General features: G+C 33.2%; 1 protein-coding gene across 1 annotated transcript; it reads left to right on the top strand.

Annotated features, from left to right (window-relative positions):
• The first annotated feature begins 28,338 nt into the window (after window positions 1–28,338).
• Window positions 28,339–51,858, top strand: LOC139497832 (uncharacterized). Its single transcript, XM_071286070.1, has 10 exons — window positions 28,339–28,401; window positions 28,930–29,176; window positions 29,793–35,416; window positions 36,830–36,853; window positions 41,425–41,508; window positions 49,451–49,549; window positions 50,108–50,203; window positions 50,594–50,692; window positions 51,296–51,403; window positions 51,541–51,858. Exons 1-10 carry the CDS (start codon window positions 28,339–28,341, stop codon window positions 51,856–51,858), a joined length of 6,762 nt encoding a protein of 2,253 aa, XP_071142171.1.
• The last annotated feature ends 20,231 nt before the right edge of the window (window positions 51,859–72,089 follow it).

Genomic DNA, 72,089 nt, shown 5'->3' with positions numbered 1-72,089 from the left:
TTACCCAACAACATAAAATTACAGAAATTCGTGATTTTAAGAAATGTTGAGATAAAGTCTTGATCTTGAATGAAAAAACGATAACTGATGAGTAATTTGGTGAGTTCTAAAACGGATAGAGTGCAAAAGCATTTAATAAAAAATTAATTGTAGATCCGAAAAGGTCAGGATTATGAAAATTTTCGTACAAAATGTTAAATATTTAGATGGAATGCAAAAGCATGCGGACTTACAGTTGAAAATATTGTTTTTCATTATTTTAAGAATCTAATTCACTCAATTATTCTGTCTAAAAGAAGAGATACGACTAATTTCCTTTGCTTGAAAAACATGTCGTAATTTTATAATTTTCAACTAATTTCTGAAATAAACGTCAATTATACAAAAACTGAACCGTACGATTTTGTGACGACCGGGCAAAAATCAAAGTTAAATCATTATTCTTTCATTTAAAAAAGAAATTAGCCGTGTGTTATGTGGGTGCATTAAAGTCCTTAACTAGACGTCTTTTTCAAATATTACACTCGCCTAATACCAGTTGGGTTAAATTCCACCATACGCCTATTAGCAGACGACACCATTGCATATCTGGTAATAAAATCAAACAGGGATTGTGAAACCCTTCAAAAAGACCTTAACACACTAGGAATTTGGGAAAATACATGGAAAATGGCTTTTCACCCTGACAAGTGTAATGTCATGTCCATCAGCCGAAATAAAAATCCATTCGCATATAACTACACTCAACATGGCCACATTGATGAACATGTTGATAAGGCAAAATACCTAGGCGTGACAATTCAATCAGACCTAATATGGCACAGTCACATAAACACCATCTGTAATACGATATTGTACACTAGGTTTTCTAAGAAGGAACCTTAACATCTGTTCCACCTCAGTAAAGGAACAGGCATATAAATATTTAGTCAGACCATCACTAGAATATGCCTGTTCAGCCGGGGACCCTTACTTTACTGAGGATATTAACAAAATAGAAACAGTACAGAGAAGGGCTGCTAGATATATGTCACTAACCAAAACAGAAACACCTCAAGCGTTAGTGACATGATAGAACATCTAAAATGGAGAGACCTCGCACACAGAATAACAGATGCACGCTTGGTCATGTTTTATAAAATCACGTATCATTTAATTGCAATCACAAAGACAGACCGACTAATTCAACCACTCAGACAGTCCCGGAACATGCACACACTCTTATACCAAATTCCATCCTGCAAAACACATGCAAATAAGGCAACAATAATTTTTTCCAACGCACAATTAAAAACTGGAAAATCCTTCTACTGAGTATTGTGATGAGCGACTCTATAGAGTCGTTCAAAGCAGCTGTCTCAATTTTTTGTTAATTTTCACTGTATATATGTCTTCACAAAGCAATGCGTACAAGTGACGTAAACTTCAACGAGATGGGCGGTCATTAAATTAGGAGAAGTAGAAGCAGACTTTTTCACTATTTAGGATTCTGCGACACTTGAACTATACACATTATTGCTATTCCCAGCTGACCCGATAATCTGTCCCGCTTGAACTATTGACGTCATACAACAATCACTTTTCCATTGTGTCGTCAGATGTTTTGTATTATGACGTCAAAACTTGGCTAGGATGAAAAATTTTGTCCTTCATTTTTTTTTACTTGTAACTCTGTCCTGCCTTTTTATTTTTCACTCTATTCGGTCCTGCCGGGTTTTTTTTATTAGTTTATCCTGACTTTTTTTACCTAAATTGTCATCCTGCCTTTTTTTTGCAAAGTGTCTCATCCTGCCTTTTTTCTTACTCAAAACTCCTGTCCTGCCTATTTTTTTCAAATTTCATCCTAGCCCCTCCCCCCCTAAAAATCAAATGGTAGCTCCCTAATGACGGACAAAAAGCGACAAGGGAGGCCCCTCGTGTGGGTGTCCCAAGTATTCACAAAATCACAATTTTTTTGCCGCAATATGAATCACATAATCAAAAACCCCATGAGGAGGCTTCTTTTATAAGGTGTATTTGTAAATGCTCTTTTGTTCCGACGTTGGAAAGTTCCGGGCGGAAAGAACTAACTAGCCAAAAAATTTCTGAGGAACTTATTAACTAGTTAGTGTGTCCTTCCTCTGGTTTAAAAGTTCCACCCGAACAAAGTGACTAGTTGAAAAGTTCCAACGGAACATATCAACTAGTTAGAAAGTTCCTTTTTGCCAAATTAGTCAAAACCAGAACTAACAAACTAGCACGTTTTAAAGACTCTACGGCCATACTTCCATGACGGCCATAGAATATGTCGGCCATACCGTCACATCGTCCATGGGACATATCGGCCACACATTGTGAGACGTTTCGTCCACACTTTAATTATTTTTTTTTCTTATTGAGGTTATAACAAAAAAATAAGTATTTATTCATAATAATAATATAAATATGATTTTGTAGTATATTTTTTCAATACAAGAGATCTTATTTATTCTTGTAAGAGTTGAGTGATCATCATCGCTCGAGTTATAACTTAACTAAATACGGCCTAAATACCAATATACTCTAGTATAAGAAATAAAAAGATAATATATTTTTTAATATATTGATACTGTCTTCGTCGTACTGGTCCCACAGTGAAGTTAGGCGACCTTGAAGCTGCTTGTATGTGTCTCGTTGATATAAGCTGAGCTGCTGTTCACTCACAAGCTGCTGTGTGATGGACACGGTCTTGCCCGGCTTCCTGTTGGAAGGCTGGCACAATCTTGTAGAAATGGAGGTGGTCGTGGACAGCCTTGCTATTGAAACGCCTATGCCACCCTAACATAAACACAATAATTACTAAAAATTTGATTAAAAACGAAACAATTTTAATGTGCATGGTAATATTTAAAAAAAAACTCAAATTTGATGATAGTATAACTTTAACTTTACCATCCTAAAATAAGTAAGCACAATATATACCAAAATTTTAAATAAAAACGAAACAATTTTTGAATGTGTTAAGTTATTTTATTTTCTCATTGCTGCTGGTTAAACGTTTCGGGAATTGTTGTCTCATCTTCTTATTTTATTTTATTATTAAGTATAAAAAATATTGCTAAGAATAAATAGAACCTTCTACATCATTGTTTGTCTTCACTGAGAGCCGATGGACAGACCACTGTTGAAAAGTCCAGACTTGGCATTGCACAAGGTCATGTTTTTCTCTGGCTGTTTATTACGTCTTTACACTAAATCTATTGGACGTTGGATGTGTACGGATTGATAGTTTAGTCTTAGTTGCATGATTTTTTTTTATCAGTTGTTAGTGGCTTTGAACTAGCTGTCAGATAACTGCAAGTACTCTCAGATCTTTTCATTGTGTCTATTTGTGTCGGGATATATAAGTACCGGGCCACGTCCACTTGTATTTTTGTCCATCTGATGAGTTAAGCCTTTTTCAACTGATTTTAATAGTTCGTTCTTATGTTGTACTGTTATACGACTGTCCCAAGTTAGAGGGAGGGTTGGGATCCCGCTAACATGTTTAACCCCGCCACATTATTTATGTATGTGCCTGTCCTAAGTCAGGAGCCTGTAATTCAGTGGTTGTCGTTTGTTTAAGTGTAACATATTTGTTTTTCGTTCATTTTTTTTTTACATAAATAAGGCCTTTAGTTTTCTCGTTTGAATTGTTTTACTTTGTCTTATCGGGGCCTTTTATAGCTCACTATGCGGTATGGGCTTTGCTCATTGTTGAAGGCCGTACGGTGACCTATAGTTGTTAATGTTTGTGTCATTTTGGTCTTTTGTGGATAGTTGTCTCATTGGCAATCATACCACATCTTCTTTTTTATATTTGTTGTTGAACCAGGTACGTTGAAGGTATGTCATCAGCTGCTTGATCTGTGGTGAGGCTGTTGCAGTGGTTTGAAGCATCTCTGTAAAATTTTATAACAAGTTACAAATAATTTTAAATTAAATCAGCCAACTAAAGTAATTTCTGTGTCATTTTTGTAAGTTGTGGAGAGTTGTCTCATTAGTTATTATACCACATCTTCTTTTTTTTTATTATAATGTAAAAATGGACGTCATGGTAGTATGACCGTTACGTCCTGCATCGACTAGAATAAAAGTTCCAACGGAACTTATCAACCAGGCAGAAGGTTCCATTTGGAGAATTGATGCAAAGTAAAAGCGCAACATATTATATTTGAACCTTTCAAAGAAAAACCAAGATACGGATTACAAAAGTCAAAAGGAAATCAACTAGTCAAAACCGGAACTAAAAAACTAGCCAAAAAGTTCCAACGGAAATGATCAACCAGTCACAAAGTCACAAAGTTCCATTCGGAGAATTGATGCACCTTTGAACCTTTTCAAAGGGGAACAAAGGTGCTGCCACAAAAGTCAAACGGAACTGATCAACTAGTCACAAAGTTCCTCTTTGTTAGGGTTAGGGTTAGGGTTAACTATTCAACTAGCTACATTGTTCCGGGACTTTTCAACTAGCTACTTCTTTCCGGAACTTTTCGACTGCAATCGGCATAAAACAACTAGTTGGAAAGTTCCATCGGAACGAAATAACTAGTTGTAAAGTTCCACCGGTCAAAGTGTAGCGTACGCCCTCTACGTACCACTGGATCAACCACGGGGGGGGGGGGGGGGGGGAGGTAACTTTGATATTTTTTTGGTAGGGGTGTGCCATTTTTGCCTCAAAAAACGTACCCATTTTAATATAAAATTCAGTGAATTTCAGTACCTATAGTTTTATAAATATTTAGGAAAGAATGACCTTACTTATATACAATATTTAAAATATGACCCATACTTATATAAGCACTAACTCATCATCACTCATAATTCATAAATATGTGAGGACTCGGAACTGCTATGGTACTCCGAACCGCGATGGTCACGCTTGAAGTGCGTTGGTTAACACACTGAAGTGCGATGGTGACACTGTGACGCTTACTTGTTGTTAGATACGCTGAAGTGCGTTGGTGGATACGCTGAAGTCCGATGGTCTAACTTTGATGTCTATAGAACTAACTCAGCAGGACACATTTAATTTTGTCAAATATACTAGTAACTTGTTCTTGTCATGTCATAGCGAAGAAATTGCTCACAACACTCATTTATCTATTTATCTGATAGCGTAACAGTTTTTAAGAAATAAAAACCACTAAGTACATTCAATCATGCTTGGCTCATATATATAGAGTGAGACGTGACGCCTTTTCTATTAAAAGAAGCTTAACGAATACCTGTTTCTCTGCTGAGCATCACCAAGTACACCATGTTTGGACCATTCGGGTTTATTTTGGCCTAACCAATTGCAGAAATTGATAACTGTATACGCAAAATAGAAAATTGCGTTTTTCGTACAAAGCAGGGTTTCATCTCAAGAATAAAACAAAATTATACCTCCTTGATATCACCAAAACATTGTTAATACTCAATTTTAGTTTATTACTAAGTTGGTCACACAAAATTATGTGATGTATACGTGAGGAGAAGAGTATTTTAATATAAAGATTAATAAATAAATTTGGCATATTTACTGTCTTCTGATTGGTTAAATTTATTAGTTTTATTTTCAATGTTGTCAATTTTTATGGCGACACGCCCACTCTGACGTTGTGTATTCATACGCCAACATGTGTGTGCGTTGTTATTGTTAATATAAATAATATCAAAAGTTCTTTGAGCTTTATTTTTGATAGAAATTTATTTATAATGAATGGCAATAATTTATTTTGAATTTATTGAACCATAAAATTAATTTTTGACTCTTCACATTGAATAATCCGCGAAGCAAAAATAAATGATAGCCATTTATTAAATACATTTTGTTTGTCTTACAAAACGTTTTCTGCATGCATTATACATGCTTCGAAGCTTCGAACTTCGGCGTAGACCATAGCACTTCAGGGTGACCATCGCACGTCAGCGTCCCCATATGCATCGCACCTCCGAGTCCTACAAATATACCAGCCACCCTTAAGTTTTTATTTATGAATTGACATCGTTTGGTGCACATATATTTTATCGTTATATATACGCATGGATTGTTAGATTAACTGCATGTTTAAGTGTGTGTGGGTGTATTTAGCGCATTAGCCATCCTACTATCAAGGCCATAACCAGGCCTATTATTTTAACGAGGCAAAAGTTTTGAGCCGAGCGAAACAAGGCGAATATGTTTTGGCAGAGTATGGAGTGAATGGTGTAAAATCCTGCATTTTAGGCATTTTCAGAGAGCTTGACAATGTTTTAAATTTGGACACTTTTTATATAAATTGTTCATATTTAAAGAAATAGTTTACTAACCAAATTTTATTTAAATTCATTTAAGAACTGAATGCTTCTTTTAATAAATTCATTGGGCCGTGTAAAGGAAAAGCGTTGACAGAAGCACACTTTGTATTTCTGTGCTTCATTTAAAAAAAATTATGCACACGGTCAACGCTGTTACAACACTATGAAATAACAAAAGAAGCATCTGATTCTATCTAGCGTAATGATATGGGTACAATGGAATTAATATTGGACTGGAGTTTTCGCCGCAATCAATCCACCATGTAGGTCCGTGATTTCAAATTATTTATGGAAATAGTCAGTGGTAAGATATTTTAGATCCATAATCGATAAATTATATAATTAGGGGGTTCTTCTTCTGGTATTCTTTTTCCGTCCACGTTGGGACAACCTCAATTCAGTACAGTTTTCCTTCTTCACTATCTACAGACAACAGTAATCCGTCGGTTTGGAGGTTCAATCACGAAATTCCGAATGTAAATACACAAAATTCAGTAGTCCCGAATTAGAAAAGACGGTCCCTAAATAAACGGTCAAATTGGAACACGGGGTGTTTTTTCAATCTTTAAAGTTTAAGAAACATATGGATAAATCTCATACATGCAGGTTTCATATTATTTACATTTTGTTTAACTGTAAAGAGAGCGAATAAATGAATACACAGACAGGACTGCACCAATGCGATGCCCCAGTACTTGATTTTTCCGGTCTATTTGTAGTTTTTGGATTAGTTAAAATGAAGTTATATTCAATACTCAAACTGTTAACCCCTGTAGTGATCACAAAACACCGTCAGTTAGTTTACTATAGAATTCTTATCGCTTTTCCTTTTTCTACAAGAGCCTGTTTTAACCAGAGATCCATGATGTTTACTATAGAATTCTTATCGCTTTTCCTTTTTCTACAAGAGCCTGTTTTAACCAGAGATCCATGATGTTTACTATAGAATTCTTATCGCTTTTCCTTTTTCTACAAGAACCTGTTTTAACCAGAGATCCATGATGTTTACTATAGAATTCTTATCGCTTTTCCTTTTTCTGCAAGAGCCTGTTTTAACCAGAGATCCATGATGTTTACTATAGAATTCTTATCGCTTTTCCTTTTTCTACAAGAGCCTGTTTTAACCAGAGATCCATGATGTTTACTATAGAATTCTTATCGCTTTTCCTTTTTCTGCAAGAGCCTGTTTTAACCAGAGATCCATGATGTTTACTATTTCTAGGTTAATGTAATCGAGAAAGTTTAAACATCACCACTTTTTGATTGTGATGCTGAGTTATATCAGGGAAGAATAATTTTAAAGTAATGATGACAAGTTGTAGAAATTAAGGTTGAGACAGAACAACAAATGACTATATTTCGTATTTAAAATTACCATAAACTTTCACATAAATTGATTTAATTTAATATAATAATTGACCATTAATAATGTAAGATTCTCAATAGCATATTTATATATGATCATATCACAAATCAATATACAGTTATCAAACGTAAATGCATTTTAATATAGGATGTCATTTAAAAGGAGGGTCAGTCAGCCTATCAGAAAAATTTCCGGAAACAAGTCCTGTAACGAGTTGTATATTATGTGTAGGACAGAGTTTCCCGCCGCCTGTCAAAGTATGTTTCCTGTGACGATTGTGAAAGAAATGGTAAGGATAGACGGTTTTTGTCAACATGCTCGAAGATATATCTAATATGTTGTGAATACACAAGGAAGTATGTTAAAGTAAGACGTGCAAGTTGAAATGCTGGTCCTAGCTGGTGCAGTGGTGGTATCGGGACCGTTTGCCCTAATAACATGTTCGCCCTAGGTCATTCGCTCTGAGTTCGTTCGCCCTACTTTAAAAATATTAGTATTGAGGTCATTGAGGGCAGGGGCGGAACCAGCCATTTTAAAAAGAGGGGGGGGGGGGTTCCCTGGTGTTCCAACTATATGCTCCCACTCAAATACATTGATCGTCAAAAACCCCCGGACCCCCCTCTGGATCCGCCAATGGAGGGCATTTCATGAAGTTGAATAAACTTCAGATATTTCTATGGTAAATTATATTATTTTTACTTTTATTTTCTGTGTGACCATTTGATTTGTGCAATCTTATTATTAACTTGTGCTATGTTTTTAGTGTACTATATGCTTTTGGTGCGGGAATTTCTCGCTACATTGAAGACCTGTTGGTGACCTTCTGCTGTTGTTTTTTATTTGGTCGGGTTGTTGTCTCTTTGACACATTCCCCATTTCCATTCTCAATTTTATTTTAACTTATATATGTCATTATGGTATCTTACTATGCATTATATGTTTAAAATTGTGTTGTTTTCATGAATTTTGTATGTGTGTATTGTATTGTGTGTGTGTGTGTATTGGATATTGTTATTAAGTTGATTTGAAAAGCTCACTAGAGCTTGTGTTATGTAGTTTATTGAATATCGACTCTAAATAAAACTTTGAATTGAATTGAATATCATGTATATTCTTGAAAGGACAAGGTACAATAAGGGCCATTTTTGGCCCCCTCTTGAAAGACATTAAATTTTATAATTTCAATAGACTAGGTATAGAAGCTTAAAAAATTGCATTTTTTTTTGGTGATTCTCATTTTTTGGTTGCCTAGCAACAGATTTGAAACCTGCCAATAATATGCTATTTTAAACCTTATCTAACAAACAAAAAAACGTATTTTCCATATGAATCAAAGTGTATAATTGTAAAATACATATATGGAAATTTAAAGCAGTAATGTTTTGTTTATCTATATTAATTGAACGAGTATTTATCAACACCTTAACCACCAGTATGGCCCTTAGTAACAGTAATGTATATTAAGCAACAGTAGACTTTGGTATATGTTCATTGCTTATGTAAACAATAATATGTTAACCAAAGCTATGTTTCTATGGCTAGGTACTTAAGGACAAATGCACAAATATTACAATTTGTTTGGCTTGTTTTTTTTTCGCTAAGAAACTACCTAGCAACCGTAATAACTGCATAGCAACGACCTTTTTCATTTATGATTTACGTTGATGTTGTATTTTTCTAATAGTATTTTGTCGTCTAATTAAATGAGCTTTTTTAGATAAATCTCTGTCCGACTATGGATGAAAATAGCTTGGTGTTCACTTTCAACAAACAACCCCCCCTCCCCTAAAAAAATTAGCAAATAAATAAATAAATAAACATGACATACGAAAAAAATATTTATCCAAAATTGAAATTATATCGACCTACTCATGACATTATAAACATAATGATTAACCTTTGCCCTATAGTAATTACATTAAAATAAGACTTCATAAAAAAGGGACGAAAGATACCTGAGGGACAGTTTAGGGATTTTTCAACCCTCATATTTGGGTCCGATTATGGGCCCCTGTCCCAATAAAATATGCTCTTTTTTCAATTTTCAGCTCTAAAATCACCAGTTGTATATCATTGTATAAAGACATCGTTGCAAGATTTTGTTGGTGTCGTAGTGTGGTATTTTGTTAACAAATCTCTTGAATTTTGTTTACAAATCTCTTAAATTTTGTTCACAATTTATGCAATTATAACTTATTCCTTCTTAGAATGCAGAATTTTGCACATAATTTTCCAAAATTTTCTTGAGGACCTAGTCCCCAAACCTCACTTCAAAGTTGCTAATGGCTGGTGCTGTGTACCATCGGTATAAATAAACTAATGTATTTCCCCACAATCCAACATTTCACGAACTTTATTCTCAATTGCATGGGCCCTGGGCTCCTTCCCCTAAATACTAGGAAAATCACTGCTGTCAAACTCATAAATTGAAAAAAACTGACAACGACATGGCTGAAAATGAAAAAGACAAACAGACAAGCAATAGTACACAAGACACAACATATACAACTAAAGAATAAGCAACACGAACCCCACCAAAAACTGGTGGTGATCTCAGGTGCTCCGGAAGGGTAAGCAGATACATAACTTTTATTCTATGATTGTTCATAACGATACATAACATCATTTTTGGAATCCGATTTCTATATGTTGTTAGATTCAGCAAACCGAAGAACCGTACTAATTAATTTTTTTACGAAATCACAGAAACTTTAAGTTTAATTTCAGACCTCAATGTAAAATAATTTGAAAACATGGCCTAAAATCTAAAATCTATATAAACGGTAACATACAGATCAAGTATCCCATGTATTCACTTTTTTGTTGAAGAATTCAATTTGAACCCTGTTTTGCACCAATTTGAAAACCAGTTCCAAAATCAAATATCTTAATACACATACAGATTCAGCTCATCAAAAGAACCGCAAGAATTTTATTTTTGTAAAACCAAAAAAAATATAATTTTGGACCCTTTAGACCTCATTGTAGACCGATATGAAGGCGGGCCCAAAATAGACAAAAATATATTCACGGATATATTTGGCATACATGTTAATGTTTGATGAAATTAAACAAAATTTAATTTTGGATCTTTAGACCTCACGTTTAGACCAATTTAAACACGGGGCCTTGAATCCAAAAACACAGTTAGATGCAGCATTTTAAAAAAAAACCCGGAATTAAATCCCATTGAAATTGGTCAAGAAATAAACAACAAACACCAAACAACAACATATGATAATATTATACGGACGCAAAAACTTTCCCGGTCTCTTAAAAAAACTGATCTGATCTTTGAATACAAAAATCATTAAGTCTTTAATGATATACAACAAAATAACTATACCATTTACTGAGAACAGACACAAGACAGTCAATGTATTGCATTATGTTGCGCCAATGGTTTACATTTTCAGGATGCCAATTTCATATTTGTAAAAAGACAGGGTTAGATGTAAAGTTATAAATTGAAAAAGAGTTTGCGAGTAATATATATATTATAGCAAACGTTACATATCATAATGATCAGATTGGCCATGATTATTTTTATACCTTTTTATCATGTCATGATTATTATTCATTTCAACTTTTAAAATACAAAAATCATTTTGTAAGGACATCTGTCTGCTATCCATTGACAAAAGTTACACCCTTAAAAATTCATGTGCGTTTGAAACAACATGATGTATATAGATAGGTACTTCCTTAAATATTATTTTTCCAAAAAGCCTCTACAGCTTTTTTTGTTAAAACTAAACCACCCAGAAACACCGGAAATCAGCGGCATATATACATTGTAGAAACACTGTAAGTGAGACTAGAACCGTGAAGAATGTCCCTAAACATCCCATTGAAAAATACTAAAAAAGAATGTGTAATGACAACCAACTAAATTGATAGCTATTATAATCAAAACAAATACTACATCCATTCTATCTCGTTGAAATATTTTTAAATATTATTAGAAGAAAAACGTATTGGACAAAAATATACACTTTGTGAGATTCGAACGTAAATCGCGGCATTCAAAAGCCGACGCGATACCACTACACTACGTTGCCACAATGTCTCAAATGTGGTAAATGTATGTATTTATAGGCATACTGTAAAGTCATGATAGAAATGAAAAAAGAAATCTGCGACTAGGGCTAACTACCTCCCCAGGACTACCTCTCAATTTGTTTCCTTTATATGAGACGATGTGTACTCAAAACAAAAAAGGTTCAAGTTGATATTAAACAGAATTACCTTGTTCTTTTCGGCGGTGGTCTTTTGCAAAGTCGTATGCAATTACAGACTCGACCCAAGGTATCTTGTCCCGAATTTACACATTATTCCAAAGAACCCAAAAAAGGAAAAAAAAATATTCAAACTTTTTACGCTTTATTTTATGAGGGGGACACTTGCAAAACGCCTGTTTATCGTGTGTGCCGAATGCATATGCTTTCACTATGTAAGGTGTTGATTTAAATCGACAAAACACACTCCACCTTGATATAAAGATAAAAAAATACAATTTGAAACTGAATGATGGCAAAATCCTACAACTGAAAACCTTGAGCACCTATCGAAGTATTCTTGCTTTAGTTGAGGGTTTCTTGCCGTAACAGCCGAATGCGGATATTTTCAACTCTTTCTCTGATTTCGATCCAATTCTACTATTTTGACACAAATTGTTGTTTTTTTACGAGAGATTTTGTTTAATTTTTGAGCACCTCCGCCAACGTGAGCCAATAATTTCTTTTCATATTCGGAAAACCCCGTTTGTATTCCATCTTTATCATTAATTATTACTGTGGCTCACGTTGGCGGAGGCCTTTAAAAACGAAGGATTGCAGTCCACAAATGGACATTTTTCTATCTTTTGATGTTATCAACACACTTTAGCCTAACCTAAATCAGATTTCTGCCACACTAGAAGACAAATTGGGTATGTGGTATTGAAGAACAAATATATTAAGATATTTTATGATGCTCAGTTCATTTATAAGATGAAAATGATTTTTTGACAAAATAGGGGGCCAAATACGGCCCTTAGTGTAGGACTACCTTGTCCTTTATGGATTTGTTTAGGATCATAAATTGATCAATGACAAAATAATTTGAATCTCTGGTTTTCATGGTTGTATTTTGATAAAATATTCAGCTTGAAATTAATAAAATCAATTATGATGTAGTTCGAACTGTAAATTATGAAACGGATAAAATTTACAAGTTCATTTATTTATACTCTAGTCTAAGACTAGTCATAGTGCATACATTCGTGATTGACTGATTATAATTATTTTGTTAACAAATATCAATAAAGATAAATACATTGTATTCCAGTATTCTTCTCTGCAAATCAAAGGGAAAAATTAATGATAAATTAATTGCGGCAATATAAATATTCAATCAATTTTTCAACAAACTTTAACATATTTTCCTCAAATACTTAATATAATGCGACTAGACAACATTAGAATAAAAATAAAAATCAGAGCGAATGGACCCTGGGCGAACAGGTATCAGGGCCAGGCGCGGATCCAGAGGGGGGGTTCCGGGGGTTGGAACCCCCCCTTTTTTTTGGACGATCAATGCATTTGAATGGGGACATGTAATTGGAACCCCCCTTTGTCCTGGGTTAGGAACCCCCCCCTTTTTAAAATGGCTGGATCCGCCCCTGAGGGCGAACAGGTACTAGGGCGAACATGAATCAGGGCGAACGGACCTGGATTTCTGCAGTGATCATGGTGATGGTCCTAGTTCCAAACAACAGTAAAATATACACATGTAATACTAAATAGTCATAGTTTACAAGCAGTGGCGGATCCACTGACTGCCTAAGAGGGGGCCCGCTTCAAGTCATGCTCCAGTCATGCTCCAGTGATTCCCTAAATAACCAAGTTTTTCCCACAAAAAAGGAGAGAGGTAGTCCTATAACATACGACCTCGGGAGCATTATTTACTATTTTCATTTGCCGTTCTGATATTTTTTTTTACTATCAATGTGCCTGGATAGGCCAAAAACGCATCGCATGAAAAAAAAATAATTCTGATTTGACCAGCCACGTAATTATTTTAAAAGCATTAAGAAGTGATAATTATATTGATTGTTTCTCCTTAAATAATCCAAAAGAAATAAAAAAAATATCCAAGTCGTTGATGTTGACACCGGGGAAATTCAAAAACTCTGGTCAATATAAAAATCGAAACGGACAACAAAACAATTTTTTTCCCAAATTCCTCCATTATTGGAGCACTAGTGTCACACCGTACTAAAATGAAGCTGAGGCTACTATTTCAGAGTGAAGTAATAAGTGATGATGGATTAAACAAAAATCTGTATCTTTATTAATACTCTTTTTTTTAAATAAAAAAATGATAGCTAGATAACAATAAAATTAACGGTACCAATTTTGTTGCACCAGATACGCATTTCGACAATACATGTCTCTTCAGTGATGCTCGTGGCCAAAATATTTGAAATCCAAAGCTTATATAAAAGATGAAGAGCTATAATCCAAAAGGTCCAAAAGGTATCTAGCTAAATCCGTGAAAGGAATCAGAGCTTTCCTTAATTTATAATAATTTCCATCATTTTGTAACAGCAAATTTTAATAACACAAAAAATCCGTATTTTCATGCCAGTACCGAAGTACTGGCTACTGGGCTGGTGATACCCTCGGGGACTAATAGTCCACCAACAGAGGCATCGACCCAGTGGTAGTAATAAAATTAACGGTACCAATTTTGTTGCACCAGATGCGCATTTCGACAATACATGTCTCTTCAGTGATGCTTGTATTTATGAGGTACAATATAATAACAATTTATGTATACAGTATATGTCCTTTACAGAAAATCTGAATATTTGCGGGATAGCTTCTGTGAATGATTGTCTACATTGCATTGATGAAATTTCAAAATGGATAGGATAAAACTGTAACAGTATGCATTGCATTTAGTAAATTGATCAGAAATAGACTGCTATATGTGGCGACCGAGACAATCCTCATTTACTGTCTACGCTAGCTACCACCTTTCAGTCTATTTTTGTCTTATTTACATTTCTAGTTTCAGGAAAAAATTCTTAACACTAAAACTACATCTTGTGTGAAACTGACATTTAGAGGCACAACATGCTACATTGATACCAATCCAAATCACAACTTGACCTTCACAAGATTATTTCTCAATCTTCATCAGAAAATACATGTTGTACATCTATAATTTGCTTACGAATGCATATTCCGTTTTTATTTTTTACAATATGAGCAATGTCTTTGTCTGTTGTCTTGAGGGTAAGTGTAAATTTGTCATACAAAATCAAACTATGCCCTGTCTACCATCCCTAGCACAAGGACCCGCCTCCTGCCAATAGCGCGATAAATGGTCGACTTTTATTTCGCTAATATTAAAACATCAAACAGGAAAATGTACTTTGTATGCCAACGAGATAAATATCCATCAAAGTGCAAATGAATATATAATGTAAGCATTTATCGTCTTGCGTTCAACAATGAGTAAAGCACAAACCGCCTAGTCCGTTTTAAAAGATCCCAACATGACAAATGTAAAAAAAAAATTAAACTGGGAAACAAACAGATCTGATGTATTCCTATACTTCCTTGGGTTTTGGAAAGGATTATTTCAAAGAGTAAAACAGGCGTGTCTTATTATTCGATTCAGATGAGATAACTTTTTGTATGAAATATATGCAAATTAAAAAAAATCCGAAGATTCTTTCCTGGAAACCTTAAACCGATTTGTAATTTATCTAATAAGTTATTTAATAAACTATTATTTATCATATCTTTAAGTTGTTTTGTATAGGTTTTTTTTGGGGGGGTGGGGGTGTATACAGATATGATTTTTTTTAATCTATGGTAAAAGTTATTGATAAGTTGCATATGTCTTATATTTTATTTGGCTGAAAAATACCACGTTGCTTCCTTTTTACCTTTGTAAATTGACAAAATATCGTATTCAAATTTAAGAAAACAACATGACCGTTTTTGAAACCTGATGATGGACAGCAAGGGCAAGTACTTAAATACATTGATTGATTTTTGGTTGCTAAACGTCTAGTGGCAAATAGTTCATAGATATAGGAAGATGTGGTGTGAGTGCCAATGAGACAACTCTCTATCCAAATAACAATTGATAAAAGTAAACCATTATAGGCATGCATGTTCAGGATGACAACAAGTTAACAATAAATACAATATATATATGTTGTGTACAAGTTATCATTTTGTACAAATTATAATTTGTACAAAAATATTGTACAAATTATAATTTGTATTTTGACTTCGTACAAATTATAATTTGTACAAAACGTGCCTGTACAAATTACAATTTGTACAAAATTTGACCAAAATTCACTTATAACTTGTACAACAGTTTTAAATATGAATTTTGGTGAAAAATGCATTGATTCACACGATAGAATTGTAATTAACTGACCACACACTAAACTTAATTAACAAAATACACCGTTTTTTCACAACTACAAAAGGCAGATTGATCTTCGAAATTTTTGAGAGAAAAAAGTAAACAAATAGGATTTTTATACAAATTTTTAATACATAAACTACTTTTTCTTTAAAAAAAAAAAAAGAGATCATTCAATAGTACTGCTTGATTAGTTCTTATCGTTATTTTGAGGATTTTTGTTTTATTTAGAAAGTTTGCAAAAACGATTATAGTTGTAAAATTTGATATTTTGTATCGTGAAAGATCGTGCATAGCATTTTGATGATCGTGAAAAGGATCTCAAAAGATATGTTGCCACTTATTCGTTATTTCAAAAATTCCATGAAAACAATCAAATCTTTCTTTAAACAAGTTATAATTTGTACAATATTTTTGTACAAATTACAATTTGTACAAAATGATAACTTGTACACAACATATATATATATAGGTAGGTCTTGTCATAATAGAGGCCATTCGTGATGATGGTCGGGGAAATTTGGACTGCCAAGTTGGAAAATGAGGGTATATGAGTTAACAGCTCTATTCTATTGATTTTATCCTTCCATGGGGACTCAGGAACTAACTTGTTACTTATTTTACTTTTTTTATTTAATTAATATATCTGCACATGTGAAAATTATTTTTTACGCCTATATATATATATTTTTTTAAAATATAAAAACTGTTTGTGAAAATCATCGTACATTTAGTACATCATGTAGACAATTAATAACATGAATAACCTTTAATATAACAAAGAAGGAGAAAAACGGCCGTGTACACAGGCAAATTTTGTTCACGTAAATATCACGTGAAATTCACCTCAAACGAGCTTATACATGAAATTCACGTGAACTTTTCACATGAAATTAACGTTAATCGAGCTCCTTTTTAAAAAAATGAAATTAAAGTGAATTCAGTCTCAATCACACAAATTTCATAGGATTTCAGGTTATTTAACATTCTTCTTGGTCTTGAACATGTGTTCATACTTCCATTCTATTTCTACTTCCTTCGTAGCAGCATCCTGGTACAATTATTTATTGTATAAAGTTTTTTTTTAACATGTTTAAGTAGGACAAAAAAGTTAACCACGCAATCCACACAACAAGTTACTTGTCACAAGCTAAAAAAGTATATACATGTTCAGAAATGGTTCAACCGATATTTATCTGAAACTGAAATTGAACTATTTTATATTTTCAGTTTAAAGATCTACTGTCCATTTTTATTTGATTCAAGTCCAGTCAATTTATTACTAAGTAAAGGTAAGTGAACATTATAGTCAAATTGTTTTGGAACGTTTGGTTATATATTTTATTTAATGAAATTCAGAAATATATTTCAATTGTAAATGATAACATTCTTAAAGGGGAGATAATCAAGAACTAACGTGAATTCTAAGTAGCATTACACCAGCGCTTATTTCTGTTCTTTTTTGTCCGCACCATATCAAAACATGATTTGGAATTATTCAAGCTACTCTTCGCTCTTCAAATCTTTCCATGAGTGATTTTCATCACTTTGATTTTTAATTCTTTTTAAACAGGATTAACATTTTGCACTCATCTACTTTCGTTAAATAAATTGGAAACAAAAAATAACATGACATAATTTATACAAAATGAAGTGCATTTGCTAGTCAAAACTAAACAAAACCTTACAATCATTACAATGTGAGTTGCTTAAAGAGTAAGAATTTTTAAGAAGTCACTTGTGGTGTAGGAATGACAGATTGGATGTTAATGTCAATGAGACAGCAACCATTCAATGAAAGAGGTCAACATTGTAGTCAACCAATGAAAACTTTGTACTTATTAATGAGCAACACAAGTGCCATGTGGAGCACCTGAGATAACCCCTAACTTTTGATGGGTTTCCTACTTAGTCTTTAATTTTGTATTTTGTGTACTGTTGTTTGTCTTTTTTCTTTTTATGCCCCACCTACGATAGTAGAGGGGCATTATGTTTTCTGGTCTGTGCCTCCGTTCGTTCGTTCGTCCGTCCGTCTGTGCGTCCGTTCGCTTCAGGTTAAAGTTTTTGGTCAAGGTAGTTTTTGAAGAAGTTGAAGTCCAATCAACTTGAAACTTAGTACACATGTTCCCCATGATATGATCTTTCTAATTTTAATGCCAAATTATAGTTTTGACCCCAATTTCGTGTCCACTGAACATAGAAAATGATAGTGCGAAGTTCAGGTTAAAGTTTTTGGTCAAGGTAGTTTTTGATGAAGTTAAAGTTACTCCAACTTGAAACTTAGTACACATGTTCCCTATAATATGATTTTTCTAATTTTAATTCCAAATAAAAGGTTTAACCCCAATTTTCACGGTCCACTGAACATAGAAAATGATAGTGCGAGTGGGACAGCCGTGTACTATGGACACATTCTTGTTTAGCCATGTTTTTATTTTGAACATCTATTATTTGTATTTATTAGATCCTTAACATGTCTAGTCAATGTGATCCTTGTACAGTCAAGTTGTTATTATAGGTTAGTGTACATTATATGTGAACTATATATGATCAATTACTATTGAAATTTGTTTCAAATGTAAAATATTCAAACTCTATAAGGGGAGATAATCAACATATAGTTTTTGTCGAGCCTGCGACTTTTGTCGCAGAAAGTTCGACATAGGGATAGTGATCCGGCGGCGGCTACAGCGGCTACGGCGCCGGCGGCGGTGTTAGCTCACTTCTTAAAAGCTTTATATTTTAGAAGGTGGGAGACCTGGATGCTTCATACTTTGTATATGAATGCCTCATTATACAAAGTTTCCGTCAGTCACATGTCCAATGTCCTTGACCTCATTTTCATGGTTCAGTGACTACTTGAAAAAAAAGTTAAGATTTTTTGTAATGTTAAATTCTCTCTTATTATAAGTAATAGGATAACTATAATTGGTATGTGCGTACCTTGCAAGGTCCTTTTGCCCGTCAGACAGTTTTCACTTGACCTCGACCTCATTTCATGGATCAGTGAACAAGGTTAAGTTTTGGTGGTCAAGTCCATATCTGAGATACTATAAGCAACAGGTCTAGTATATTTGGTGTATGGAAGCACTGTAAGGTGTACATGTCCAACTGGCAGGTGTCATCTGACCTTGACCTCATTTTCAATGTTCAGTGGTTATAGTTAAGTTTTTGTGTTTTGGTCTGTTTTTCTTATACTGTATGCAATAGGTCTTCTATATTTTGTGTATGGAATGGTTGTAAGGTGTACAGGTCTACCTTGCAGGTGTCATATGACCTTGACCTCATTTTCATGGTTCAGTGGTCAAAGTTAAGTTTTTGAGTTTTGGCCTTTTTTTCTAATACTATATGCAATAGGTCAACTATATTTTGTGTATGGAAATATTTTATGACCTACCTGTCAGTCGCGCAGGTTTTTTTTTACCTTGACCTCATTTTTTACGGTTCATTGCTCAGTGTTAAGCTTTTGTGTTTTGGTCTGTTTTTCTTGAACTATAAGCAGCAAGTCAATTTTATTTGTTGTATGGAAGAATTGTTTGCTGTACATGCCTACCTGGCATGGTTCATCTGACCTTGACCTCATTTTCATGCTTCAAAGGTCAATGTTTAGTTTTTTGGTTTATGTTAAGTTTATGTGACAGTTGTAATAAAGCTTTATTATTAGGACTATCAACATAATATCAATGATTAGTAAAGAAGGCGAGACATTACAGTGTGTGCACTCTTGTTACATTCAAAATATCATAACAGCAATGTTTTTTTTATAGTAAACAAGACAAATGACATCATTACAGCCTTTCATCATTACAGTATTTGTCTTCAAAATAGATTGGTTGAGCTGAAGCATTAAACTTGGTGCTAAAGAAAAATAAAGTGAGATATATGTCAATGAGACAGCAACCCAACAAAGCAAGAATGGAGATGTGTAGAGGTCAATATGTAGGAGATCTGTACAGGTCAATATATAGATGTGTAAAGGTCAATGTATAGGAGATATGTAAAAGGTAAATATTATGAGAAGTGTAAAGGTCAATATATAGGACATATGTAAAAGGTCAATATTATGAGAAGTGTAAAGGTCAATATATAGGAGATGTGTACAGGTCAATATATAGGAGATACGTACAGGTCAATATATAGGCGATGCATACAGGCCAATATATAAGAGATGTGTACAGGTCAATATATAGGAGATATGTACAGGTCAATATATAGGCGATGCATACAGGCCAATATATATAGGAGATGTGTAAAGGTCAATATATAGGAGATATGTACAGGTCAATATATAGGCGATGCATACAGGCCAATATATAGAAGATGTGTACAGGTCAATATATAGGAGATGTGTACAGGTCAATATACATATATATAGGAGATATGTACAGGTCAATATATAGGAGATGTGTAAAGGTCAATATATAGATGTGTACAGTTCAATATATAGGAGATGTGTACAGGTCAATATATAGTCAACAATTAAAAAATAACCTCATATGACAAGGTCTACATTTTCATGAATCTGGCCATAAAATTTAGGATTATTCATCTTAATGAAATAACTAAGAAATAATTCATGGAAGCCATAGATTGTGTAAATTTCAAACAATCTATGACTTCGATGAATTCTTTTGATTCTAATAGGACAAATACGGTCATAAAATAACTCAAGCCTGGTTGGGTATGCTGTGTGTGGGGCTGTTCTTTTTTACTCCCTGTTAGATAAAGCTCAAACATTCTAATAAATTTGTAGCTTGCATGGATACTTTCGTGAATAACCACTTGAAAAAATCTGTTTAATTCTTTCAATTCTCAAACCCAACATTTACCCTTTTTTATTAACATGTTTTTCACGTAAGCTTACGTCAAATCCAAAGATGACATTTCATAACTAAGGAGCCACCATGTTGACTTGCTAAAATCAGTAAACCTGTAAATAATGCAATAGAATAGAAAATAAAACATAACCTACCTCAAAAATCCGTTTTAATACAATATCATACAAATGTCGATGGTTCACGCAACACACACATTGATATGATTATAAGAAACATTCATAACAAGTACAAATAAAGTATATATCAGGCTTAACAAGTAATCAGATTTATAATTATTTTTCACAGATGTTTTAGATGACGGCACAACCTTACTTATAAAAAAGACTGACCTCAGAGGTACATAAGTATTTATCTTATTATTATGTATTGTATAATATATTTTTTTAAAGACAAATCAATTCATAAAAACCACCTCATTGATCTTCAAGGTGTTGTGGTATTGTGTTCAACTTAAGTGTGTGAGGTGGTGGGTTTGAACCCTGGAAAGTTCAACCCAAGACTTGAAAATTAATATTTGCTGCATTTCCAAAATGAGGTAAATCGTTACAGAGTAAGAAGTTATCACATCTGTCATACAGCCACTTCCTGTTTTCACATCTGCCATACAGCCACTACCTGTTTTCACATCTGTCATACAGCAATTTCCTGTTTTCACATCTGTCATGCAGCCACTTCCTGTTGTCACATCTATCATACAGCCACTTCCTGTTTTAGCATCTGTCATACAGCCACTTCCTGTTTTAGCATCTGCCAAACAGCCACTTCCTGTTGGTTGATAGTTTGAAATAATACATCACTCACAGGGGTGTGGAAATATTTGCTGTGGGCACTTGTCCCCGGGCAAGTAAAACTGTAAATTTCACTTGTCCGGAAAACAAATTACTTGCCCTGATAATCCCAATAAATATTGAGGTATTTCATTGCTAGCTAATTTATAATTCTTAGCACTGTTTTGCATCACAAGCAAATGAAATCCATTTGTTTAAATGTATTTAGGAAAGTAGGTTTAGATATAATTAACATCTATGGGACAGAAACCTTTCGGCAAACCAACCAATGAAATGACATGTATAGGTCATTTTTGCAGCAGTTTTTGAATAAGAATTGTAGCCAGGCAGAGCTCGACATTAACGCTTGTCCGATTGTCCGGGACAAGTGGACACAGGTGTCGGGCAAGTAGATTCACCATACTACTTGTCCGATGGGACAAGTGAAAAATCAAGGTCAGATAAAAATGGATCAAATTCAAGACTGATACAGTCCCAAAAATATGAATGATTGTTTTATTGATCATACTTAATGAAATAATTATTCATTGATTGAACCAGAGACATATAAAACTTGTATAATATGTCTCTGATTTGGACTATTGAACATGCTGGCAGCCATTGACCAGGGGATATAAATAAGGGGAAAGAAACCAATGTTAATGTATCTTCTTAGTATAAGCTTCCTTGAATTAGGAGCACCTCCATATGGAGTTTTACCTAAACTTTAAAATATTAAATTGAAGTATGTTTCATTTGATTTTGCTTTTATGCATAACAATACATTAAAAAAGGTTTTATTTGATAAGATCTATGATATAAATAGTTAAGATGAAAAAAAAAAAAAAAAAATCTAAAAAGGCAGATTTTTTTTTAGTGAAATGTGTATGTACTTCATGATCATATATATCAATGTATATACAAATCAAAATAAATTGTAAAAGCTTGTTTTGACATCATCAATAAATTAAAAAGGTTTACTCATATACATGTTCAAGGTGGCCAGGTGTATTTACGTCCTTGGTTTAACCCATACCACTACTAAAGAATGAATAGGTCCATAGGGGAACGTAGTGGTTTGGGAAGAAATGATGATTTAATGATTGACAAATGATAGTGACATTGAGTCAGAGAACAGTCTTGCAAAAAAACTTTCATTCTGAAATAATGCAATGTATTTTGATGCGGTATTCATATAACATTACAAAATGCTCCTTTTATTAGGTACAATCAAACCCCAAGTGTCATTATTGCATAAATCATCAATATGTTAGATTTTCAATTATGAATTCGGACAAGTGAGTTAAGAGTTCGGACAAGCTGATTTTCTTGCCACTTGTCCGAAGGGACAAGTTAGAAAAAATGTTAATGTAGAGGCCTGCCAGGTACATATAATGATATACTAATTTAGAGGAAAGTGAGTGAAGAAATGGAAATTAAATTATGGATAAACTATTGTTTTTTTTTGTGTTTCTCTCAACTGACATTGTAAGTGTACACTTGTTTTTTTTTATAATTGTCTTAATGGGCAATTAAAGCTTCCCTTCTATTTTCCACTCTGACAACAAATATTGTTGACCTTTGATCTATAAATATAAAGACAAAAAAATAATTTTATTTTCTAAATTTCCATCCTAGATTGCCAGGTGCAATCTGATAGTCACGATGTCTGAAACTCTCACTTTCATATCTTTTTTAGAATTCATTATCCTCCATTTGCGTTTGCTTTTTTCATTATTTACTCTACTCATTACTCTCTTTGTCCGCTGTTTTAAGTATCAATCTGAATCTCGATACAAAGTCATATAAAATGACACTTCCACTCATGATTGATGAAACCTAATCAACAGTCACGGGTTAATGGAGAAAACCAATGCAATGTTACGGCGACTCTGGTTTGCATACTTATTTTTATCTATTTTGTTAATCGCTGACCATTGATTTCTTTTACACAAATTAAACATCTTTATACATTTTGAATTTATTCTATATTTTTCTTGGATTTGAACTTTGTCTTTTATAATTTTTTACTTGTCCAAGGGCAACCCAGAAACAAATAATTACTTGTCCGAGTGTTCAAATGTACGAGTCGGGCGAGTCGGGCATAGCATTTCCACACCCCTGGACTCATTGTACAATGAAAATTTCTTTTTCTTAGCTTTTATGGAAATCTTCTTGAAATCATGTACAGCAATATAAGGGTATGATATTATATTTGATAAACAGCTTGATAATGTTGACATGGTTGATTGGTAGAATGTTAGCAATTTTTGTTTCTGCTGTGCAACTTCTTACTGTTAACCAATAGCTTGAAATTATACAACATATATTTTACAAAGAAAATGTTCATGAAAGGTCATGTTATGATTAACAATTCAATAATACAAGTATCCCTAGACCAAAGAACACAGATATAAACAATTACAGGTTGTCCAACAGCCTTCAACAATGAGCAAAATCCGTACCATACATAAAAATTATTAGATGTGGTATGATTAACAATAATACCATTATTCCTAGACCATAGGACAAAGTTATAAACAATTGCAGGTCATCCAACAGCCTTCAACAATGAGCAAAACCCATACCACTTAATCATCTATAAATAGCCTTGGTATGATAAAATGTGAAACATTTCAAAAGAAAAAATCCACAGCCAACTACAACAATGAAGTAAAAACAAAAAGGGTACACAACTTCTAACTACATCCACTACGTTATAGATCATCGCTGCGGACAGGCACATACAGAATAACAAAAAACAATTGAATTTTATTTGACTGTTCTAGTTTATTATGGGCAGTGTTTTAAGAAACTTACTTGATATTTGATATTTTTAAGTCTCCCAAACAAAGTTTGGAGACTTATTGTTTTTGCTCAGTTCTTATTATTTTTATTATTCTTCTTCTTCTTTTTCTTCTTTTTCTTCCGCCACTTTTAAAAATGAACTTGTCCGCAGCGTTTCTCCAAAACCGCTTGTCAGATTTACTTAGGGTTTCATAGAATGTTAGACTAATATGTCTAGGTGAGCCATCAATCTTTCGTTTGTGTATTTGGGTCTATTAAGGGGTATTTTAGGGGGCAGAAAGAAGGGAGGGGTTTATTATAGAACCCTATAGGATTTTATTTTTTAAAATTTTCAAATGAATATAACTTGAAAACTGTAAATGATAAACACACACAATCTTCAGAAATGATCATAGGACAATAAAACAAATAACATGAAATATAGGGTGAGTCTCTGGGGGGTCATGCCCACCCCCTGCAATTTGAGAATATGCTATTATCTTGTAAACGGTCCAGATCCCCACCCCTAAACCATATATATTCTTTAATGGGACGATAAAACAAATCAAACAAAATTTAAGGGAGGTCCCTGGGGGTCACCCCACCCCATTCACTTTGAGAATATGCTATTATCTTGTAAACGGTCCAGATCCCCACCCCTAAACCATATATATTCTTGTAGGGTACAATAAAACACATCAAATGAAATAAAAGAGAAGTACCTGGGGGTCACCCCCACCCTATTCAATTTGAGAACTTGTAAACGGTCCAGATCCCCACCCCTAAACCATATATATTCTTGTAGGGGACAATACCACAAATGGAATGAATTAAAAGGGAAGTCCCTAGGGGTCAACCCCACCCCCTCTTGTTTGGAAACTTGTTAACGGTTAAGATCCCCACCCCTAAACCATATATATTCTTGTATAGGACAATAACACAAAACAAATGAAATACAGAGGGAGTCTCCAGGGGTCAACCCCAACCCCTTCTCTATGAGAACTTGTAAACGGTAGAGATCCCAACCCCTAAACTGTTAACGGTTAAGATCACCACCCCTAAACCATATATATTCTTGTATAGGACAATAACACAAAACAAATGAAATACAGAGGGAGTCTCCAGGGGTCAACCCCACCCCCTTCTCTATGAGAACTTGTAAACGGTAGAGATCCCCACCCCTAAACCATACATATTCTTGTATAGGACAATAAAACAAATCAAATGGAATATAGGGGGTCTAGTATAGGATAATAAAACAAACCAAATGAAATAAAAAGTTACAATGTTTTTATGAGTATTATTGAGAATTTCATTTTATTTTGTCGGCACGTGCTTTGTACAAACATGTTAAGTTTGTATTATGTTAACAAACGTGCTTCAAACGTGCTTACTTTGTTTTGAGACTAATCATGAAGAAAGTGTCGTGAAGGTTGCAACAAAAGGTAAGAAAATTTATTGTCTACTATGTATGTATGTATGTATGTATGTATGTATGTGTGTATGTATGTATGTGTGTGTGTGTGTGTGTGTGTGTGTGTGTATGTATGTATGTATGTATGTATGTATGTATGTATGTATGTATGTATGTATGTATGTATGTATGTATGTATGTATGTATGTATGTATGTATGTATGTATGTATGTATGTATGTATGTATGTATGTATGTATGTATGTATGTATGTATGTATGTATGTATGTATGTATGTATGTATGTATGTATGTATGTATGTATGTATGTATGTATGTATGTATGTATGTATGTATGTATGTATGTATGTATGTATGTATGTATGTATGTATGTATGTATGTATGTATGTATGTATGTATGTATGTATGTATGTATGTATGTATGTATGTATGTATGTATGTATGTATGTATGTATGTACGTGTGTACGTACGTACGTATGCTGTATTTCACTGTTTTGTCACATTAGATGGCACCAAGTAAAATTTGAGGTTCGTGAAATTTGTTCTGCAATGCTTTTTTAATACTTTGTGTAAATTTTATTAATCTAGTACAACTTTGAAATTTTGAAATAAGTAACCTCAACTTTTGCTTAATCTGAAACTTGGCTTAAAAATATTTTGATGATACATTGAACATAAAATATGTTAAATTTCTTATCAGATTCAAATTCTCACATCTTTATTCATGATAAAAAAAAAGGCCAGGTTTCACATTGCATGGTTAAGTCTGCACGTAAAGAATTGTGTGAGCTAGTGCTTCTTTAAAGGCTTTATTTGTAGACCCTCCTCGTGGTGGTGCCGGATAACACTCATTCACATCTTTAGCTTTGCACCTGCCAGATTATATTGTTTAGTCACATACCACAAAATTCAATACAATGCAACATCTTTTAGAAATCAGTTTTGTCTATTTTCACATTTGCAAAATTTCTTTAAAGAATTAACAGAATTCAAAATGATTTTTATCATTTCCATTGTTTAACATTTCCTTACAATTTAAAATTTCAGATACAGAAATATATGGACAAGTCAATAGGCTAGCTAAGTTAAGGATGTGTCTGGTTGGCCAAATTAACCATGCATTTTACATTATATCTATACTCAGTTTACCATTTATATAACTATTCACACATGATTGACAGCATCATCTTATCCAGAAAAATTGATAATTGAAAGTTACCTTTCACTTTTTTTTGTATAGCAAACATGCAAGATTTCACTATCATATTTAATTGCTGTTGAAAAATCTTTCAATTCTTTAAAAAAAAATATATATGCACATATACGCTAGTATTCTATAGTATACTTTATATCCTAGTATATTGCCAGTAAACAATTATTTATACTTCATACTTAATTTGGAAGCTGTTATATTACATTGAAATTTTGCTGATCTTCCTAGGTTTGCACAGGTGGATTAGAATTAATTTTTCACAGGAGTAGGGCACAGAAAATATATCAATTTTACCTCAGTCCGTCCCATGTAAATTTTTCGTAAACTTTTTCTCAAGAACTGCATTACGAGGATTGCTGAAACTTATTTTCAAGGTTAATATGAATAAGCTATAGCATGTATAGGGTGTAATGCATTTTCAGATTCTTCACTTAACAACTTCCTGTTCTAAACGCCTATATTTTATCACATAATAGCTAAGTTATAAAAAATTTCGTATAAAATATCTTCCTGTTAACCGTATACTATTTACAGGGGAAAGATGCAGCAAACTTATATTAATAAGACCAAGATGATTTTGAATATTTATTATGTTATTTGTATACTAATATAAAGTATATTACATAATGATGTATTCATTTTATTAAAATAAAGTGTTTTTTTTTTTAGGGTTTGTAAGCAGCACAATCTTTTCCTGGGAAGACATTCATTACAGGAAAAAGATATTGTAGTCAGGTATGAAAGTATGACTTTTTTTTATGACCCACCTACGATAGTAGGGGGGGCATTATGTTTTCTGGTCTGTGCGTCCGTTCGTCTGTTCGTCTGTCCGTCCGTCCGTCTGTCCTGCTTCAGGTTAAAGTTTTTGGTCAAGGTAGTTTTTGATGAAGTTGAAGTCCAATCGACTTCAAACTTGGTACACATGTTTCCTATGATATGATCTTTCTAATTTTAATGCCAAATTAGAGTTTTTACCCCAATGTCACGGTCCACTGAACATGGAAAATGATAGTGCGAGTGGGGCATTCGTGTACTGGGGACACATTCTTGTTTTATCAATCAAATAAATGCATTTTCAAGAATGTAGTTTGGATAGTTCAGTTGTTAATTTTCAACATTTTGTTTTGTGAATTATTGTTTCTCAATCAATAGTTGTTTTTCATTGTTTTGCAATATTTTGGACAATTTCATTGTATACATTTTAGATATTTTACAACATGGCACGAAATAGAGCAAAACGAATAAAAGACAAAAAACGGAAGCAGCAATTTAGAGAAAAGGTATATATGATTAAATATAGGACTTTGTAGACAGGTAACATAAGCTTTACCAATATTTAAATCTCATATATTGACAAATACAACAATAAAAAAATACAAACTATTTATAAAACTTTTAGAAATATGTATAAAGGTAATAAAAAGACTACAACTGGGTTGTTCCTAGTAGGTCTGATTTAAAAATGTAAAGCCATATTATTAAAAATGGTTGTCTTTTACAAAATTTTGGCAGTGATTTTGTTTTACAAAATTTACAAACGTATTTGCTTCATTGAAATTTCATGTGCTGAAACTACTAAGTAATTAGTCAGAAAAACTGTTCAGTATTTGAAAAATTATTTTGCTTTAAATTAACTTCAACATTTTTGCCAAACACATTTTTTGAAAAATGTTATACTGAGTTCCAGAAATTTGTTTAAACACAAAAACTATATCATTTATGCACCATTATGTAATTAAAAACTATTTTACAGTAGAAATTCTGTATAGTTAAAAAAAATGCACAATTAAATACTTTATTCTTTACAGATTTCTTCGTCTTATGTCTACTTTCCGGTTAATACAGTAGGGAAGGAACGCATGCAGCTATTATTAAACCTTGAATCTACCAATACTCAAAAAACTAATCAAACAACAGATGTTTTATCATCTTTACAACTAGCTGCACCAGCTACATTTCAAACCATTACTGGTGATGGGAACTGCTTCTTTGCAGCATTGTCGTATACCATTTGTGGTCATCAAAGATTTCATGACATAATACGACATAGAATTTGTAACCATTTTGTACAAATCAAAATGACTTGAAAGGTTATTTACCTCCACAGTACAAAGGAAATGCCAATTCCTATTTAGTTAGCACAAGAATGAGAGAAAATAAAACCTGGGCAACAGAGGTGGAAATTTTTACAGCCAGCCATTTACTTCAAACTGATATTTACACCTATACAAAGTCTGGAGTACATTGGGTTTGGCTTAAGCACAGTACAATAACTTCATCTGACAATAGAGGAATATATCTGTATCACAAAAACCAAAATCATTATGATGTTGTTCTTACCACAAGTACGCAACCTGTTTTGCAGAATTTTTCATTTGGTTTACAAACATATTTATGTGATCAGCTGAAGAAAGAAACTCAAAAGATGAAAAATGCTGAAGTAAAGGATAAAGCTAGACAAAAGAACACCACAAAAGACCAGTATATAGAAAATAAAAAAATCAAACAGAAAAGAAAGGACCAAGAAAGAAAAAACAGGAATGAGAGATTAAGATATAGCACAGACAAAGTGTACAAGTAAAACAAACAGAAAAGTGGTAAATTAAGATATAGCAAAGACAAAGTGTACAAGGAAAACAAAAAAAAAGTAGTAGATTAAGGTATCGTACAGACACAGTGTACAAGGAAAACGCAAAGAAAAGTGTTAAATTAAAGTATGGCACAGACAAAGTGTACAAGGAAAACAAAAAGGAAAGTGGTAGATTAAGATATAGCAAAGACAAAGTGTACAAGGAAAACAAACAGAAAAGTTGTAGATTAAGGTATCGTACAGACACAGTGTACAAGGAAAATGCAAAGAAAAGTGTTAAATTAAAGTATGGCACAGACAAAGTGTACAAGGAAAACAAAAAGGAAAGTGGTAGATTAAGATATAGCACAGACAAAGTGTACAAGGAAAATAAGAAGAAAAGCGGTAAACTAAGATATAGCAAAGACAAAGTGTACAAGGAAAATAAAAAGAAAAGTGATAGAATAAGATACCAGACAAATTTTAAATACAAGCAATCTAAGCAGGTGTCTTCCATACTGAAATATGCTAACAACACTGTTTTTAGAAATAAGTTGAAAGAAATGTCTAAGTCAAAGTACAGAACAAATTCTGATTTTCAAATGAGACTTAAAGCTCAATATTCTAAGAAGTACAAGAACAATACAGAATTCAGAGAGAAAGTCAAATCTGTTTCAAAGAACAAGTACCAACGATATGAATCTTTACGAAATAAGTTGAAGGCTTCATCAATAAAGAGATATTCATCGGACCCACTATTTAGATGTAAACTGAAAACTATTTTAAAAACCAAATATCATAATGACATACATGTCAGAGAAAAAAAGATAGCAAATAGAAATTCTATTCAGAAAGCAATTAAACAATTTCAGAAAAGCATACAAGACCATCCAGTATATGTCTGCACAGTCTGCATAAGATCGTTGTACAAAAGTCAAGTAAAAAAATGTTACAGATCCAAGTATTCTAATGAAAAAACAAGTGAATGTTTAACTGGAAATTTTGTTCATACATGTGATAAACATTGCAAAGTAAAATGTGAAAAGGCAAACGAATGGATATGCTTTACATGTCATAGACATTTATCTTTAAACAATATGCCACAACAGGCACAAGCGAATGGCCTTTATCTTGAACCTATTCCCCCTGAACTTGAGAAATTAAATGATTTGGAAAGACAACTTGTTGCATTACGTATTCCATTCATGAAGATTCTTTGTTTACCAAAAGGAGGCCAATGTGGAGTAAAGGGACCTTGTATCAATGTACCATGTGACTTAAATAGTGTAACTGCAACATTGCCTAGACCAATTAATGATGCACAGTTAATTAAAGTTAAATTAAAGCGTAAAGTTGAATATAAAGGCTATCACAAATTTGGATGGATAAATCCAGCTAATGTGCAGGAAGCAGTTCAGTTCTTTCTAAAAAACAATAAATGGTACAAAGATGTACAACTAAGGAATTTGTGGTATACTGAAGATGATTCAGATCTCATTGTTTGTGACAACTCATTAGAGATGGACATTCCTAATGGTGAAAGCAGCAAAGACATAAAAGAAGAAAGCAAGAATAATGATTCTGGTACCATCAGTGAGGATGAAGGTGAAACTGAGCAATCAAAAGACATTGAGGATAATGATATTGCTGCTTATCCCGTAGACACCTGCTTACAGCCTATAGACCTTGGTCAAGAAATCCTTGATACTGATGGGAAGGTGTTTTGCCTAGCTACTGGAGAAAATCAAATACCAAAAAGCATATTCAAAGAGAAAGGTATAGATGCAATGGCATTTCCACATTTGCATCCTGGCGGAGAGTTTGGATATTCTATGGAAAGACAAGTCAGATTAACACCTTCCAAATACTTTAATGCACGACTTTTGTCAGCAGACACTAGATTTGCCACAGACAGTCAGTATATATTTTTTGCTCAGTATGTGACTGAAATTATGAATGTTACATTAAACATATCCATAGCTCTTCGTAAAGGTAAACAAAAAAGTGAAGACGGACAGAAAGTAAATGCCTCCATGTTAACAAAACCTGATAATTTAAAGAAGATATTGAAGTCGGATGTTGGTTTCCGATTCCTCCAGCCTGTTCGTGGCACACCCCCATACTGGGAGAGAACAATGAAAGACCTATATGCAATGATTAGGCAAATTGGAATTCCAACATTTTTTCTAACATTTTCAGCTGGTGAAACACGATGGGATGATGTTTTGAATACTTTACTTAAAGTAAGTCATGACAGGAGAAATATTTGTGATCTACAGTGGACAGATAAATGCAAACTTATTAAAGATAACCCAGTTATCTGTGCCAGATTATTTGATCACAGAGTGAAAGCTTTATTCACTGATAATTTGATGTCGCCAACACAGCCAATAGGAAAAATTGTTGATTTCTTCTTTAGAACCGAATTTCAACGAGGATCTCCCCATATCCATTGTTTGGTATGGATTGATGGTGCACCTAAACTAAATCAAGATAGTGATAAAGATATTTGCAGATTTGTTGATCAACACATAACCTGTCAGTTACCTGATAAAGACAAAAATCCCAAACTTTATGAAATTGTTACATCAGTACAAATGCATAGTAAAAGTCATACAAAATCTTGCAAGAAACATTCAACAACATGCAGGTTTAACTTTCCTAGACCTCCAATATGTAATACATTTATTGCAAGAATTGAAACAGATGAACTTGAAAAGGAAGACAGCTCAACACTGAAAACACCTTCAACAGCAAAAGAGCTAGATAAAATCTGCAAGCCAAAAAGATCTGCCAAGCAGGTACTTAAAGATGTATGGGCTGTGATCACTTCATATGATTCTTTATCTGAACTCACATTAAAGGATATTTTCACAATGGCAAATACAACTTATTCCAAATATAAACAATGTCTACAAACCGTGACAACTAAAAATGTGATACACCATAAGAGGAACCTTTCAGACCTATGGGTGAACAATTACAATCAGTATCTTTTATCAGCTTGGAATGCCAATATTGATATCCAATTTGTTACTGATGTATACTCCTGTGTTGCCTATATCTTGTCTTACATCAGTAAATCAGAAGGGGAGATGAGTGAACTTCTTCTTAATGCTAAGAAAGAGGCTGTTAAAGGTAACCAGGATTCAGCAAGCACAATGAAGCAAATTGGACAAGTTTATATGAACAATAGAGAAGTTTCAGCTCAAGAAGCAGTCTACCGAGTATGTAGCTTCAAATTGAAGGATTGCTCTAGAAATGTCATATTTATACCTACAGGTAGTAACCCTTTGAAAATGAGTCTACCTATCAACATAATTAGATCTAGAAAGGATGATGATGAAAATATTTGGATGAGAACAATCTTTGAAAAATACTATGATCGTCCATGTTCATCACAATTTGACGACCTTTGTTTAGCAGACTTTTGTTCATTGTACAATATTTATCCAATTTCTCAAAAGCCGAAATCCTCCAAAACAAATCTTGTCTATGAAATGCAAAATAATTTAGGATTTGTAAAACAAAAATGTAAGGGAAAGGAAAATATCAACAGATATCCAAGATTTAACAGGAAAAAAGCACCAGAAGAATTCTATCTTTCTTTACTTCAGTTATATTTACCCCATAGAAGTGCAGTCATAAAACCAGAACTGTATCTAAGACATGAGGACTTTGTGAAAATAGGGATATTACCGGATGGATCTAAGGTGCTAGATATAGTAAATAAAAACAGAGAAAGGTATGAAACAGATCCAGAAGAATTAGAAAAAGCATGGGAAGATTTACAGCAAGGAAACATTCAACAAGATGCTTGGGCACAAATAGCACCAGAAGCAGAAGCAGAAAGGTTAGAGATAGAAATGGAAAAACCTGTTAAAATCCCTGAAGAAAATGAAGATCTACCAGAGTTTGACACATTTGTAAGTGAAAAATCGCATTCTAGTAATCAAAGCCAATTAGTTGAGCTCAAAAAACCTAAAACAACTGAAAACGAAATAAGAAGTTCTGTCAGACAACTAAATGAAAAACAACAAGAAATTTATTATGAAATCCGGAAATGGTGTATTGATGTAACGCTTAACAAAGAACCTGAACCATTCCATCTTTTTCTCACTGGAGGAGCAGGCACTGGAAAGACACATTTGGTTCGTTGTATTTACCACGAAGCTAACAGAATACTTTCAAAAACAGCTAGTACTCCTGATGCAACATCTGTCCTACTTACTGCACCCACAGGAACGGCTGCATTTAACATTGAAGGATCTACAATACACTCTGCATTTGCAATAAACAAAGCTATCAAACTGCCTTACAAACCTTTAGGAGAGAGTCTGGTGAATAGTCTTCGAGCAAAATATGAAAGTGTTCGCATACTTGTTATTGATGAAATTTCGATGGTCGACCATAAACTCCTGTCATACATTCATGGTAGATTATCTCAAATCAAACAGACAAAAACATATTTTGGAAACATAGCTATACTAGCTGTTGGAGACTTTTATCAACTACCTCCTGTCCGAGCTTCACCATTGTATAGAGACATCAGTTCTCTTTTCCTTGATCTTTGGAATCCTGTCTTCAAAATTGTTATCCTGACAGAGATCATGCGACAAAAAGATGACCAACAATTTGCTTTATTACTTAACAGAATTAGAACACACATTAAGGGTCAACCATTCTCCGAAGATGATTTGACAGTTTTGTCATCTGTATCTGTGTCAAAAATTCCAGAGAGTTCAGCAAATGTTTTACATATCTTCCCCACAAACAAAGAAGTAAATTCACATAATGAACACATGATCAAAGATGTCTGTCAGGAAACTGTAAAATCAAAAGCACAGGATTTCTTCAAAAACTCTTTAACAGGACAGTTATCACAAAAAGATGAACCATATTCTACATTTACATCAGAAGACTTACAAGATGTCATCGAACTAGGACTTTCTGCTAGAATCATGTTGATTCGTAACATAGACACTACTGATGGTTTAGTAAATGGTGCATTTGGAAGTATAACAGGCATAGAGAAAAGTCAAAATGATGAAATAAGAGCAGTTTATGTAAAGTTTGACCACCCTGAAAGTGGTAAGAAACATATTTCCAAGTTGGCATTAACAAAATCTTTACCAAAAGATTCTGTACGAATATCCCCAGTTGAAGAAGTTTTACATGGGAAGAATGTAACAAGAAAACAACTGCCACTCAGACTTGGATGGGCAGCAACTATCCACAAGGTTCAGGGAATGACAGTAAAAGAAATTGTTGTGTCGCTTAAAAGAACATTTGCACCAGGAATGGCATACGTAGCACTTAGCAGAGTTTCATCACTAAAAGGTATGCACATTATAGACTTTGATCCTAAAGTAATTTATGCTTCAGAAGATATAACTATAGCTCTAGATTCAATGGAATCCTTCCACCTATCAAAATCTTCAACTGAACCTTCAATTGAACACTCATTGACTGTTACCTTCCACAATACAGAGGGACTTCTACCACACAAAGAAGATATAACACATGCAACAATTATGAAAAATGCAGATATTATTTGCTTTAATGAAACATGGTTAAAGAAGAAAACTTATTTACCACCGTCATTATTACCAGACTTTATACTATGTTCTAAATCAAGATCAGAAGCATACACATCATCAACCTCACCATACAGTACACTAGCTGCAGCTGAACGAGGAGGAGTTGCCACATTAGTTCACAAGGATGTACATTTTTTCTAAAAAACAATACTCAGCTGTAAATATAGAATATGTTGCTATCCAGATAGAAAAACCAACCAAACTTATTCTCATCAATATTTATAGACCTCCAGTTTATCCACTACAACTGTTCTGTCATAACTTAGTTCATCTACTAGATGAAGTAGATAGTAAAGAAAATTTGCCAGTTGCAATAATGGGAGATTTCAATGACAATGTGTTTCAGTTAAATTCAAAAATTCTTGAACTCTTGACAAACTATGGCTACAAACAAATAGTACAACAGATGACTACAGAGTCTGGCAGCTGTCTAGACTTAACCTTTGTTAAGAACTTTGACAAATGTCTAACATGTACAGTTATTCCTATATATTATAGTTTTCATGATGTTGTACAGATTTATTTTGATTAAAGTGAATTTTTTACATGAAACGGTAAGAATTATAAACTTAAGTGCAAATGAGACAGTTTCCAATAAATAGAAAGATTCAATCATACCAAGGATTTTCATAAAAAGGTTTTCAACAATGACCTTTATCTAGATTTACCTTAAAATAAGAGTAAAGCAAAACTCGTTACAAAATATAATCATTTCGAATTTTCATTGTCATTAAATTCTTTATTAGCAAGTGAGATCTGACAGCTAAAATATGAAAAATTACAGAGGTAGTACCAAAGAGTTCATAAAACAATCAAGATCCCCACCCCTTAACCATTATATATTGTTGTATGGGACATAAAAAACAAAATCAAATGAAATAAAGGGCCAGACCCCTAGGGATCAAACCCCCTTTTGTAAAAGGTCTAAATTCCCACCGCTAACCCATATATATTCCTGTTCATCATTTCAAATATTTATTGATGAAGCCTTCACCTTTTTTCGTAAAGATTCATATCTTTGGTATTTGTTCTTTGTTGTTTGTGCATATATATATATATATATATACTAGACCAAACCAATGTGTGCTAGACCTTGACCAATGTCAGGGAACCATGGGAAATATGAGTTCTGGGAGCTTTGTTTGGGAGACTTCGTAACAGCATCCTGTTACAATTATTTCTTGTTTTATGTGTGTTCAAGCTGGTAAATAAAACTTTTGAAATTCTTAGGTCTTGGAAAGTGCAATAGATGTTCTAGTGTTCGATGGAAAGAGTCACATCCTGCTTGTAGAATACATTTGTACCTCATTTAGGTATGTGATCAGATCCTATAGGGTATGAGTTCAGTTTATAAACTTTTTTAATAGTACAGAAAAGTTGAGATAAATGACTGTTACAATGATATTATTATTTAATTAAAATTAGTATATTACATCCAATAATGATCATGTATTTTTAATTGGCAGTAACTATAATACATGTACCTCAATAATAACTCAACAGTATATATTGAATATAATTTTTCTTTTGTATTTTCAGGATATAATGGAGGATTGTAATAAGGTAAAATTTACTTAATAGTCTCCTATGTGTGGTTTTGTTCCCCATTATTGTACAATTAGATACAAGTATGTGATAATTTCAGATGAAAACTAGTAGAATACTAGGTAAACTACAAAACTACTTATTCTAAGAACACAGATCAAACAAAAATTACAAAACTTGGACAAAGCAAGGTGTACTCAAAACATTTGATAAACTAAGGTATTGCTAATAACTAATAGTTCTCAGAGATTGTCTTAATTGTGTTATCTATCTAGGAATTACACTGGTGACACTTGATCGTTTTATCTTCTACTCATTACACGAGTGACACTTTATCGACTTATCTTCTACTCATTACACAGGTGACACTTTAACGTGTTATCTTCTACTCATTACACGAGTGACACTTTATCGTCTTATCTTCTACTCATTACACAGGTGAACTTGATTGACTTATTTTCTACTCATTACACAGGTAACACTTGATTGTCTTGTCTTCTACTCATAACACGGGTGACACTTAATTGTCTTATCTTCTACTCATAACACGGGTGACACTTAATTGTTTTATCTTCTACTCATAACATGGGTGACACTTAATCATCTTATTTTCTACTCATAACACAGGTGACACTTGTCTTATTTTCTTCTCATTACATGGGTGACACTTACTTGTCTTATCTTCTACTCATAACACGGGTGACACTTACCTGTCTTATCTTCTACTCATAACACGGGTGACATTTACTTGTCTTATCTTCTTCTAATAAAATGGGTGACACTTACTTGTCTTATCTTCTTCTCATAACACGGGTGACACTTACTTGTCATATCTTCTTCTCATAACACGGGTGACACTTACTTGTCTTATCTTCTTCTCATAACATGGGTGACACTTACTTGTCGTATCTTCTTCTCATAACAAGGGTGACACTTACTTGTCCTATCTTTTACTCATAACACGGGTGACACTTACTTGTCGTATCTTATTCTCATAACACGGGTGACACTTACTTGTCTTATCTTTTACTCATATAACGGGTGACACTTACTTGTCTTATCTTTTACTCATAACAAGGGTGACACTTAATTGTCTTATCTTCTACTCATAACATGGGTGACACTTGATTGTCTTATCTTCTACTCATAACACGGGTGACACTTAGTTGTCTTATCTTCTACTCATAACACGGTGACACTTGTCTTATCTTCTACTCATAACACGGGTGACACTTACTTGTCTTATATTCTACTCATAACAAGGGTGACACTTACTTGTCTTATTTTCTACTCATAACACGGGTGACACTTACTTGTCTTATTTTCTACTCATAACACGGGTGACACTTACTTGTCTTATCTTCTACTCATAACACGGGTGACACTTACTTGTCTTATCTTCTTCTCATAACACGGGTGACACTTAATCGTCTTATCTTCTACTCATTACAGGGGTGACACTTATCTGTCTTATCTTCTATTCATAACACGGGTGATACTTACTAGTCTTATCTTTTACTCATAACACGATGACACTTCCTTGTCTTATCCTCTTCTCATAACACGGGTGACACTTACTTGTCATATCTTCTTCTCATAACACGGGTGACACTTAATTGTCTTATCTTCTACTCATAACATGGGTGACACTTAATCATCTTATTTTCTACTCATAACACAGGTGACACTTGTCTTATCTTCTACTCATTACACAGGTGACACTTTATCGTCTAATCTTCTACTCCTAACATGGGTGACACTTACCTGTCTTATCTTCTACTCATAACACGGGTGACACTTGTCTTATCTTTTACTTATAACATGGGTGACACTTGATTGTCTTATCTTCTACTCATAACACAGGTGACACTTTATCGTCTTATCTTCTACTCATTACACAGGTGAAACTTGATCATCTTATCTTCTACTCATTACATGGGTGACACTAAATTGTCTTATCTTTTTCTCATTAAAAAGGTGACTCTTGTCTTACGTCTACATATAACATGAGTGACACTAAATTGTGCTATCTTCTACTAATTACGAAGATGACACTTGGTCGTCTTATCTTTTACTCATTACACAGATGACACTTAATCTTATCTTCTACTCATAGCACAGGTGACACTTACTTGTCTTGTTTTCTACTCATAACACGGGTGACACTTAATCATCTTATCTTTTACTCATAACACGGGTGACACTTACTTGTCTTATCTTCTACTCATACCACGGGTGACACTTACTTGTCTTATCTTCTACTCATAACATGGGTGACACTTGATTGTCTTATCTTCTACTCATAACATGGGTGACACTTGATTGTCTTATCTTCTACTCATAGCACAGGTGACACTTACTTGTCCTATCTTCTACTCATAACACGGATGACACTTACTTGTCTTGTTTTCTACTCATAACACGGGTGACACTTAATCATCTTATCTTTTACTCATAACACGGGTGACACTTACTTGTCTTATCTTCTACTCATAACACGGATGACATTTACTTGTCTTATCTTCTACTCATAACATGGGTGACACTTGATTGTCTTATCTTCTACTCATAACATGGGTGACACTTGATTGTCTTATCTTCTACTCATAACACGGGTGACACTTACTTGTCTTATCTTCTACTCATAACATGGGTGACACTTGATTGTCTTATCTTCTACTCATAACATGGGTGACACTTGATTGTCTTATCTTCTACTCATAGCACAGGTGACACTTACTTGTCCTATCTTCTACTCATAACACGGATGACACTTACTTGTCATGTTTTCTACTCATAACACGGGTGACACTTACTTGTCTTATATTCTACTCATAACAAGGGTGACACTTAATTGTCTTATCTTCTACTCATAACATGGGTGACACTTGATTGTCTTATCTTCTACTCATAACACGGGTGACACTTAGTTGTCTTATCTTCTACTCATAACACGGTGACACTTGTCTTATCTTCTACTCATAACACGGGTGACACTTACTTGTCTTATAATCTACTTATAACAATGGTGACACTTACTTGTCTTATTTTCTACTCATAACACGGGTGACACTTACTTGTCTTATTTTCTACTCATAACACGGGTGACACTTACTTGTCTTATCTTCTACTCATAACACGGGTGACACTTACTTGTCTTATCTTCTTCTCATAACACGGGTGACACTTAATCGTCTTATCTTCTACTCATTACACGGGTGACACTTACATGTCTTATCTTCTATTCATAACACGGGTGATACTTACTAGTCTTATCTTCTACTCATAACACGATGACACTTCCTTGTCTTATCTTTTACTCATAACACGGGTGACACTTACTTGTCGTATCTTCTTCTCATAACAAGGGTGACACTTACTTGTCTTATCTTTTACTCATAACACGGGTGACACTTACTTGTCGTATCTTATTCTCATAACACGGGTGACACTTACTTGTCTTATCTTTTACTCATATAACGGGTGACACTTACTTGTCTTATCTTTTACTCATATTTAAGGAATTCCTCTCTGTTATAAGAAATAAGAATTCTACTGATTTTTGTAGTCATTGGGTTTAAATTAGCTGTGGTCCAAGATCTGAGACCTATCATATTAACAGTCGGACTTCTGATTTGGTTATTTGCTGCACCCGACAGACTTTCAATTTTCAAGTTTTAGAAAACATTTATATTGAATTACTGTATAAACACTTTGTTATAACTTGTAAATTGATGTGGTAATGAGTCACAATAAATTAGCTTTGTGATTAAATTTATTTTTAGTTTAATAATCAATTTCCTGGTTCATTAATAGTACAGCATGTCAGATGAGATGACAATTTTTATGGGTGCTTTTGTCAAGTTCGCGTTCGTCATATTAACGCATGTGGTTGTCAAAGTTGCTAAACCATGAGTTTGTTTTGCTTAAGCATCACGTCTTCTAAGAGAAAAACGGGCGAGGCGGATGAAATAAACTAAAGAAGCAATGAGAGTTTAAACAAGGATAAAAGATATGATCACGAGAAACGTAAGCAAAAATTCAAGTTTCATTGGCAGAAAGATCGCCCTTGGCTCCAACTTGGAGAAGCTTCCTGAACCATGACCTGTAATTATTGTATAAAATACCTAACCCACTCTGATAGGCATAGTGCTTTAGTGAGAGGGTAACAAAATCTTTAAAATTGATCCAATCAAAAGTTAATGTTTGGACCTTTCATCCTAAGGTGTGGACCTTCCACTTTACTGGTGTAAAGGTCCAGGAATTTTCAGGGAAAAATGTTGATTTGAACACTCTATTGTGTCAATTTTGGAAGCATACATTTACAATGGTGAAAAAATACAATTTTCCTGAAGGACCATCATATATATAACAAACAAGGGCATGTCCTTGGTAATACAAATAACACAGCAACACATAAATACATAACTATTAATCAATGATCGGAACAATCACAAACACATGAACTGATGAATACTAAAAAATGTTATTTTGAACCACTGCATTGCTATACAGAAGAATACATAATTATTACCTGATTTAACATTCATTACAATCTATTAAATGTAATTTCTATGTTTTACTTACAGAAACTTTATACAGCTGCTGAAGATGGAGATATCGAAACCTTAAAATTATGTCTAGAGAATGGTGCAGACATTGATTATCAAGCTGTAAGTGAAATAGTCACATTCAAAACTATCTTAGTTTAATACTTTGTAGAAAAATCATTTCAAGATACGGCATCATATGGTACAGGTACAATAAAACACACAACCACAATTTACTTTAGAACATAACAGATTGAACATGAGTAGTTAAAAACACACAACCACAATTTACTTAAGAACGTAACACATAAGTACTTAAAAACACACTACAACAATTTACTTTAGAACATAACACATAAGTAGTTAAAAACACACGACCACAATTTACTTTAGAACATAATCCATAAGTAGTTAAAAACACACAACCACAATTTACTTTAGAACATAACACATAAGTACTTAAAAACACACAACTACAATTTACTTTAGAACATAACACATAAGTAGTTAAAAACACACAACCACAATTTACTTTAGAACAAAACACATAAGTACTTAAAAACACACAACTACAATTTACTTTAGAACATAACAAATTGAACATAAGTAATTAAAAAAACACAACTACAATTCACTTCAGAAAATAACCATAATAACTACAAGTTACTTCCGAACATAACAGATTGTACACAAGAAGTTTAAACCACACAACTAAAAGTTACTTCAGAACATAAAATATTGTACATTAACAGCATAAAACACACAACTACAAGTTACTTCAGAACATAAAATATTGTACATTAGGAGCATAAAACACACAACTACAAGTTACTTCAGAACATAACATATTGTACATTAGGATCATAAAACACACAACTACAAGCTACTTCAGAACATAACATATCGTAAACAAGAAGTATAAAACACACAACTACAAGTTACTTCAGAACATAACATATTGTACATTAGGAGTATAAAACACACAACTACAAGCTACTTCAGAACATAAAATATTGTACATTAGGAGCATAAAACACACAACTACAAGTTACTTCAGAACATAAAATATTGTACAATAGGAGCATAAAAGTTTTAAAAGAAACAAAACGCAACTTAATGTTACTTCTAAACATAACAGATTGTACATAAGCTGTATAATACACACAACTACAAGTTACTTCAGAACATAACAGATTGTACACCAGCAGTATCAAACACATAACAACAAGTTACCTCAGAACATAACAGATTGTGCATCAGCAGTATAAAACACACAACTGCAACATACTTCAGAATATAACAGATTGTCCACCAGCAGTATAAAACACACAACTACAAGTTACTTAAGAACAAAATAAATTGTACATCAGCAGTATAAAACACACAACTGCAACATACTTCAGAATATAACAGATTGTCCACCAGCAGTGTAAAACACACAACTGCAAGTTACTTCAGAACATAACATATTGTACATCAGCAGTATAAAACACACAACTGCAACATACTTCAGAATATAACAGATTGTCCACCAGCAGTATAAAACACACAACTACAAGTTACTTAAGAACAAAATAAATTGTACATTACCAGAAAAAAATAAACAAGTTAAAGTTACTTCAGAACATAACAGATTGTACACCAGCAGTATAAAAACATCTGTAATTTACTTCAGATTGTACATTAGCAGAATAAAACACATAACTACATGTTATTTCAGAACATAACAGATTGTACATAAGCAGTATAAAACACACAGCTACAAGCTACTTTAGAACATAACAGATTGTTCATAAGCAGTATAAAATATACAATTGAAGTTACTTGAGAACATAACAGATCGTACACAAGCAGCATGAAACATACAACTACAAGTTACCTCAGAACATAACAGATTGTACACAAGCAGTATAAAACATACAAATACAAGTTACTTCAGAACATAACAGCTTGTACATTAGCAGAATAAAACACATAACTACATGTTATTTCAGAGCATAACAGATTGTACATAAGCAGTATAAAACACTCAGCTACAAGCTTCTTGAGAACATAACAGATTGTACATCAGCAGTATAAAAAACACAGCTACAAGCTAATTGAGAACATAACAGATGTTCATAAGCAGTATATAACACATAACTACAAGTTTCTTCAGAACATAACAGATTTTACATCAGCAGTATAAAACACACAGCTACAAGCTACTTGAGAACATAACAGATTGTTCATAAGCAGTATAAAATATACAACTGCAAGTTACTTCAGAACATAACAGATTGTACACAAGCAGTATAAACATACAACTACAAATTACTTCAGAACATAACAGATTGTACACAAGCAGTATAAAGCATACAAATACAAGTTACTTCAGAACATAACAGATTGTACATTAGCAGAATAAAACACATAACTACAAGCTACTTGAGAACATAACAGATTGTTCATGAGCAGTATAAAATATACAACTGCAAGTTACTTCAGAACATAACAGATTGTACACAAGCAGTATGAAACATTCAACTACAAGTTACCTCAGAACATAACAGATTGTACACAAGCAGTATAAAACATACAAATACAAGTTACTTCAGAACATAACAGATTGTGCATTAGCAGAATAAAACACATAACTACATGTTATTTCAGAACATAACATATTGTACATAAGCAGTATAAAACACACAGCTACAAGCTACTTGAGAACATAACAGATTGTTCATAAGCAGTATAAAATATACAACTGCAAGTTACTTGAGAACATAACAGATTGTACACAAGCAGTATGAAACATACAACTACAAGTTACCTCAGAACATAACAGATTGTACACAAGCAGTATAAAACATACAAATACAAGTTACTTCAGAACATAACAGATTGTACATTAGCAGAATAAAACACATAACTACATGTTATTTCAGAACATAACAGATTGTACATAAGCAGTATAAAACACTCAGCTACAAGCTTCTTGAGAACATAACAGATTGTACTTCAGCAGTATAAAAAACACAGCTACAAGCTAATTGAGAACATAACAGATTGTTCATAAGCAGTATAAAACACATAACTACAAGTTTCTTCAGAACATAACAGATTGTACATCAGCAGTATAAAACACACAGCTACAAGCTACTTGAGAACATAACAGATTGTTCATAAGCAGTATAAAATATACAACTGCAAGTTACTTCAGAACATAACAGATTGTACACAAGCAGTATAAACATACAACTACAAATTACTTCAAAACATAACAGATTGTACACAAGCAGTATAAACATACAAATACAAGTTACTTCAGAACATAACAGATTGTACACAAGCAGTATAAACATACAACTACAAATTACTTCAGAACATAACAGATTGTACACAAGCAGTATACAGCATACAAATACAAGTTACTTCAGAACATAACAGATTGTACACAAGCAGTATAAAACATACAAATACAAGTTACTTCAGAACATAACAGATTGTACATTAGCAGAATAAAACACATAACTACAAGCTACTTGAGAACATAACAGATTGTTCATGAGCAGTATAAAATATACAACTGCAAGTTACTTCAGAACATAACAGATTGTACACAAGCAGTATGAAACATACAACTACAAGTTACCTCAGAACATAACAGATTGTACACAAGCAGTATAAAGCATACAAATACAAGTTACTTCAGAACATAACAGATTGTACATTAGCAGAATAAAACACATAACTACAAGCTACTTGAGAACATAACAGATTGTTCATGAGCAGTATAAAATATACAACTGCAAGTTACTTCAGAACATAACAGATTGTACACAAGCAGTATAAACATACAACTACAAATTACTTCAGAACATAACAGATTGTACATTAGCAGAATAAAACACATAACTACAAGCTACTTGAGAACATAACAGATTGTTCATGAGCAGTATAAAATATACAACTGCAAGTTACTTCAGAACATAACAGATTGTACACAAGCAGTATAAAACATACAACTGCAAGTTACTTCAGAACATAACAGATTGTACACAAGCAGTATGAAACATACAACTACAAGTTACCTCAGAACATAACAGAACGACACAAGCAGTATAAAACATACAAATACAAGTTACTTCAAAACATAACAGATTGTACATTAGCAGAATAAAACACATAACTACATGTTATTTCAGAACATAACAGATTGTACACAAGCAGTATAAAACATACAAATACAAGTTACTTCAGAACATAACAGATTGTACATTAGCAGAATAAAACACATAACTACATGTTATTTCAGAACATAACTGATTGTACATCAGCAGTATAAAAAACACAGCTACAAGCTACTTGAGAACATAACAGATTGTTCATAAGCAGTATAAAATATACAACTGCAAGTTACTTCAGAACATAACAGATTGTACATTAGCAGAATAAAACACATAACTACATGTTATTTCAGAACATAACATATTGTACATAAGCAGTATAAAACACACAGCTACAAGCTACTTGAGAACATAACAGATTGTTCATAAGCAGTATAAAATATACAACTGCAAGTTACTTGAGAACATAACAGATTGTACACAAGCAGTATGAAAAATACAACTACAAGTTACCTCAGAACATAACAGATTGTACACAAGCAGTATAAAACATACAAATACAAGTTACTTCAGAACATAACAGATTGTACATTAGCAGAATAAAACACATAACTACATGTTATTTCAGAACATAACAGATTGTACATAAGCAGTATAAAACACTCAGCTACAAGCTTCTTGAGAACATAACAGATTGTACATCAGCAGTATAAAAAACACAGCTACAAGCTAATTGAGAACATAACAAATTGTTCATAAGCAGTATAAAACACATAACTACAAGTTTCTTCAGAACATAACAGATTGTACATCAGCAGTATAAAACACACAGCTACAAGCTACTTGAGAACATAACAGATTGTTCATAAGCAGTATGAAATATACAACTGCAAGTTACTTCAGAACATAACAGATTGTACACAAGCAGTATAAACATACAACTACAAATTACTTCAAAACATAACAGATTGTACACAAGCAGTATAAACATACAAATACAAGTTACTTCAGAACATAACAGATTGTACACAAGCAGTATAAACATACAACTACAAATTACTTCAGAACATAACAGATTGTACATCAGCAGTATAAAACACACAGCTACAAGCTACTTGAGAACATAACAGATTGTTCATAAGCAGTATGAAATATACAACTGCAAGTTACTTCAGAACATAACAGATTGTACGCAAGCAGTATAAACATACAACTACAAATTACTTCAAAACATAACAGATTGTACACAAGCAGTATAAACATACAAATACAAGTTACTTCAGAACATAACAGATTGTACACAAGCAGTATAAACATACAACTACAAATTACTTCAGAACATAACAGATTGTACACAAGCAGTATACAGCATACAAATACAAGTTACTTCAGAACATAACAGATTGTACACAAGCAGTATAAAGCTTACAACTACAAGTTACCTCAGAACATAACAGATTGTACACAAGCAGTATAAAACATACAAATACAAGTTACTTCAGAACATAACAGATTGTACATTAGCAGAATAAAACACATAACTACATGTTATTTCAGAACATAACAGATTGTACATAAGCAGTATAAAACACTCAGCTACAAGCTTCTTGAGAACATAACAGATTGTACTTCAGCAGTATAAAAAACACAGCTACAAGCTAATTGAGAACATAACAGATTGTTCATAAGCAGTATAAAACACATAACTACAAGTTTCTTCAGAACATAACAGATTGTACATCAGCAGTATAAAACACACAGCTACAAGCTACTTGAGAACATAACAGATTGTTCATAAGCAGTATGAAATATACAACTGCAAGTTACTTCAGAACATAACAGATTGTACACAAGCAGTATAAACATACAACTACAAATTACTTCAAAACATAACAGATTGTACACAAGCAGTATAAACATACAAATACAAGTTACTTCAGAACATAACAGATTGTACACAAGCAGTATAAACATACAACTACAAATTACTTCAGAACATAACAGATTGTACACAAGCAGTATACAGCATACAAATACAAGTTACTTCAGAACATAACAGATTGTACACAAGCAGTATAAAGCATACAAATACAAGTTACTTCAGAACATAACAGATTGTACATTAGCAGAATAAAACACATAACTACAAGCTACTTGAGAACATAACAGATTGTTCATGAGCAGTATAAAATATACAACTGCAAGTTACTTCAGAACATAACAGATTGTACACAAGCAGTATGAAACATACAACTACAAGTTACCTCAGAACATAACAGAACGACACAAGCAGTATAAAACATACAAATACAAGTTACTTCAAAACATAACAGATTGTACATTAGCAGAATAAAACACATAACTACATGTTATTTCAGAACATAACAGATTGTACACAAGCAGTATAAAACATACAAATACAAGTTACTTCAGAACATAACAGATTGTACATTAGCAGAATAAAACACATAACTACAAGCTACTTGAGAACATAACAGATTGTTCATGAGCAGTATAAAATATACAACTGCAAGTTACTTCAGAACATAACAGATTGTACACAAGCAGTATGAAACATACAACTACAAGTTACCTCAGAACATAACAGATTGTACACAAGCAGTATAAAACATACAAATACAAGTTACTTCAGAACATAACAGATTGTACATTAGCAGAATAAAACACATAACTACATGTTATTTCAGAACATAACAGATTGTACATAAGCAGTATAAAACACATAACTGCAAGTTTCTTCAGAACATAACAGATTGTACATCAGCAGTATAAAACATACAACTACAAGTTACTTCAGAACATAACAGATTGTACACAATCAGCAGTATAAAACACACAGCTACAAGCTACTTGAGAACATAACAGATTGTTCATAAGCAGTATAAAACACATAACTACAAGTTTCTTCAGAACATTACAGATTGTACATTAGCAGTATAAAACATACAACTGCAAGTTACTTCAGAACATAACAGATTGTACACAAGCAGTATGAAACATACAACTACAAGTTACCTCAGAACATAACAGAACGACACAAGCAGTATAAAACATACAAATACAAGTTACTTCAAAACATAACAGATTGTACATTAGCAGAATAAAACACATAACTACATGTTATTTCAGAACATAACAGATTGTACACAAGCAGTATAAAACATACAAATACAAGTTACTTCAGAACATAACAGATTGTACATTAGCAGAATAAAACACATAACTACAAGCTACTTCAGAACATAACAGATTGTACATTAGCAGTATAAAACACACAACCACAAGTTACTTCAGAACATAACAGATTGTACACAAGCAGTATAAAGCATACAAATACAAGTTACTTCAGAACATAACAGATTGTACACAATCAGCAGTATAAAACACTTTGACCACATTCCTTAATATATACAAAATTATGTTGTTAATTAGACAGGGTTAATGGACAACAAATATTTGTAAGAATCATATAAAGTGGGGTCTCATTTTGTTTGTCTCCTCGTACTTAATCAGGAAATGTAACTATTTTTCATACATGTATTTCTTTGAAAATGTTACTTTTTAAAAAAATTGATCATTATTCTGAATCATGTTAATCAGACAGATTTAATCATTACATCAACAAATACTTGTTAGAATTATATAAAGTGAGATGTTATTTCACTCAGAGAATTGTAATGAATCCATTGATATAAATATTTTATTCATTTCTTAAAAAAAAACTAAAAAAAATTAACATGACAATTCTGATGGAAGTTCTCACATTTCACCAAAAACTTGTTGTTTATTTGTTGTTTATGTAGAATATAAATACAAGTGTGACTGGTCATTTTATTGAGTTTTGACCACTGATTCATGTGATATATATTTTGTTTATATTACACAACATTGTCCAGTTTATCAGACAAGTTTTGATGTCAGTTGTATTATTCCAGGGTTTAGGAGGGACAGCATTAATGTATGCTGCCAGTGAAGGACACCTGGAGATCTGTCGCCTCCTCATTGATAGAGGATGTAAGATCGACATCACAAATGTATGTTATCTACTTAGTCTGATCACATTACTATTAATCTACACTAAATCATGTTGTTAATTAGACAGGTTTAATGAACAAATATTTGTAATAATTATATCAAGTGGGGTCTCATTTTACTCGTTAATTGTTCTGAATCAGAAAATATAACTCTCTTTCATGTTTCTTAAAAAATATATTTTATTAAAATGAATGATGATACTGAATCTACACTAATTCCTGTTGTTAATCAGACAGTTTTAACGAACAAATATTTGTAAGAATCATATAAAGTGGGGTCTCATTTTACTTGTTTTGTTCTACTGCATCCATTGATATAATTATTTTACACATTTCTTGAAAAAAATATTTTTTTAAGATATCAGGTTTTATGGAAGTTTTGACATTTCACAACAAAACATGTTTATTTATTGTTTATATACAATATAAATACAAGTGTGACTGGTCATTTTATTCAGTTTTGACCACTGATTCATGTGATATATATTTAGTTTATATTTATTACACAACATTGTCCAGTTTATCAGACAAGTTTTGATGTCAGTTGTATTATTCCAGTTTAGAGGGACAGCATTAATGTATGCTGCCATTGGAGGACACCTGGAGATCTGTCGTCTCCTCATTGATAGAGGATGTAAGATCGACATCACAAATGTATGTTATCTACTTAGTCTGATCACCTTACGATTAATCTACACTAAATCATGTTGTTAATTAGACAGTTTTAATGAACAAATATTTGTAAGAATCATATAAAGTGGGGTCTCATTTTACTTGTTTTGTTCTACTGAATCCATTGATATAATTATTTCACACATTTCTTGAAAAAAAAATTTTTTTTAAGATATCAGGTTTAATGGAAGTTTTGACATTTCACAACAAAACATGTTTATTTATTGTTTATATACAATATAAATACAAGTGTGACTGGTCATTTTATTCAGTTTTGACCACTGATTCATGTGATATATATTTTGTTTATATTTATTACACAACATTGTCCAGTTTATCAGACAAGTTTTGATATCAGTTGTATTATTCCAGAGATATGGACAGACAGCATTAATGAAGGCTGCCAGGGGAGGACGCCTGGAGATCTGTAGTCTCCTCATTGATAGAGGATGTAAGATTGACATCACAGAGGTATGTTATCTACTTAGTCTGATCACATTACTTTTAATCTACACTAAATTATGTTGTTAATTAGACAAGTTTAATGAACAAATATTTGTAATAATTATATCAAGTGGGGTCTCATTTTACTCGTATTATTGTTCTGAATCAGAAAATATAACTCTTTTCATGTTTCTTTAAAAAAAATATTTTATTAAAATGAATGATTATACTGAATCTACACTAATTCCTGTTGTTAATCAGACAGTTTTAACGAACAAATATTTGTAAGAATCATATAAAGTGGGGTCTCATTTTACTTGTTTTGTTCTACTGAATCCATTGATATAATTATTTTACACATTTCTTGAAAAAAATATTTTTTTAAGATATCAGGTTTAATGGAAGTTTTGACATTTCACAACAAAACATGTTTATTGTTTGTTTATTTGGTCATTTTATTCAGTTTTGACCACTAATGCATGTGATATATATTTTGTTTATATTTATTACACAACATTGTCCAGTTTATCAGACAAGTTTTAATGTCAGTTGTAGGATATGTTGTATATTATTGATGTTAATAACAAAGTATTGAACATTATAGTTACATGTTATTTGGTTATATTATAGAGCGATGGAGAAACAGCTTTACATATAGCTGCTAAGAGGGGATATCTACAGATCACAAGATGTCTGGTAGAACAAGGACGTGCCAGTCCCTTAGTTACAACACGTCAGGTAATATTTTATAGTATATGACCAGTGATCAACTATTAAGTAATGAATCACTAAAATGATGTATAAGATATGGTTACAGTCTCATTACTTTATTATTACCCACATCTACAGAGGGTGTGGATTGGGTATACAAATAGGAGGATGCTGATGCAGTATTCATATATAGGAGGGTGTGGATGGGGTATACAGATATAGGAGGGTGTGGATGGGGTATACAGATAAAGGAGGGTGTGGATGGGGTTAACAGATATAGGAGGGTGTGGATGGGTTATACAGATATGGGAGGGTGTGGATGGGTATACAGATATAGGAGGGTGTGGATGGGTTATACAGATATAGGAGGGTGTGGATGGGGTATACAGATAGAGGAGGGTGCTGATGCGGTATTCATTTATAGGAGGGTGTGGATGGGGTATACAGATATAGAAGGGTGTGCATGGGGTATACAGATATAGGAGAATGTGGATGGGGTATACAAATCTAGGAGGGTGTGGATGGGTTATACAGATATGGGAGGGTGTGGATGGGTATACAGATATAGGAGGGTGTGGATGGGTTATACAGATATAGGAGGGTGTGGATAGGGTATACAGATCTAGGAGAATGTGGATGGGGTATACAGATATAGGAAGGTGTGAATGGGGTATATAGATAGAGGAGGGTGCAGATGCAGTATTCATTTATAGAAGGGTGTGGATGGGGTATGCAGATCTAGGAGAATGTGGATGGGGTATACATATATAGGAGGGTGTGGATGGGGTATACAGATATAGGAGGGTGTGGATGGGGTATACATATATAGGAGGGTGTGGATGGGGTATACAGATCTAGGAGAATGTGGATGGGGTATACAGATCTAGGAAGGTGTGGATGGGGTATACAGATATAGGAGGGTGTGGATAGGGTATAAAGATATAGGAGGGTGTTGATGGGGTATACAGATATAGGAGGGTATGAATGGGGTATACATATATAGGAGGGTGTGGATGGGGTATACAGATCTAGGAGAATGTGGATGGGGTATACAGATATAGAAAGGTGTGGATAGGATATACAGATATAGGAGGGTGTGGATGGGGTATACAGATATAGGAGGGTGTTGATGGGGTATACAGATATAGGAGGGTGTGAATGGGGTATACATATATAAGAGGGTGTGGATGAGGTATACAGATCTAGGAGAATGTGGATGGGGTATACAGATATAGGAAGGTGTGGAAGGGGTATACAGATATAGGAAGGTGTGGATGGGGTATACAGATATAGGAGGGTGTGGATGGGGTATACAGATCTAGGAGAATGTGGATGGGGTATACAGATATAGGAAGGTGTGAATGGGGTATACAGATATAGGAGGGTGTGGATGGGGTATACAGATATAGGAGGGTGTGGATGGGGTATACAGATATAGGAGGGTGTGGATGGGGTATACAGATCTAGGAGAATGTGGATGGGGTATACATATATAGGAAGGTGTGAATGGGGTATACAGATATAGGAGGGTGTGAATGGGGTATACAGATATAGGAGGGTGTGGATGGGGTATACAGATCTAGGAGAATGTGGATGGGGTATAAAGATATAGAAAGGTGTGGATAGGGTATACAGACATAGGAGGGTATAGATGAGGTATACAGATATGCAGTACTTGCAACCTTAGGCGTTACTGTTTGACGTGAACATGATTGATCCGTGAATGATCGTTGACGGATGTTTGATTGATCAATGAGTGATTGGTGATGGATGACCCATAGAATCCGTCAGATAAGTCAAACAAGCTATGTGAGAGTAACCGTGACAACGGTCAGCGATCGATCAGTACATAAGTTTTATGCAAGGATTGGATGGAAACGTAAATATTTAAAAATTCTGATGCAAACTGAATTACACAATGTTTACATTTGATGAACGCAGACCTTTAGGAAGACACCTTTATTAGATTATTTGTAATCGAATGGAAAGCCTCAGCTGTCATATATTAGAGACTTGCATAACGTTATGCTGAAGCTTACAATATAAAGTTAATACAGCCTGATGATGAATTAAATCATCAAAATGAAAACTTTTAATAATAAAATGCTAAGTTAAATCTGCGTTGTGTTGACTTGCAACTTCAAGTGTTGATGTAGTGAAAGCATCATGGTAAGCCACAGCGTTATGATGATCTGCTTATAACACATAATGTTGAGTTGAAACTACATACTGTTAGGTTGACATTATACGATGTTAACTTGATACTGGATAATGCTTAGACGTACTCTCAGATTGCTAGGATAACAAATGAAACGAAAAGTTGAACTTTATTATGTTGACTTATTATTAATAAATGTAAAGCTTAGATATCACAACGTTATATCATTATAATGTCACGATAGGTTTATCATAATGTACATAGACTTTAAACTACACGATGTAAAGCTAAACTAGCATACTGTTATATTACTATAATGTCATGATAAGCTAACCATACAATATGCTCACTAGAAATAACATGACGTGTAGTTGAAAGTACGTGTTGTTGAGCTAGGATTGCACAATGTTATGTCATTATTATGTCATGATAAGCTAACCATACAATATGCTCACTAGATATAACACGACGTAAAGTAGAAGGTACATGTTGTTGAGCTAGGATTGCACAATGATATATCATTATTATGTCACGATAAGCTAACCATACAATATGCTCACTAGAAATTTCACGACTTAAAGTTGAAAGTACGTGTTGTTGAGGTAGGATTGCACAATGTAATATCATTATTATGTCACGATAAGCTTACTATACAATATGCTCACTAGTAATTACACGACGTGCAGTTGAAAGTACGTGTTGTTGAGCTAGGATTGCACAATGTTATATCACTATAATGTCATAATAAGCTAACCATACAATATGCTCACTAGTAATTACACGACGTACAGTTGAAAGTACGTGGTGTTGAGCTAGGATTGCACAATGTTATTATCAAACATTATTTTGTCACGAAACGACACGAAGGTGGAAAAAAGGTCCACTGATGTAGGACCTGAGGTATCTTGCAAATAGTGCCGCATATGCATTGTAATAATATGATCTAAAAAGAGAATACATTTAAAATACATTATTCTACTTTCTATTTACACTGTTACAGTACGGTCCGTACATTATTTTAAAATTGTGAAAAGTTTCCAATTTTAGCATTTTGGAATTTAATTTTTTAACAAATAATTGAAATTTTAAAATTATTAATATCGTTAATAGATTTTAACTTAACGTGCAGTTTTGATTATTTCGCTTTTATGAAAGTTTTTTTTTATAGTTATTGATGAAGATATCAAAATTAAAAAGGGGCCGTAAAGAGGGGCACCTGTTAACTGCGGAACAAAACGAAACAAAATGAAATGAACAATTACTGTTATTTAAAAGTTATTTTTTAGAATGAGACCAAAGGCAGGCAGTTGTACGCTTATTAAACCTGCATCGAAAAAGTTTATTTACGTTTAAAAAAATCTCTTATAAGCTTAGGGTTTCAGATATATAACTAAGAACTATTCGCTCATCATTTAGGAAAAACAGTGAAAACTGGACAACTCTCATTACGCCGAGTAGTATGGTATGGTTGAGTGTGTATATATATTTTCAACTGAACTTTAACCAATGAAATTGCTCTATACATGTACTTGATTTCAATTTTTTTTTGGGGGGGGGCTTTTTGACTTTTACTATCAGAGCTCCAGATAAGCTGCGTATTTGCGTGATCACGCAATAAAAATAATTAAAAATCCAATGCAATTGCCCATTGCAGGGTTCAATAACCCACTTAATTCAAAGGAAAACCCAATAAAATGCCAAAACTATGAGTTCTTAATGCTTTTACTCGCTATCGTTTGCGTTATTTACCCTTATCTGATTACAGTCGTAGCGTTAATCTATTTTATAATATTTATAATTGGAAATGTCCTTTCGTTCTAAAAATAGAGCCCTGCATCAAGTAGATAAAATGGGTCCCTGTTGGAATTTTCCGTTGCTCAACAGGTACACGTGAATGTGAAAACATTTCGATCTTCTCGGCGTTTATCCAATTAGTGTGTGTCATGTTTTCATATTTTTTCGAATTGCTCAGAACTTATCATAACATAACATAATCATAAAACGAAAGTAAATGTCCGCATGTTTTCAGGTGTCAGACCACCAATTAAAAATCCCTATCTGTTCAACCAAATTTTGCAATTTTCACAGCTTTCTAAATATTTTACCTTAAGTTTAACTTCAAGGAAACCAGGTATATCCTGAATTGTACATGTATCACCTTCCTACATGCCAATTTTCAACCAATGTTTAAAGTCTTGTAACAAATTTCTGATTTTGAAAAGACAGGTACTACCAAAATAACTCCCGGTTTTCTGGAAATCTTAAATTAGTGTACTATGTAGCGCATTAATCCTGAATTTTTAATGCAAACTCATAGACAAGTGAATTTTGGCTCAAAATGGTCTAAATATATTTCCCTTTCACTAAAAGTTTCATTTCTGCAAATTTGTTGGTTAGTTTAAGTAAACAATGACATCAAAAGCACTATTTTGTGTCAAAGTAGGACTACTTTTACATACGTTCTAAATTGGAGGGAGTAATTGGTGGTCTGACACCTTCATCTTCTTAGTGATAGCTTAGGGAAAGTTACGATAATAACAAAACTCAGCTAGTGTTTTTATGAAGCATCCATCAAACGCACGTGCATGTTTGCATACCTTAACAATAACATTGCTAGAAAGATAAATACGGGGTTAAGTCAAAAACGAAATCAGTTGGAAAAAGTGAAAGGTATATCTCAAATCTGGGAACCCCTTATTATTTTTTTCTGGCAAATAGGTGAGATTACTGGCAAAACTTTCTCACATCACCTAAATTTCTCATAAAAATCTAAACACTAAGCCAGCCAACGCCTACCCCAACTAAACTGTAGGGTGATCATATGGGATCTAGAAAGGTAATTAGTTACTGTCCAACTAGTGACACCAGCTATGAGAAAATAAAAAAAAAACTGGAAGAACGTTTAAAACGGGACATAAATAAAATGTACAATTGCTCGTCAGTAAATAAACTAAATAAAACAGCTAGCACATATTCAAGATGGAAGATATAATGTGAATATAACATGCCTGAATATTCAATATTGTGTTGATGAAAAAACCCAATACATAAAGGAGCTTAGTGGTTAAAAACCCAATTTGATATTTGCTTGAGGGGTGAACTGAAATTGATAATGCAATTAAAAATCTTTATCACCCAATTACGTTACAAAATGGTGGGTAAAAACCCCAATTTGTGAATTCTTATCTGGAGCTCTGACTATATATGCAATCATGTTGACAAATGAAATCATCGAAATTCAAGTACATTTAGAACGATTAACTTTAATTAACTATTTTGGATCTTACTAAACTGTTCGCTTTCAAATATACGGCTTTGGACGTTCCTGAAAAGGTAGATCCAGAAAAAGCGCTTCGGTCTCGTGCAATTTGCAACATTTTGTTTTCATTTTTTATCGATTGCATATTGATAATATATTGCCTTTTATCCTTGATTTCAGTTCAAAGTATTGATACGGAAGAAACTTTTAATTTATGGTGTCGCTAAGAACGTTGTGCTAGCCGCGAATGTTGGAGGTTGTTGATATCTGTTTAACACTGCTAGCCGCCTAGAGTAACTTAGAGATCAAAAATTAGTAGCTTGGAGCAAGGAAACTGTTATAATATATGTAAAAAACTTATCATAGATAGACACCCAGTTGGAAATTTTGTATTTGAACCAGTCTCGCGTTTCGTCTACAAAAAACGAACCATGCAGTCACGCTCAAAGCAAATAAAGTTAAAAAGACCAAATCAAATATAATCAAAAAGGCCAAATAAAGTAAACGTTACCATCCAACTCATCGTTCTGCTTTCATTTTGAAGCTCAATACATTCATATCATATAAAAGTATACCATAATATTTTTTAGGTTGCAAATCTATGTAATAGTTGCCGCTGTAGATTATGCTTCCATCTATTAATTTGTAGGTGTCGGCATTTTGAAAATTGAAATTCTAAAAAGTTTATATTTAATCCCTTTCCACTTTGCGGGTGCGAGTGCTGCCTTGTAGCGGCATTGCCATGCTCTTTTTCGAGATCTACAAGGGTGCCTTTTACGTGCAAGATATATGTCTCTCTCTTAACACGGGTCAGCCATTTATGGTCCCCTTCCGACGGACTGTCACTGTTTAGCCAAGAAAGGGAACCAGATTTATTGTTGCATTAAGTGATATTTCCGTGCTTGTAATTTGTGCATTTTTAAGTTATCGCACAACAATCAAATTTCAGTTAAGAAAAAGAACATTGCTAAGTCTTGTCAAAATGAGGCCAAGTACTCTTCACGTTAAGAACCCCTGCAGTGACTCGTTGCAAGGGAAGATTTCTGTCCCTATTAAATATATCCTCATTTTCTAGTGGCATATAAATATGCCGATCAGCATCATGAACAGACTGTTATTACCTGTTCTACCTGTTGTATACCATGTTAATTTGTTATTATCTTGAACAAACATGCAATATTTGCCACTGGCAACCAACAATCGATAATTTAGAATAGGTCGTTTTACAAAAAAACTAAGGTTTCAACTCCTTTGGTCAAAGTGGTACTGTTCTGTCTGAGAAAAGGCTCCGCGTTAACGTTGAAGACCATACTTTGACCTATAATGGTTTACATTTTTAAATTGTGATTTGAATGGAGAGTTTTTTCATTGGCACTCATACCACATCTTCTTATATCTACTTAAATGGAATTTGATATTTCAACTTTCCTTTTGGTCAAACACCTCTTAAAATGATTCGGTTCTTATATTTACTTGACTTCCAAGTATTCAAATATTTTCAGCGTTCCGTAGGTAAATGCTAAAACTTAAAATTCAGCGTTTTACATTGTCCTGTTTTTCGAGAGCAGCATTGGCGTATGGCCAAAATGGCAAAATTCATCGTGCAGAGATCGTGGCACTGACTCTCTTTATACGCCCCGTTCTGACTGGACATAGATGCATACTTGAATTTTGCTCAAGGTTGATTGTGGTACAATAACTAAAAAAAATGCTTCGCTGAGCGCAGCCTGATTCGACCACAGTGGTCGAACCCTGAACAGTTTGTGCAAGTCTCGACACATTATTTAAGCTTGATATAGTCTGAATTTGGATTTTGATCAAACTTTGAACATAATATAGGTTTCTGACACATAATAAATGTGGTGAAAGATCTTTATAATCTGAAATGGGTTGAAATAATTGTATTCATTTCCAATCGTTTTTTATTTTTGCTATTGCGCAATAATGTGCAATCGAAGATTTCTTTCTGGTCCAATATTGTGCTATTGCAAAATAGTCTGAAAATGAAGATGTCTTGACTGTGGCGGATCCAGGGGAGGGTTCCGGGGTTTGGAACCCCCTTTTTTGGACGATCAATGCATTTAAATAGAAACATATAGTTGGAACCCCCTTTGTTCTGGGTTGGAACCCCCCTTTTTAAAATTGGTTGGATCCACCTCTGTAAATGCTATTGCGCTATTCGGTGCAATTGAATATTTCTTGCTAATGAGTAATACTATGCTATAGCGCAATACTATGCAATTAAATATTTTGCCATTGCACAATACTTTATTTAATAATTTACACATAATATCTGGTGTGTATCTCCTGATATATCAGTATTTTTTGCTTAATATACAAATACGAAATATGAATCAATAGAAAATTTAAAGAAAAAAAAATATGAAAAAAATTAGATGCTTCCCCATTTTTACGTTAAACGCAGGAGAAAATGAATGATGAACGGATCTGAAACGGATAAATGCCATTTACATTCATCAATAATAAGTCAACATCATGAAGTTCAACTTTTCGTTTTATTTGTTATCCTAGCAATCTGAGAGTACGTCTAAGCATTATCCAGTATCAAGTTAACATCGTATAATGTCAACCTAACAGTATGTAATTTCAACTCAACGTTACGTGTTATAAGCAGATCATCATAACGCCGTGGCTTACCATGATGCTTTCACAACATCAACACTTGAAGTTGCAAGTCAACACAACGCAGATTCAACTTAGCACTTTATTATTAAAAGTTTTCATTTTGATGATTTAATTCATCATCTGACAGGCTGTATTAACTTTACATTGGAAGCTTCAGCATAACGTTATGTAAATCTCTAATATATGACAGCTGAGGCTTTCCATATAATCGTCTAAGTTGGAATAACAAATAAATAAATATAAATAACTTTTCTCTACTCATATGTATTACTTCATATTCATTTAATTTTTCTAATTTTAGCGAAATAAATTACATAAGTTCAGAATAATGATATACTCGAAACATTAATGTAGTAATGCAACACTTATCTGAGGTAAAATCTTGTCGTTTAAAAAAGTACTCTATTTAACAATTTCATCTTCTTTCAATAAAAATTAATGCATTTTTTATACCCCCGCTTTTAAAAAGGGGGGGTATACTGTTTTACCTCTGTCTGTCCATCAGTCCGTCCGTCCGTCAGTCAGTCCGTCCCATGAAACTTTCGTCACATTTTTCTCAGGAACTACACATCCACCCTTCTGGAATTTGGTATCAACATTTATATATGTCAGCCATACCGTGTGATGCGTTTTCAGATTCATCACTTGACAACTTCCTGTTTACCGAACACTTGTCTGATTTTACATATGATAGCCAAGTTGAAAATTTTCGTCACATTTTTCTCAGGAACTACAATACAAGGATTTCTGAAATTTGGTCTCAGGATTTATATAAGTCAGCTATACCGTGTGATGCGTTTTCAGATTCATCACTGGACAACTTCCAGTTTACCGAACACTTGCATATTTTTACACTATTAATATTATCCACTTGCGGCGGGGGTATCATCAGTGAGCAGTAGCTCGCAGTTTCACTTGTTTTTTTAATCTTTTATTTTAAAAGCCTCAAGATAAGTTTGAAGTCTTTTCTTATAAACTTTTTTTGATGGGGGGGCGGGGGGATGAGATTGCAATTATTTCTTTATTTTAATACAAATTACAAACTGCCATCAGATTTCAGTACTTTTTGTACATCATGTTTGTTTGTTATTCACAAAATATGCTAGATTTTATGGAAAAGATAAAAAAAAAAGTGTACATGTTGCCTAAAATGCAAATATTTCCTGTCATATTTCACATAATGCAATATCAATTGCAATCAGTCATTAAAATACCTTTTGATAAGTTATTTTGTATCAAATGTGAATAGCTGATGGATAAGTATGCATAAACTTTTGTTTTTTGTTTAATAAGAATTCATTTTTTTTATTTATTTGAATGGAAATTATAGAACGCCTTTGTACTTTTTATAGTTTAAGATTTGTTATTTTTCATTACAGCAAAAAAATATCAGAAAAAGTATGTTATTATGTTTTTCGCATTGTTTTAAATTACCAATATTTCTTATCGTTTGAAAAATGATGTGCACAGCAATTTTATTCACAATTTGTTGTTTTAATGGCCTTTGTTGAGATGCATTCGTTTTTAAAGAATTTCAAGATTATAAGCAGTCAGGGGCATTACTTAAACAAGTAATTTTTTTTTGTTAAATATATAGGTAATTTTTTGTTTTAAAAAATTATAAAATTACTCAATAGAGTTATTTTAAATTTCAATAGAAGCATGAACTAAATGTAGTTTTCATGAATTTTTACATCATTTTATATCATAAAATGAACAATTCATTAAATTTTAGAGGAGAATAGAGATAAAGGGTTACTTTAAAAATAATGACAAAAACATTACTTGAATAAGTTATTTTGTACATCTTTGAAAGAATTAGTAATAACACTTATTTAACAAAATGTTTAAGGAACATATGTAATTGTTTTGGGTTATAAATTATAAATAACTTCAAGTCTTAATTAATTCACAAGTTTCTATCTATTTATATCTGTCTACCTTCAAGAATTTTGAGGAAAATGATATTTTAATAGTCCCAAGAGACCAATCTTTGACCCAAAAGCTTCGATATGAAAGATAAGTGCCTCAGAAAGGCAATTAGTGTTTCAGAAAGATTAGATTTTATATTTCATGGGAAAAATAACCAGATGACCGTGAAAATTTGTTAAAGCTAATAAAATCTGTATAGTTGGACACCTATAAAATTAATATTTAGAAAAGTTACATAAATAAGTAATATTTAAGATAGCCTCGTTTTCAACATTACTTGTATATATATATATATAGGTAATTTTAAATGTTACTTGTTTAAGTAATGCCCCTGACTGATAAGGATACAAAACTTTGAAATGTTAAAAAATAATACACCAACAGTTTTAAGAAATTATACATTTATTCATTTTCCAATCTATTTACGGAAAAAACATCAAAATCGCAAATAAACACCTTTTCTAGATCTGTCCGGGTTTGAAAATATATAACATAACTAAAAATGAAAATTGCCATTCTGTTATGATAATATTCAAATTTATGTTTTATCTGTATTTTTCTTTTCATTTAAATAAATTAAACTTTGCTGAATATTTTAATAAAGCAGATGTTGTTGATCAGTTGTACTTGAGCATTTTGTACTTTACATGTCACCATTTTAAATTAATAAACCGAAACTAGGATTCCGTAATTTTTATAAGTTTATCATGTTTATCATGTGACTTAGTAGAGTTCAATCCTTCAGAAAGGTCAATCAGTCCTACCAGACTGATCCGTCCAATCAGTCAAGGACTTTTACTATAAATCTGACGGATTGGTGACGTGAGTTTGAAGCGAACTTGACTGATTGGTGACTGATCGATGACCGCTGATTGATCACTAAAACAGTTGCGACTAAGGTTGCAAGTACTGTAGGAGGGTATGGATAGGGTATAAAGATATAGGAGGGTGCGGATGGGGTATACACATATGGGAGGATGTGGATAATTTGAAAGATATGATCCTATGGAGACTGCAAATTTCTTCAAGCTGTTTAGTGGCAGAGATAAATGTCATCTTTGTCATAATTTATTTATTTCCTTACAAGATTGATCGTTTATATAAATATACAGTGTTAATTTCCATTGTTTAACGCAAGTGTGCATTTTAGATAAATAAATTGAATGAAAACTACGGTTCCTTATTTGTGCATTGTGATTAAAGTTCGTATGTATCATTACTTTCATTGTTTACAACTCTGTCTCGTATTGTTCTCGCTGTACTATTGCAAATAGCAATTTCATGACTGTATCATGTGTTTCCATCAGTTTAACTTAGTACTATAATATGGTTAGGTTAGAAATTAATGGTAAACCCTACTTTTTAGTGTTTTAATGTCTAATCTTACAGTTTTAATTTATTGACATAACTGCTCGACTCGATTCTCAATTAACATTGTTAAGATAATCGTTGCAATGAATCCTGCTCAAATTTTTGTGAAAGACGGTTTTAACTTTGCAGTGTTGCAAGAGTTTATGTTCTATTTTGAAGGCAATTGTAGTGACCTGCAATACAAGTACCGTTCCATTGAGTTTAGTTATATGTCTTGTGTTTTTGTCTCTGACCTAGGTTTTCTGTATTTGGCATGTGTAGTGCATCATGACACAAGACATTGTTACGTGTACCATGATGAATTTTCGTGCAGGACTGCTGCGTGCATTTTTGACATGGAACTCGTGACCAGACTATGACTTTTTGACTCTTGACCTATGCACGTTGGATTTTTCATCATGATGCAGTGTGTATAATACCTTGACCTCAAAATATAATTTTCAATTGACCTAGCTTCTGAATATGTGGCATGTAGATATATTGTCATAAGATGGTGAGTCTAGTGGCACGAGAAACTTTATGTGAACTTGACCTTTGCCCTCAATGTACAACTTGTATATTTTGTTTGAATTAAATGGAGAATTGTTTGATTGGCAATCATACCATATCTTCTTAATATATCTATTTTAGATATAAAGATTTATTTGTTAGTTATGTGTACCACGATGACCCTTTCCTCAAAATCTGCTTTATGTTTTTTTGACAAGGAACTCTTGACCAGACTATGACTTTTTGACTCTTGACCTATGCATATTGGGTGTGTCTCTTGGTATGATTACCTTGACGTCAAGTCAAGAGTCTCTGGTTTTTGTTAGTCTTGTATGTTTTTTATTATAAGTTCAGTTTTATGTTTTGGAGTTTGAACTAGTTCACATTTTGTTTAGGGGCCATTTGAAACCCGCCTCAGGGCGGGGGGATTTTCTTGCTTTGTTGAAGACCCATTGGTGGCTTTCGACTGCTTTCTGCTCTTTTGTCATGTTACTGTCTCTTTTACACATTCCACAATTCCATTCTCAATTTTTAAGAATGTTTGGTTCAAATGAAAACTAAATCCTTTAATTTCCGTGAAAAATAGAGAAAACATTTACTGCTTCAGTAGCACCATGTGCTGCCAGTTGTGATAGATAATGCAAAATGTTTCAACCATTTTATCTTAGATTTCATTTCATGGACATGTAGATATGGATAGTCTGTTTTTACATCATTAATTCACACAGAGGGTATACGCATATCAATAAACTGAACTCAGTGCAAAGAACCTTTAAAGTATACTTAGACAGAGAGCTCAATCTAGTGAAACACTTTGTTATGCTGGTCACATGTAACTTGAAACATCACTGTCTGTTGCCAAACTGCACCGAGGTCGTGAAAAAAATATGCAAGTTAATTCTATTAGAAGTAGAACTCAAAGGAAGTAAATAAGCTGTTTACTGAAATAAATGTAGAATATGTCTATGGGCCACAGATGCCCCTGCTTGTGAAAAAAACATGAGTAAACTTCCACATATAGATGCAGGATTCTCGTAATTTTGACCATTTTGTGACCAAAAACATTGTGTATAAGTTTCAAAACATTTGGCAAACTAAAGTTAAAGAACGGATTTAGCATTTTTCCTATCTTAAGGCTCCTTGTTGACATTTGTATCATTGGTACTTGTACCACTTCTTCTTACATCTAATAACTCATGAACAGTGACGTCACCCAATATCGAACTTGATAGATCTGTGTTATGGGGTAATAAGCATTACGTATAAGGTTCATAACATTTGATTGAGTCAAACATATTTAAGAGAACGGAAACGAAAAAGTCAGCATTTTCTATGTTTTTAAAGGGACATGATAACTCATGAACGGTAAAAGTGAAGCTACCAAATTTCAAATTAGATTTTGTGTTGTGTGGTAATAAGCATTGTCCCAGGTTAAGGGGATGGTGGGGATCCTGCTAACATGTTCAACCCTGCTTTATTCGGTATGTGTGTGACTGTCGCAAGTCAAGAGCCTTAAATTCAGTGGTTGTCGTTGTTTATGTGTTACATGTTTGTTTTTTGTTCATTTTAAGCTCACCTGGCCCAAAAGGGCCAAGTGAGCTTTTCTCATCACTTTGCGTCCCTTGTCCGGCGTTGTCTGTTAACTTTTACAAGAATCTTCTCTGAAACTACTGGGCCAAATTAAACCAAACTTGGCCACAATCATTATTGGGGTATCTTGTTAAAAAAATGTGTGGCTTGATTTGGCCAACCAACCAAGAGTAAAATTGTTTATCAGGTCAACATCTATCTGCCCTGAAATTTTCAAATGAATCGGACATTCCATTGTTGGGTTGCTGCCCCTGAATTGGTAACTTTAGGAAAATTTTGCTGTTTTTGGTTATTACCTTGAATATTATTATATATAGAGATAAACTGTAAACTGCAATAATGTTCAGCATAGTAAGATTTACAAATAAGTCAAAGTGACCGAAATGGTCAGTTGACTCCTTTAGGAGTTATTGCCCTTTATAGTCAATTTTTAACAATTTTCATAAAATTTTTAATTTTTTACTAACATTTTCCACTGAAACTACTGGGCCAAGTTCAATATAGATAGAAATAATTGTTAGCAGCAAGAATGTTCAGTAAAGTAAGATGTACAAACACATCACCATCACCAAAACACAATTTTGTCATGAATCCATCTGTGTCCTTTGTTTAATATTCACATAGACCAAGGTGAGCGACACAGGCTCTTTAGAGCCTCTAGTTTGTACATAAATCTGTCTGTTTCTTTTCTCGTTTGACATTGTCATTTCGGTGCCTTTTATAGCTGACTATGCAGTATGGACTTTGCTCATTGTTGAAGGCCGTATATGACCTATAGTTGTTAATTTCTGTGTCATTTGGTCTCTTGTGGAGAGCTCTCATTGGCACTCATGCCACATATGGTAGAGAGTGGTGATCCCGCTAACATGTTTAACTCCACCTTATTCTGTATGTATATGCCTGTCCCAAGTCAAGAGCCTGTAATTCAGTGACAGTCGTTTGTTTATGTGTTACATATTTGTTTTTCGTTCATTTTTTGTACATAAGTTAGGCCGTTAGTTTTCTCGTTTGAATTGTTTTACATTGTCATGTTGGTGCCTTTTATAGCTGACTATGTGGTATGAACTTTAATCATTGTTGAAGGCCGTATGGTGACCTATAGTTGTTAATTTCTGTGTCATTTGGTTTCTTGTGGAGAGTTCTCATTGACACTCATGCCACATCTTCTTTTTTATATTGTGTATAAGTTTTGTATTATTTGGTTGAGGCGAACTAAAGTTAGGAGAACGGAACCCATTTTTTGGGACGTTCGGACTAGGGTAACACTTTATGCCCCTCCACTATGGCGCCAACACAGAAGTTCTGACTATTGTGCTGGTGATACTCATCCCACTGTCATTAACACACACACACAATTTTATTATAAATATATTTAATCTTAATTTTGATTTCTTTATTAAGGGCCGAATGATTATATGCATGCCATTCATAAGGAGTATCAAATTTGACAAATTTATTGTACATATATACTTTTTTGTAATATTTTATAGCTTATTTTTCAACTAATTAAAGCTTAACAACTTAAATTGATAATCACTGTCTTTTAACATTCTGTTTTGAACAAAACGATTTGTTACATATACTTCACATGTATTTCTATCAAATCTGACATTATTACAAAGCCAATGAAATAAAATTCAGTCGAACTTGAAAATAAATGTGCAATCAAATATATATGCAAGTCGTCAACTGGCCAAGTGGCTAGATGCACATATCGTTGGCCAATTGAACAACATGTCATAATTGGGTGGTTTTAAAACTTCTAGAAATATTAACGAAAATAAGGGATGAGTAAAGGAAAATAAATGAAAACAGAACGACTGAATTAAATAAAAGAATGTTCAATATACTGTATATTTCGGTTTATTTTTAAAATCTATACAATGTTTTATTTTTATCTAGTTTCCTAATCAAATAATTAAAATGAGAAGATAAATACCTTACAGCTTCCTTTACCGTCGATGCTGGAATGTTTAATGTTATAAAACAATTTTAGCGTCTTGACCTACTTAATCTTTTTATTCGGATACTTGCGGTTATCTTCCACAAGTTAAACGGGGACATTAGAATATCTAGAATAGAACCCAGATGGAACCAAGAAGTTGGGTTGCTATAACCAAAGAACCCGGATGTTGAACCAGTTGCCATGGTTTCGAACCAAAGAACCCGGATAGAACCAAGGTTCAGAACCAAAAAACTCAGATAAAACCAAGGTTTAGAACCAGAGTGCCCAGATATAACCTAATTGCATTCGGAATTCTCATGACTTTTTATACCTTCAACGTATTTTCCAAATCATTTATTTATTTAGTATATTTATATATAATTATATATAATTTTAACAATATCAGTGATAACACTAAACACTATAAAATGCTGTAAAATAACAATATAAAGATATAGGAGGGTAGAAATAGGGTATACAGATATAGGAGGGTGTGGATGGGGCATATAGATATAAGATGGTGTGTAGGGTATAAAGATATAGGAGGATATGGATGAGGTACATAGATATAGGAGGGTGTGGATAGGGTATACAGATATAGGAGGGTGGAAATAGGGTATACCAATATAGGAGGGTGTGGATGGGGTATATAGATATTGGAGGGTGTTAATGGGGTATACAGATAAAGGAGGGTGTGGATGGTTTATGTATTATCTGACTTGTATACCGTCAACAAATATTAATTTTATAAAGATTTGTAAAATTTAGTATCCTATTTTACCGACAACACTAAAGTGGGATATTCCTTTCTAATGCGTTCAGAGGATGAAATAAAACTCACTAAATAATTTAGATATAAACCTTTTAAAAATTATTATCCATACACAATAAAAATATTACTGTAACTGCATGAAGTAAGACACAAGTGTATTGTTACAATGTACCATCCGATAACGGTGTATGACCAAATACAAGACACATTGTAAGTAATTTATTGTACAGCTTAGCTTATGGAAAAGGGGGAGGGGTATGTGTTTTTACTATTTGTTATGTTATTTCTATCGCAGAAAAGTGGTTATTTTTTTTAACAATTTTACTCGAATCGAATGAAAAATTCAGGAAGATTGTCTTTTGAATAGAAATACATTTTATTAAAAGATAATCAGGATATAATTATATACCCTCCGCACCCGACCCTTTCGAGAGTTACATTAATGATATTCAATAGAATATAAGATTATCTTATTAGTTGATCATTTGATAGAGTAAAAGGTATACATAAATTAAAAAAAATTAAGAACTGACACGAAGACGAATATAAATACATGTAGGTCACAGTATGATTTCCTATTCAGTGTGTATCGTTCTAAAAATGCATGAAATATTTGCCACTGTACAAAGCAACCAAAAATCAATCAACCTATTCAGTTTGACCCAATAAGATTTTCAAAATCTTACACACGAATATGTTAAGTCTACATTAAAATTCATCTGACATATATGATAATGTTTCTTTATTGTAGCGATAAATTAACAAAACTCCAAGTTATTGTTTCTAAAATTAAAATGCGGGACTACAATGACGGTTTCTTTAACACCTATCATCGATTGAACTTTAAAAAATAAATTTCCAAATCGGCAACAAAAAACTATTAAAGGAATAAAGTTTTGAAGTAAATCATAGATTGAATGTTTATCAAGGACAATAATGACCTCACACAGGTCATTATTTTATGCCTTGGAGCATATATATCATTGAAACATGGCATCGTCCAGGTTGATTCTGAAAAAGAATGACCTGTCATTCTGAAAGAAAATAACTTCATATAGGTATATAAACAAATATAGGAGGGTGTGGATGGGGTATACAGATATAGGAGGGTAGACATAGGGTATACAAATATAGTAGGTTGTGGATGGGGTATATAGATATAAGAGGGTGTGGATAAGGTAAACAGATATAGGAGGGTGTGGATGGGGTATACATATATAGGAGGGTAGAAATAGGGTATACAAATATAGGGGGTGTGGATGGGGTATACAGGTATAGGAGGGTAGAAATAGGGTATACAAATATAGGAGGGTGTGGATGGGGTATATAGATCTAGATATAGGAGGATGTTAATGGGGTTTACAGATATAGGAGCCTGTGGATTGAATATACAGATATAGGAGGGTAGAAATAGGGTATACAAATAGAGGAGGGTGTGGATGGGGTTTATAGATATAAGAGGGTGTGGATAAGGTATAAAGATATAAGAGGGTGTGGATGGGGTATTCAGATATAGGAGGGTAGAAATAGGGTATACAAATATAGAAGGGGGTGGATGGGGTATACAGGTATAGGAGGGTAGAAATAGGGTATACAAATATAGGAGGGTGTGGAGGGGGTATATAGATATAGGAGGGTAGAAATAGGGTATACAAATATAGGAGGGTGTGGATGGGATATACAGATATATAGGAGTGTGTAGAGGTGGTATACAGCAGGCATGATTCCAGGTGTTTTCAAGTGGGTCCCTTGAACATCAAATTGGGAATTTTTATCCAAATTGGGAATTTTTTATGCATACAATCTGAAACGAAATAATATCATTTTCCTGACCTGTAAAAACGGAAAATGTATATTAAGTTTCACCTGAACACTGCTTAAAGAAGTTATTGGATTCAGACCAGGGAAAATGTAATACATGAATACCATGAATACCATTGCACATGATGCACTATCATCTTAACTTTGGTAAACAAGGCATATATACCAGCTAACATAAACCTATGGCACTTAAGCAGTTTAGCTATTTATTCGAATTTCAAATTATCTCAAATTATCCCATAATATATAAGATATCTTGTACCTATAACATATTAGATTTTTATAAGATATCTCAGTTAATATATGAGATATCTTATATAATTTTTTTTAAAGATATCGTATATTACATATTATGATATATATAGATTCTACCGCTCCATTGAGTGTAATACGATATTTATCCACTCAAGACAGTTTAAAAATTTTCAAATTTAAAACGCAAGGCTTGCCCGAGCATTTTAAATATTTAAAATTTAACTGTCGAGAGTGGATAAATATCGTATTACACGAGATTTAGTGGTGGAATCTGTTTCTCTAATGATTTTCTAACATTATGCAGGCACACTTATTCCTTCTTTTCAAATGATCTGCAAAAAGATGTGTTCTTTCTATATGACGTCATCAGGCATGGTCGCCTTTTTTTTTTGCCGTCACAATGGGAAATTCAGAGGAAAGCAAGAACATTCGACGTCATAATCGGATTTTAACCAATGAAGTACTGATAACAAACAAAACCACAAGTTCATGATTAATTTTTTTTATACAGAAAGGGATAAATTGACGAAGAATTAGAGAAATAAGATATCTTAAATAATCTTTTTTATAAGGTATCTTATATAATAAAGAAGATATCTTATATAATAAAGAAGATATCTTATAAATCTACTTTATATAATGTATCTTATATATAGTGTATAAGATATCTCATTTTGTTTATAAGATATCTTATACAATGTATAAGATATCTGATAAAGAAAACTATATGAGATATCTTATAAACATAAAAGATATCTCATAAATTTTATAACATATGCATGTAAGATATCTAATAAACTTTATAAGATATCTTATAAACTTTATAAGATATCTTATAAACTTTATAAGATATCTTATAAACTTTATAAGATATCTTACAAACTATATAAGATATCTTATAAAGTTTATGAGATATCTTGAAGTTAGATTAAATAACAAAACGGCTTGCCATATTAACCACTGAAAAAAATCATCCATTCGGTATTTTTTCAACAGATCATCTTTATAATTAGTTATCAAAGGTACCAGAATATAATATAAACTTACCTTGATTCAAATGGATTTCAAATTGAACTGGCCAATTGTCGAATTCAGAAAAGCAATTACAAAAGGTTATATACTTATATTTAAAGCAATAGCACCAGTGAACTTTAAAATTATTTTGATCATTTTTATATCTCTTGAAAAAGTTCGATAATGATGACATCGTATTTCAGGGGGGGGGGGGGGGGGGGGGGGGGGGCAGGCTAATTTCTTGAATGATCAATCGTCAACATTATTTTCAAAACCGCTCAAACTTTTGTCTCTTGAGGAAATAGAGCAAAATATAAAATAATTTCTTTTACAAAACAAAACAGGTTTTAAGCAAGTTCCATAAACGGCTCTGCTGGGCGATCTGCTTTTATAAGATCGGCGCCCATTAAAATTTATTCATCAATGTTATATCAAAATTTGAATTTGTTCTTTGCCGAGGTCTGCTTTGACACCAATTTTGACAAAAAGCAGGTTTTTGATCAACCTGCTGAGTGATCTACTTTTGGGAATTCAAATACTCCCATAAAATTTTATTCAATTGAATCCGACTGCTAAAATTGTTTACCTCACGTTGACATAATTAAATCGTTGTTAATAAAATGCGATTGTAGTCAGCATTCTTATCCGGATTTTACTACGTTTTGACGACAAACTATGAAAAATTATAGTTAATACCGATTTTTTTATTTTATTTTCCTGAATTGGGAATTTATATTCACATACATTTTTTTGGGGCCGCTGACAGATTTAAGGGCCGCTGAGCGGCCCTAAACTATATAGTGGAATCATCCCTGTACAGATATAGGAGGGTGTGGATGGGGTATATAGATATAGGAGGGTAGAAATAGAGTATACAAATAGAGGAGGGTGTGGATGGGGTATATAGATATAGGAGGGTAGAAATAGGGTATACACATACAGGAGGGTGTGGATGAGGTATACAGATATAGGAGGGTAGAAAAAAAAGGTATACAAATATAGGAGTGTGTGGATTGGGTATATAGATATAGGAGGGTAAAAATAGGGTATACAAATAAAGGATGGTATGAATGATGTAAACAGATATAGGAGGGTATAAATAGGGTATACAAATATAGGAGGGTGTGGATGGGGTATATAAATATAGGAGGGGTGGATAGGGTATACAGATATTGGAGTGGGTGAATGGTGTATACAGATATAGGAGGGTGTTAATGGGGAATACAGATATAGGAGGGTATTGATGGGGTATACAGATATAGGGGTGTGTGGATGAGGTGTACAGATATGGGAGGATGTAGATGGGTCTATATAGATATAGGAAAGGGTGGATAGGGTATACAGATATAAAAGGGTGTGAAGGGGGTGTACATATATAGGAGGGTGTGGATGGGGTATACAGATATAGGGGGATGTGGATGGGTATATAAAATAGGAAGAGATGGATGGGGTATACAGATA

The sequence above is a fragment of the Mytilus edulis genome, chromosome 12, assembly GCF_963676685.1.
Source record: "Mytilus edulis chromosome 12, xbMytEdul2.2, whole genome shotgun sequence".
Taxonomy (NCBI): Eukaryota; Metazoa; Mollusca; class Bivalvia; order Mytilida; family Mytilidae; genus Mytilus; species Mytilus edulis.
Note: the sequence above shows the minus strand (reverse complement) of the source record. Positions and strands in the feature narration are given on the sequence as shown.

Excerpts from the sequence above, each read along its gene's own strand:
- LOC139497832 (XM_071286070.1), top strand. The coding sequence starts at position 28,339 with ATGGCACGAAATAGAGCAAAACGAATAAAAGACAAAAAACGGAAGCAG. Across the intron at positions 49,550-50,107 it reads GTAAGATCGACATCACAAAT|TTTAGAGGGACAGCATTAAT; the intron begins GTATGTTATCTA and ends GTATTATTCCAG. Across the intron at positions 51,404-51,540 it reads CCTTAGTTACAACACGTCAG|GAGGATGCTGATGCAGTATT; the intron begins GTAATATTTTAT and ends GTATACAAATAG.